General features: G+C 55.0%; 1 protein-coding gene across 2 annotated transcripts; it reads right to left on the bottom strand.

Annotated features, from left to right (window-relative positions):
• Positions 1–3604: 3604 nt before the first annotated feature.
• LOC116949535 (neuronal pentraxin-2-like) lies at positions 3605–27469 on the bottom strand. 2 transcript variants are annotated; one of them, XM_032966947.2, is made up of 5 exons: positions 26378–27469; positions 20397–20676; positions 11466–11713; positions 8006–8185; positions 3605–7051 (listed from the first exon to the last, which is right to left on the bottom strand). In XM_032966947.2, exons 1-5 carry the CDS (start codon positions 26912–26914, stop codon positions 6824–6826), a joined length of 1473 nt encoding a protein of 490 aa, XP_032822838.2. In that variant the 5' UTR covers positions 26915–27469; the 3' UTR covers positions 3605–6823. The 2 variants fall into 2 exon arrangements, with proteins under 2 accessions (XP_032822838.2, XP_032822839.2); XM_032966948.2 differs by having other exon boundaries at positions 20397–20643.
• Positions 27470–60948: the final 33479 nt, after the last annotated feature.

Here is a 60948-nt window from a genome sequence, read left to right as displayed (position 1 = left end):
TCTGTCATTACGCCACTGCCAACGGCCGGGGAAGTAGTTAACACGTCACCGCGAAGACTCGCAGATTTCCCGGGTACAGCGAGAGGAGGATCCAGGGGAAAAGCAGAACAGGTGGCAACCCCTAACCTGGGTAGGTGTTGAGTCGGACGATCATGATTGTCCACTCTCGACCAGCTCTGGAGTCTATAGCGACAACTGTGCAGTCAAGTTCAGATCTCGGCACCAAAGCAATACCTGCTGCTGCGGGTGCCACCCGGAAACACAAAGAGGATCCAAAGACCAATACTCGCACCTGGACAGGTGGCAATCCCTGTCCATAATACTTGATGGGGTCTGTAACGGAAAGGCCCTGTGACGGAACATACTGTGAGTCGATGTTGATTTTTGTTGGTGTTTTTGTGTGTGTGTGTTAACCACATTTAACGCAAGAACAACACACAAACTAACATCGCCACAGCACCGCCTTAGGCGAGTTAAAACGCGGTAAAGGCGCAGGCCCTGCAATTGCTTACTCACGCCACTGCTGGCGGAAAGACTCCACCAGAGGCAGCTCGAGAGAGAGCTGGATCGGGTATAGAACTTGGAACTGGAAGCTTATCGGTTCGTATTTACCCATCAGAGAAAGCTGCGTAGTTTGGGCTACGGTGCAAGGAGTTAAATGTGGTCCCCTGTTCAATCCCACTCCCCCACCCCCCCACATCCAGCTCCCCCGCCCCCCCCACACACCTCCGTCTTTGTATCCCGAGGCCTGCCAAGGAAGATAGCCCCGCCCCCCCCCCCCCCACCGCGGCGGCTCCTCTGGCCAATTTGCGCCGGCGCAGTTGCACCGCCTGCGCACCCCTCGATAGCCAACGCCTCCCCCACCCACCACATCCCGCACATTGGGGGGGAGGCGGTGATGGTGGTGCGCGGGGTAGTGGGGGGGGTAGCTCCCCCCCCACGTGACTCTTATCGATCGAGCGTCGCGCCCACGAAATCCGGGGCGACGAGTCAATGGCATCACCGCGGCCTGAGCCCCGAACTTGAAAAACAAAACTTCGTTCCATTTCAGAGGGAATTGGTTATTTCTCGTTAAGCCTCCGCGAATGAAACCCGCGCCGAGAGTGGGGGGGTGGGGAGGGGAGTCGCTTGCAACGGCCAGGAAAACTCTCCCGTGCGCGCTGAGATTGTTTAGTTTGTTTGTTTTGGTTGAGTAGCGTCGCGTTCACAATGGCTCGCACCGCCCTGCGCGATGACACGAAGTCATCGCGTCTCGGCAGTCACCGAGCCGACGTGCCCTCTGTAATGTGTGCGTGGGGGGGGGGCGGCACGCGCGAACGAAGATGATGCACTCGCCCTGCCCCCGGACCAAACACACCGCACCGGAGAGATGCCTCTCGGTCAGCGCGAGGTCTATCGGCCCACAATTAAAACAAAACGGCGCGGCATAAGCTCGGGTAAAGTTCAGCACGGCTGCGAATTAGGGTACTTGCTGCTGCTGCTACCCGATGAGAGATGCGAATTCCTGGAGAGGTGGCAACGCTCGTGGCTGGCTCGCTGGGTGGGATGGTGGTTGTGCGGCAAGGTTGCCACCTATTCCACGATCCACCCAATCCAAGACACGTCTTCCCAGCCGGCACTCGGACTATTCTATCAACACTCGCCAGTTCACGTTTGAGAAGGGGCCGCGTTAACCGGCGTCCCACTACTCCATCGCGTGGCTTCCATCAGCACCTCGCTCCACCTCGCTCCACCTCTCGTTCGCTCCACCTCTCGCTCGCCATCCCTCGCGAGCCTTCGGCCACCAAGGGGACTCCTCTCCACGCGCAGTGTAAACAATTCTCGGTTTGACGATGAACCGCGGTTTCACGCGCGGCCGCTTTACCAATTCACGTTTCGCAGTCTGTGCAGCTGGTTTGAAATGCTCTTGTTAACTTTGACGTTTAAGATTTTGATTCTACCGACCCCGCCCCCCCCCCCCCCAAATAATAATAATCCGCGGTGGGAGCCAGATATTCGTGACGATAGAGCCGAGTGATATTGCTTAGCAGCTGTGCAAGTGACGGGGAGGGGTGGGGGAGGGGTGGGGGAGGGGTATGGCTAAAGTCGGGCCGAGACCCCCCCCCCCCCCCCCCCCCACTGCTGAAGGATTCATCTCTTAATCTTACACATTTTTACCGCGACGTCAAAATAATAAAATAAAGTCACCGCTGCTGTAAAATATTTTAGATATTATAACAGCATTTTTTTCAGCTTCACTGTAATGGGGGGGGCGATACGGTTAGCCTTGAGCCCCCCACACCCACACCCCCACACCCACCCATCACCATGGAACACTACGCATCTGTCCTGGGCTCGTCGCGTTTTGCGTTTGAGATTCTTTGAAAGTTTATTTGTTTTACATTTTCTGTGTCGTGCCGCTAACCCCCCCCCAGCCCACCCCACCCCACCCCACCCGCCCCTGAGTTTTGATACGGCCCCCCACTTTTAAACAACGCCGAACCCCCCCTCCCCCCCGCTTCGTTTTAAACAAAGCTCACGCTTCGAACCACCATTTCCAAACGACGTCACAATAGACGGCATCGACGCCACTCGTCTCCGTCCGTGACCCCCCCCCCGCCGGCCCGCCCCTTATCCCCCCTCCCCACAAAAAACGAATCAGACGATAAGGGGGGAACAATTCGCCGCAAAAGTGCAAAAGTTTGTCGCTTGAAAGCTGTGCCCGGGAAAGAAATGAAACCATGCAAGAGGAGGAGGATAGTGCGAGGGCTACGCGAGCGTCCATAGCAACCCCCCCCGGCAGAGGGCAAGGTGCTGTTTCTAACCACGAGTGCATTAAGGCGGCCACTGCTACTTCTCTCAATCATTCGCTTCTCGACGAACGAAAAACCAAATCGTTATTATTATTATTTTATACATATTTTTTTTTTCTCCATAAATCCATCGTCGACCGGCGTGCGAGGGGCGGCCTACGCTCCGCCAAACGCTCCGCCAAACCCCCCCCCCCACCCCCCCACTTTTGCCAGCTCTTCCGAGCGAACAGAACGAACGCGAAAGGGTAAAGGCGCAGCCATGCAAGCGCTTGCCGCCCGCGCCACTGCCGCTCACCGGACGGGGCCACCCCCCCCCCCCCCCCCACCCCGCGCGCCCCCCCCTCTCTCTTTTCTCGTGGAACGTCGGCCGAACGTCTCGATGTAAGGGGGGGGGGGGTAGGGGTAGAGAACAAAGGAGGTGGGGAGTAACCCACACTTTTCCCCCCACACTTTTTCCCCCACACGCGAGGCACGAACCGCGGCGAACCCATCCGTTCATGCCGCCGGCTGAACGGAGGCGGTGGCGCGCCGGGAGATCGACTCACAAATCCCGCACGAAACCTCGGGGGGGGGGGACGGGGGGGGGGGACGGGGGGGGACGGGGGGGGGGATCGTAAGCCGGCCCCGACCGGACATCTGTGGAAAAAGAGCTTTATAACTCATCGGATTCCTCCGGTGTAAATCAATATTCTGATTCTGAGTGGCGCTGACCATTTCACCGCGGCGGCGATCCCCAGAATAAGCAAAATAAATGAACGGGAATAAATAAATAGATAAATAAATATATAAATAGATAAATAAATAGATAAATAAATAGATAAATAAATATTTCGATTTAAAGCTTTCGTGACTGCAATGATTCATCTTCTTTGGTTCTTTCGATAACACAATTATTGTGTTATTTAATTTTATCAATTTATTATTTTATTCTCATTCTACGTGACTTTACCGAAAGAACCAAAGAAGATAAATAAATAGATAAATAAATAGATAAATAAACAGATAAATAGATACATAAATAGATAAATAAATAGATAAATCAATAGATAAATAAATAGATAAATCGACAGATAAATCAATAGATAAATAAATAGATAAATCCCCGCGTGTACGGTGGCTCCGAACGCACCCCGCCGGCGTGCGCTCCATGGACCGTCGACACACTCCGTTGGGCAGGCGAGTGCCCAACGACACACTCCGTGTCGTTGGGCAGGCGAGTGCCCAACGACACACTCCGTGTCGTTGGGCAGGCGAGTGCCCAACGACACACTCCGTGTCGTTGGGCAGGCGAGTGCCCAACGACACACTCCGTGTCGTTGGGCAGGCGAGTGCCCGACGTTTCCCCCTTCCGCGTTTACTGCCCCCCGCAGCAGCGCCGGGGGAGGGGGCGAAACGTCGGACGCCGCGCCGACCGAAATGAAACAAACAATCGTCCGACCACGCGTTGTTCGTCGCTCCAAGAGCGCCCCCGGTGCCCCGCGGTCGACCCCGTGGCATCTCTGCGACCTCGGCGTTGGTACCAGCGGCATTTGTTTAATTGGGAGACAAAGCGGTGGAACAGTGTGTCGGTGAGTCGGTGTGTCGGTGAGTCGGTGTGTCAGTGTGTCGGTGTGTCAGTGTGTCGGTGAGTCGGTGAGTCGGTGTGTCGGTGAGTCGGCGAGTCGGTGAGTCGGTGAGTCGGTGAGTCGGCCCCTGTCGCCTCTTCTCCGTCGCCCATGGCCATCTTCCCTCGCCCCTCACCCCTCCGCTCCTTCCCTCTCCTATAGCCCTATCGTGCGCCCTCTGTTACGGCCACTCATTCACTCGGCCATTGCATCCCGATCACTCGATTCTTTTGTTCACCTTTTTTGTAGTGCAACTACGTTACAGAGAGAGCGCGTGCGCGCCTTGAGCTCAAGGCACGCGCCTTGAGCTCTGTAAATATAAACCGAGGCTAGGGTATGAGCACTCCGACCGAGTCTCATCAGCAGGGCTGATGAGCTCCCTTAAACGAATGCCGCTGGGGCTGCCCGGGGGGTTGTCCCCTTGCGGGGCGGTCGACGCCAGCAACGGTAAAAACAAAATAAATAAAATAAATCTGTCGCTTGCAAGCGAGCGGCCTGAACGGTCGTCGCGTCGTTTGAGAAGTTCCCCCGCGCCCGGCACCTACCAACCCCCCCCCCCCCCCCCAAACATCTCTCTCATCCAACATCAACGGTGCCGGACCTTGGTGGAACGTTGCAAAAGACGACGACGCGCGGCATGCGAGACCAACATACACTCGGCGGCGCCATCAGGCGGCAGAGGCAGCGGCGGCAGTGCCAGCGGAGCAAGTGGCCCGCTGACCCCAAGTCGGTAAGGGACACTTGCGCGTCATCCTCTACCACCGCTACCTCCGATCGGCGCCGTTGGCTACGTGCGGTGCGAACGAAGCTCAACCGTACGTACGCGCATACACACGCACACGCGCACACACACGCGCTGCCGGTGTTTGCCCTAACCGCGATCGAGCGGGCGATCGTTGTCCGGGACTCCTGGGGCACGTGACGTCCCAGCGTAGCGAGGGAGCCTCCCTGCGCCCGGGTGGTCGTGAGCCGAGGGCGACACTTCCCTCGGCGGGGCGGGCGAACCCGACGGCGGCGTGACCTTTACCGCCGTCGTCACCGCCCCGGTCGGTGAGGAGGAGTTGTTGCGGTGGGAGTCGAGGTCGAGGGTGACGTCGAGGTTGGGGGGGGTCAGGGTTTGCGAGTCGGGGTTGTAACCGATGCCGGCGTAGGGGTTGGGTGGGGGGGGGTGTCGGTGGTGGGTTCTGTGGCAAGGTCAGGTCAGGTCAGGGTCAGGGTTTGGTCGAGTTCAGTGTGAAAAATGTGGGCGGGTTGAGGGTGTGGGGGGGGGGGGGGAAATGTCGAGGTCAAGGTCACGGTCAAATAGGGGGGAGGGGGTAAATGTCAAGTTGAGGCTGACGTCGGTGTCAAAATTATGGCGTGTGCAGTGGTGGGCATGGTCAGGCTCACGGGGTTCAAGTCCGGGGGCGGAGGTCGGGACGACGGCGAGGGCTCGATGTTAAGGTCGCGTGGGCTCAGCGTCGAGCCAAGGAGGTCAGCGCCCTATTGTGGTGGGTCACGATCGAAGTTGTCAATGGTCACCTGCAAGGGTCAGCTCTACCGGTTATCGTTCATTGTCGGTATCGGAGGGCGTTATCGAGAGGAAAAGTGCCAAAGGTCAGCTTTGGAGGTGGGCATCAGAGGTCAGCAGCGGAGGCCATCGAACGTCAGCTCCAGAGGTGCTCGTCAAAAGGTCATCAAAGGTCATCGTGAAAGGTCAGCATTAAGGGTCAGCATCGTAGGTCGGAATCGGACAGCCTTGCGGAGCAGCGTCCGCGCGGGCCGGGGGCCTCCGTGAACGTCGATTGTCAACGTCAAAGGGTCAAAGGTCATCACCAACAGGTCATTCTCCTACTGGACATCTGTGAAAAAGAGCTTCGCATCTCATCGGATTCCTCCTGCAGTCTAAATGACGATTCTGATTGGTCGTCATCAAGGGTCATCATCAAAGGTCATTTCCAAAGGTCATCATTGGGGGTCATTATCAAAGGTTATTAGCAGAGCTGATCATCATCAAAGGTCATCATCGAGGGTCAATGTGAAGGGTCATTATCAAAGATCATCATCAATGTCATTATGAATGGTCATCATCAAAGGTCATCAAAGGTCATCATCATCAAGGGTCTTCATCAAAGGTCATCAACGGTCATCATCAAAGGTCATCATCAAAGGTCATAATCAAGGGTCTTCATCAAAGGTTATTATCAAAGGTCATCATCAAAGGTGATCATCAAAGGTCATTATCAAGGGTCTCCATCAAAGGTCATTATCAAGGGTCATCATGAATGGCCATTATGAAGGGTCATCATCAAAGGTCATCATGATCAAGGGTCTTCATCAAAGGTCATCAACGGTCATCATCAAAGGTCATCATCAAGGGTCATCATCAAAGGTCATCATCAAAGGGTCATCACCAATGGGCCATTGTCAAAGGTCGTCGTCGGAGGGTCAGAAGTTGGAGAGCACGGAGGAGCAGCGGCCGAACGGGTGATGGGTGAGGCCTCCGTGGACGTCGATGGCGTCCTCGGTCCAGGCGACGACGTTCCCCGAGAAGGAGCGCGAGCACGTGGCCAGCTCCATGATTTCGTCTGGTAGCAGCTCGCGGTCCCACACGTTGAACTGCGCCATCTCGCCCAGGAACGCCTGGGTCGCGTCGAAGTTGCCGCCCACCACGTCCTGCACGTGCGCAAAGAGAGCGAGAGACTCGCAATGCAGCGTCGACCCCGCACGGTTTACCCCGAATTCTCGTGCAGGGAAATTGAGTTTTCAGGTCCATACGGCCGTTTCAATGCGGGCGACATTGTGTTTCTTCTACCCTTGTGATGGGACTTTGTAGGATGACCGTTGAGATTTATAAGGGGGCACGGAGTCACTGATAAGGTCTGTAATAAGGTAGAGGGCACTGATAAGGGGTTGACAGGCATGGAGAGAGGCCACGTCCAGGGTGACCACGGTGCCGACAGTGGTGAACCCACAAGATGCAGATGTTGCAGTGGGTTGACTCCCCAACACGCCGGTGTGTGCTGAACTAGTAACGAATCGGCACGTATTGTTTACGCGACAAACCTTACTGATTGGCTGTGTCCCGTGGTGGCGGGTTTAACGACGCATTTATATTTACCGGGAGAAGATGAGAATGGGGGGGGGGGGTAGAGAGTATAGAGAGAGGATTGGGGGTTAGGGATGATCTGGAGGGGGCAGATACGGAGGGAGAGCGAGAGAAACAGAAATGGAGAGATACCGGGGCAGATAAGAATAGGGGGTAGAAGGTATAGATAGGGAGAGGATTGGGGGGTAAGGGATGATATGGAGGGGAAAGAGAGACGTGGGGGAGGAGAGAGAATGGGGAATGGAAGAGATGGGAGGGGGGGGGAGATGTGGGGGAGGGAGAGAGACAAGAATAGGCAGTGGAGAGGGTGAAGAGAGAGAGAGTGCTAGAAGAGAGAGGGTCCAGAAGAGCAGAGGAGGAGCGAGGGAGTAACCCAACCCTCAAATGTGAAGAACGCCAAACACAACACAGCGACGCGACACGGAATAAAACGCACTCCCCCCCCCCCCCACTATCATATTCCTCTCCGTAGCCCCCCCCCAACACCCACCCACCGCGCCACCCCCCCCCCCCAACCGCACCTGCTCCTGGCCCAGGATGAGGACGCCGCCGGCCTTGATGGGCCTCCAGGGCGCGAGGTTCTCGCCGGTGCCGCGGTAGGCGCCGTTCTGGAACGCCTTCCAGACGCCGTCGCGGGTGCTCCACGTGACGCACAGGTGGTGCCAGCGGCCGTCACTCACGCTGACGGGCAGCCGCGCGATCTGCGCGCGCAGACGGACGGCGGTGAACCACGAGGCGGCGGCGGCACGTGACAACAACAGTCGGTGGCACGTGACAACAAGAACAGCAACAATCGGTGGCACGTGACAACAACAGTCGGTGGCACGTGACAACAACAGTCGGTGGCACGTGACAACAAGAACAGCAGCAGTCGGTGGCACGTGACAACAACAGTCGGTGGCACGTGACAACAACAGTCGGTGGCACGTGACAACAAGAACAGCAGCAGTCGGTGGCACGTGACAACAACAGTCGGTGGCACGTGACAACAACAGTCGGTGGCACGTGACAACAACAGTCGATGGCACGTAACAACAACAGCAACAGTCGGTGGCACGTGACAACAACAGCAGCAGTCGGTGGCACGTGACAACAACAGCAACAGTCGGTGGCACGTGACAAGAACAGTCGGTGGCACGTGACAAGAACAACAGCAGTCGGTGGCACGTGGCAACAACAACAGCAGTCGGTGGCACGTGACGACAACAACAGCAGTCGGTGGCATGTGACAACAACAACAGCAGTCTGTGGCACGCGTGCGCGTGCGAGTCAAGCGTTAGAATCGAAGGCGGAGTTTGACTTCTACATTTGGAGAGGGGGCTGCATCTAAAACATTTTTTTAAATCTTAATTGTAAACTAAGAAAAATAAATTAACAAAGGTGCTCTGTTTGGGGGGCCTCGCCCCCCCCCCCTCCCCAAATTCCGCCCATGGTCAGAATCGTGATGTAGAGTGAAGGAGAAATCCGATAAGCTATTAAGCTCTCTCTCGCTCCTCTCTCCTCACAGATATCCAGTTAGGGGGCTGTCAGCAAGTTACAACAACAATCAACAACAACAACAATCAACAACAATCAGCAAAAATCGATCCCTGGCTAAAGTTGCAAGCAGGTTACATGGGGAGGTGTGGGTGGGAGGATGTGGAACCGAGTCGACTTGCCGATGAACCGGTACCAGTGGTGGACAAGATCGGCCTCTGTGGAGGAGGAGGCTCGTGAAGGACGCTACTGGGCAACAGAATAGGGCGGAGGAGCGATGCTCACAACAACGAGCTAAGTGCCGGGCGGGTAAAACGCAGCAAAATGGCACAGTGGGTACCACAGGGTTGTGCGTTTTCCGTGATCTCCTGCCAAGCAACGAGCCTCACGGTGCACCTAGCCTGGCACAAGGGGCCCTGGTGACCACACTGGCAGATGTACCAGCTATGCTCCCCACTCAGTTCACGTCAACATTAAATGATAAAGATCCCCCGTATAGCCTTTACAGACTGTTGGGGCAAGTGCTGTTAGCGAGCCACCTATGAAGGCCGGCACGGCACACGAGGGGGTGGGTGTCCAGCACCCCGCCCGGCCGCCTTTGTCTCCCCAGTGGCGATGCTTACACAATGCAATAGTTACTCATTCGGAGGCCGAGTCGACCTAGGGGAGGCCCAGGACCGGTTCAAATAATTGTCACCGGTGTTGGCCGTGAGCGGGAGTCGAACTCGGGTCTCCGGGTTCATAGCGCAGCGTAGCGCTAACCGCTGCACCACCGCTCCGCACACAACGCCAACACTAAAGGCGCGCACACACACACAGACCCCGAGCTGCCCCCCCCCCCCCGCCACCCGAAGTGGCCGGGTTTATTATGAAGGGAGCGAGTCAGGTGAACGTGGAACTGATTTGGCTAATTGGAGTCCCCCTCGTGCCCCACCGTGGCACGCGAGCCTAACGAGTAAATTGACGGCGTTTCGTTTGCACGGAGCGATACGGAGCGAGGCCATTAAGGCGGCGTCCGCGTTTGTCTCGTTTAGCAGAGGGCCTCGCCGTGTGGGGGTCGCGTGACCTGGGTGGGGGGGGGGGAAGGTCGCGAGTGGGGGGGGGGGTGTCAGCACACTGCGTCCGACGTTTGCCTCTCCTCTCTCGTGGCCTCTTCTATCTCTCGTGACCTCTACTCTCTCTCGTGACCTCTACTCTCTCTCGTGACCTCTACTCTCTCTCGTGGCCTCTACTCTCTCTCGTGGCCTCTACTCTCTCTCGTGGCCTCTACTCTCTCTCGTGGCCTCTACTCTCTCTCGTGACCTCTTCGCTCTCTCGTGACCTCTTCGCTCTCTCGTGACCTCTTCGCTCTCTCGTGACCTCTTCGCTCTCTCGTGACCTCTACTCTCTCTCGTGACCTCTACTCTCTCTCGTGACCTCTACTCTCTCTCGTGACCTCTACTCTCTCTCGTGACCTCTACTCTCTCTCGTGACCTCTACTCTCTCTCGTGACCTCTACTCTCTCTCGTGACCTCTACTCTCTCTCGTGACCTCTACTCTCTCTCGTGACCTCTACTCTCTCTCGTGACCTCTACTCTCTCGTGACCTCTACTCTCTCTCGTGACCTCTACTCTCTCTCGTGACCTCTACTCTCTCTCGTGACCTCTACTCTCTCGTGACCTCTTCGCTCTCTCGTGACCGCTTCTCTCTCTGATGACCTCTCTCCTCTCACGTGACCTCTTTCCTCTCACGTGACCTCTTTCCTCTCTCTCTCGTGACCTCTCCCTACCTCCGTCCATCAAATCCCCGGACACGTTTCTCACTCAGCGCCCGGGGTCCGTCGTCCGATGCGGCGCTGCGATATATCCGGGCAACGATGCTCATCGACAGCGACAGCCGGTACCAGATCTCGGTCGCCAAAATCAATTCCCTGCTGCCACCGGCACACAGACGAAGAAAATTGTCGGACCGTCCGGGTCAATCCCGGACAGGTGGGAACCCCGGTGATGGATGACAGCGACTTGTCAAACTGACCGCGTGTGCTGTTCTTTTGTTCTTTTTACTGCAAATTGCATTGCATGGGACAGTGATTTCTTTCTCGCGAGTAAATTGACACTTGCACCGCACCGCCTCTCGTAATTCATTGGAGGTGATGGGGGCGGCGCGGGGGGGGGGGGGACCCTAAAGGGAGTGTGCGGGAAGGGGGGTAACTCGTTGAGTGTGGTGGTGGCGGTGGTGGTGGCAGCAGTAGCAACGGTGGTGGTGGCGGTGGTGGTGATGGTAGCAGTAGTAGTGGCGGAGGTGGGTGGCAGTAATAGTGGTGATGGCGGATGGCGGCGGTGGCGGAGGTGGTGGCAGAGGTTGCGGCAGTCGTCGCAGCGGTGAGGTTGGTGGCAGTGGCGGCGATGGCAGGAGCATCGGTGGTGGCAGTTGCAGTGGTGGTGGTGGTGGTGGCAGCAGTGGCCGGTGTTGGCACAAACGCAGCAGCAGCAGAGCGTGTGAGGGGGGGGGGGCGGGGTTTACTACCTTGTCGTTGATGATGAGCTCCATGGGGTTGTTCCCCCACTCCATGAGCGCCAACTCGTTGGGCTGGTCGTCCACGGCGTAGGAGAAGGGCGTCCCAGAGCTGGGGCCTCCCGATCGCAGCCACAGGCAGATGGTGAACGCATGCAGCTCGGGCAGCGAGCGCTTGGCGCGCACAAACATGTAGTTGGTGCGCGCCGGGAACATCACCTTGAAGTCGTCGGGCGCGTGGTGGATTGGGGGGGGCCCGACTGCAATGGGGGGAGGGGGGAGCGGCGAGAGGGGGGGGAGGGAGATAGTGGAGGGGGAGGGGAGGGTAAGGGGAGATGGAGAGGGGAGGGAGAGGGCGATATGGGGAGAGGGGAGATGGAGATAAAGAAGGCGGGGGGGAGGGGGGTGGTCAACGCCGAGGGAGAAGGAAATATGAGGGGGGAGAGAGAGGAGAGAGATGGGAAGTGGAGAGGGAGGAGAGAGAGGGTGAGGGGAGAGGGAGGATAGAGATTGGAAGTGGAGAGGGAGGAGAGAGAGGGTAAGGGGAGAGGGACGAGAGAGAGGGTGAGGGGAGAGGGAGGAGAGAGAGGGTGAGGGGAGAGGGAGGAGAGAGAGGGTAAGGGGAGAGGGAGGAGAGAGGGTAAGGGGAGAGGGAGGATAGAGATGGGAAGTGGAGAGGGAGGAGAGAGAGGGTGAGGGGAGAGGGAGGAGAGAGAGGGTGAGGGGAGAGGGAGGAGAGAGAGGGTGAGGGGAGAGGGAGGAGAGAGAGGGGAGAGGAAAGAGGGAGATCGAGAAGGGAAGAGAGGGGTGAAGGGAGAGACAGAGGCAAGATAAGGGTGGAGGGAGAAGGGAGATAAGTAGGGGATGGAGGGAGAGGTGAGAGATATATGGGAGTGAAGAAGAGAGGGGATAAGTGTGGGAGCGTGGGGAGGGGGGGTAGAGGGTGGAGATGGGTGGGAGTAGGGGTAGAGGGGGGAGAGGTAAGGCTCACGCATGAGGCCGAGTGCCCGAGTGAATTGTGCTCTCGGGGTGGGGTGTGGGGGGGTCACGTTCCGTCACAGCGACTCCGCACCGCCAGGGAAGATCTCTCCGAAGCTTAGCACGTGGTAGGCTTTGGCGACCATCCATAATGCAGGGTTTGTGGGGTTAGATCGCGTAAATGTATAAATGTGTCGTTGAACCTCGGCGAAAAGTCGCACTCAGATTGTAATTGTTGTGGCTTGGCTCTCCAACACACCGGTGTTCTGTACTAGGCCACTACACACTACTCTACACACTACACTACACACTACTCTATACACTACACACTACACTACACTCTACACTAGTGCTGTACTAGTAACGAATCGGCACGTTCTGTTTACGTGACAAACCTCACGAATTGGCCGTGTCGGGTGGTGGCGGGTTTAACGACACGTTTATATATTTTCGCGATCTAACCCACACACGCAAAAAAAAACCCTTCCATTCTGGAAGCAAAGTAGCGGTCGGTTTGTGCCCGGCAAGCGCACGAACGGGCAAGCATTTGTGGTACCGCAACTTCTCGCTGCACCACCACCACCACCCCCCGTGTCTCCACCAACCCGGCACACACGGAGCGGCGTGGCGAGTCGCGGTCAAACGACAGCGGCACGGTGGGAGGCCCCCCCGCCCAGCAGTAGAAATCGACAGAGAGAGGGGGGGGGGGGGGAGGGCGCGCGTGACCGTAGGGGGCGGCTGTCGCAAGCGGCGCGATTGCTCGACGACGTTTCGCGGCATTTGCCGAAACGAGGGCGCGAGGTCTCCGAAAGCCACCGTCGCTGAGCCGACCAGCGGGTGCCACGTGGGTTTCACCCGCGGTTCGGTTCCCAGTCGATCGGTAGGTGGTGGGAAGGTGGTGGTGGGGGGGGGAGTGAAGTGTGGATAACTCTGTCAACTTTTATTTGTGTTCCAGAGCCGTACTGGTTAGCGTGGACTCCAGAGGGAGGGGGGGGGGAGGGGCTGCGCCTTTACCTCCTTTGACACGGCGTGTAAAATGTGTCGCCGCTGGGGAGACAAAGGCGGTCGGGCGTGGTGTTGGCCACCCACCCTTGTCGTGTGCCGTGCCGGCCTTCAGAGGTGCTACTCGCTAACATCACTTGCCCCAACGGCCTGTTGCAGGCTATACGGGGGATCTTTGTCTTGTGTGTGTGTGTGAGGAAGACGAGGAGGCTGCCATGACGTAATGGTCAGCATACTGGACTCCACCGGCACGTTTGTGTAGGTGGGTAACACCACGGTTAGGTAGCATGTGGTGGGGTAAAGTGTGGAGAGGGGGGGGGGTCCCTTCCGCCAGCAGTAGCCGACACACAAAACCACCACCATTTCCAAAGACAGAGATCTCCCGCATAGCCTTCAGACTTGTGTGGCAAGTGCTGTTAGCGAGCACCTCTAAAGATCGGCACGGCGTATGATGGGGGTGGGTGGCCTGCACCACCGCCAGCAGCCTTTAGTCTCCCCAGTGACGTTGTTTTACATCGCCGAAACCAGGTACACACTCCTTTGAGGCAGAGTCGACCTAGGGGAGGCCCAGAACCGGTTCAGATAATAATCGTCACCGCTGTTGGCCGTGAGCGGGAATCGAACTCGGGTGGCCGGATTCGGAGCGTGCAGCGCTAACCGCTATGCCACCGCTCCCCTTACCACCATTACCACCACCAACTCCGTAAATTGTGCCCATTGTTTGCTGTCGGCGTTCAATCCCCCCCTCCTCCGCACCCCCCAAAAAAACAATAATAATCCACCGGTCGAATCGGGCAGCCAAATCCGCATTAAGCACAGCCAAGCAGTACGAGTCCTGCTTTTGTTGTGGGTTTTTTTTTAATCGGAAATTAAAATAATAATACTTTTTGATTTAAAGCTTTCGTGACTGCAGTAATTCATATTCTTCAACGTGACTTTACCGAAAGAGCTAAGGATATAATAATAATACTCTTTGGTCCTTTCGGTAAAGTCAAGTAGGTCGAAATATTTTGTTTTATTTTATTTTGTTTTATTTCTACCTACGTGACTTTACCGAAAGAACCAAAGAGCACGTATTCCTGCAGTCACGAAAGCTTCAAATCAAGAATAATAAAAAAATAATCTGCCACCGGTATCGGACCCCCTAGATCCGCCGCTCTCCCCCCTCGTGGCAAAAAACATCGCAAGGCGCCAGCCCGCGGTCGAGGCGCCGTCTCTCTCTCCCCGTCTCCTCGCTAGACGATATTACACAGCAAGTGTGCGAGAGAGAGAGGGGAGAGAGAGGGGAGAGAGCGAGAGAGAGCGGAAAAGTTAACAAACAAAACCAAATTATTGTCCACAAAATCGTTAGCAATTTGTACCCTTTAGAGAAATCACGCATCCGGTTCGCGGCGGCGGTGACGACGTTTCATGCTGCCCCCCCCCCCCACCCCCGGTTAGCGCATCCGTCGTTTGTCGAGGTGAAAGTTTAACGCGGGGGTGGAGGGGGGCATGGCTGGAATCGCGACAGATTTTGTTGTAGCAAGGACCCCCCCCCACCTCCTCTCCCTCCTTTCCTTCACCGAACGTCTGGGAACTCGAGGCCAACTCGGACGCTGGGTGGAGAACGCAGATGAGAGAAGCGAGGCTCTGGGGGCGGGGGGTAACGATGGGAGAGGCGTTGACAAATAAATTCATGGCTGTTTTTGGAGGGGGTGGGAGTGGGTGGTGGGTGTGAGGGGTTGGTTGGTATCGGAGGGATGGGTTTGTTGGAACCCTAGATGCCTCCTTTTGTTAAAGGACAAAACGACGAAGGGAAGAAGGAGGAGGGGGGGGGGGGGGTGAGAAGGGGAGAGGGAGGCAGCCCGAGTAAGAATTAATTACAGCAGTCATCGGGTGCTTTTGTAAATGTAAAATTTATTAAATTCGTGCAAATAAGAAAGCGTACATGAATGCTGCTCTCGGCTGCGTGACAGCGAATAACGCGAATACGAATCGTAAAAGGACAAATAGAGAAACGCTCACGAGAGTCACAAACATCTAAAAGCGTCACCGCCACCGCCGCCGTAATTTGTAAATATTTGTTTGTTTCGCACCTCCCACCCCCCCTCCCCCACACCGCAACCCCCTCCTCTCTCTCTCTCTCTCTCCTTGTGCTTTTCAATCCATTGTGACGTCACAAAGCACCGTGCCGCGTGCCAATCAGCGGCCAGGGCTTGTGGGCGCTTCGTCGTACGAACGGCAGCCGTGGGTCTCGGCACGCAGTAGTGCAGCACATCGATACAGTGCATGCCGGGTAAACGTAATCAGTAAAAAAAATCACCACAGCAACTATCCACTATTATTATTATTATCATCATCGTCATCATCATTATTATATAAATAAACTGAAATTAATTGGCTGTCCGACGCGCGTGTGTGTGTGTCCGTGTGTGGTAGTGCAAAGCGCGGCACAACAGCAACAGGCGAGTGAACGGAGGTGCCCGGGCACGAATCCGAAAGCACGCGTCCGAGCAGGTCACCTGCCTACGCCTGAGCGCGGGTGGGCGTTAACGAGCAGGTGAACTGCCCGCGCGTTAACGCTCGTCGGCTGTGTAGCTCAAGAAATCCGTTTCAGAGGTCACCCTCCTATCTATATATGTATACAGCATAGACAGAGAGCACAAGCGATATATGAATACGCCTCCAGCCGAGACGCTCCGTGCATTGTAACCGACCGCACGGAGCGCGCGGAACACCCCCCGCGAGTGTGTGTGTGACGTCACCAGAAAAACAAACAAACAAACAACAACAACAACAGCCCACACACACACGCAGACACGGAAAACTCCACCGACAAATCTACAGAGTGCTGCGTAAAGACGACCGTGGCACACAAACAAAAACATCACACCCGGGTAACCGCTGACGCGAAGTTCTGACGTTACGTGGCTCAAAAGAAGTAACACTATCATTACAATCGCGATTTATTGTACACGCACGTCGCGTTGCGAGGTCCCGGTGGTCCCCTACCCCCCGGGGGTGGTGGTGGTGGGGGGGGCGGTAGAGGGGGGGGGGGGGACCCACCGACTCGCTCCGTGCCACGGCCACCAGCGTCTGCGGTTCGACACCAGCGGCCGTGCCGCCGGCTAAAACCGCGGTGCGTATCAACCCCAAGCGGTACGCGCGTCGCCCGCCTTACAGGCCGGGGTGACCGTTCACTAAAGATGCTGGCGACGTTATTCCTTCCCTCCAAAAAAAAAAGAAATCCCTATTTTTTTTTGTTCAATTCCAAATTATTTTTATGTTGTGTAAAAAAAAAATTTCGCGTAAAAAAAACTTTCCGAAATTTTGTTTACAAAATTCCCTTTTTTTTTTTTTTTTACAAAATGTTTACCCCCTGACCCGTAAATTATTTAAAGTGGGGGGGAAATCCCACGGCAGACGATACCCCACGTGGAGGCCGGTGCTGCCCATGCCACCCTTTGCGCCGCGCAGGGCCGGCTTCCACTGGGGTGTGGGTACCGGGGGGGGGGGGGGGGGTGGGTCCTGGGGGGGGTCGGTCCCGGGGGGGGGGTGGGTCCCCTTTTGCCCAATACTGCAGGATGGCACTGGAACAGTTGCAGGCGGGATGCGATTGCAGGGCCCTTTGAGCTGCCTTGGCATTTCAGCGAGATCCATTATCCGCGACGATGAATCGTCGGCTGGGTTTTTTTTAATCATCCTCCTCCGCCGCCTTTGTTCCTCCAATCACAATCGGGGAAAATGTAGCCACTGCGAATGATTTTGGCGCAAACAGTAACCCGAGCAGCCATTCAGATGCGAGGTTAGCCTTAACCAAATCAGCCAACCAAATCCTAGCACTAGCCACACCATCCAACCAGATCCTAGCACTAGCTACACCAACCAACCAGATCGTAGCACTAGCTACACCAGCCAACCAGATCGTAGCACTAGCTACACCAGCCAACCAGATCCTAGCACTAGCTACACCAGCCAACCAGATCCTAGCACTAGCTACACCAGCCAACCAGATCCTAGCACTAGCTACACCACCCAACCAGATCCTGGCACTAGCTACACCAGCCAACCAGATCCTAGCACTAGCTACACCACCCAACCAGATCCTAGCACTAGCTACACCACCCAACCAGATCCTAGCACTAGCTACACCAGCCAACCAGATCCTAGCACTAGCTACACCAACCAACCAGATCCTAGCAATAGCTACACCACCCAACCAGATCCTAGCATTAGCTACACCACCCAACCAGATCCGAGCACTAGCTACACCATCCAACCAGATCCTAGCACTAGCTACAACACCCAACCAGATCCTAGCACTAGCTACACCACCAAACCAGATCCTAGCAATAGCTACAACACCCAACCAGATCCTAGCACTAGCTACACCAGCCAACCAGATCCTAGCACTAGCTACACCAGCCAACCAGATCCTAGCACTAGCTACACCACCAACCAGATCCTAGCAATAGCTACACCAGCCAACCAGATCCTAGCACTAGCTACAACACCCAACCAGATCCTAGCACTAGCTACACCACCAAACCAGATCTTAGCAATAGCTACACCAGCCAACCAGATCCTAGCACTAGCTACACCAGCCAACCAGATCCTAGCACTAGCTACACCAGCCAACCAGATCCTAGCACTAGCTACACCAGCCAACCAGATCCTAGCACTAGCTACAACACCCAACCAGAACCTAGCAATAGCTACACCAGCCAACCAGATCCTAGCACTAGCTACACCAACCAACCAGATCCTAGCACTAGCTACACCAGCCAACCAGATCCTAGCACTAGCTACACCAACCAACCAACCAGATCCTAACACTAGCTACACCACCCAACCAGATCCTAGCACTAGCTATACCACCCAACCAGATCCTAGCACTAGCTACACCACCCAACCAGATCCTAACACTAGCTACACCACCCAACCAAATCCTAGCACTAGCTACACCATCCAACCAGATCCTAACACCAGCTACACCACCCAACCAGATCCTAACACTAGCTACACCACCCAACCAGATCCTAGCACTAGCTACACCATCCAACCAGATCCTAACACTTGCTGAACCAGCCAACCAAACCCTAGACCTCTTAGTTTAATCCCTTAACCCTACTCTTAAAACCTAGCCAATTATCGTGTACTGTATATGTATAATCATCGTCATAGAACAAATATTGAATTAGCATTGGAGTGTTTGGTCTCTTATTTAACGTTAGCCTTTTAAAAAGTGTGAAAAACGCACACCTACACACACGTATCCACACGTTTCCACACGTACACACGAGCACACACAAAGACCCCCCTCGTGTAGCCTTAACAGACTGTTGGGGCAAGTGCTGTTAGCGAGCACCTATGAAGGCCGGCACGGCACACGTGGAGGAGGTGGTGGGTGTTTTACACACACGCACCAGGTACTAATTTGAGGCCGAGTCGATCTAGGGGAGGCCCAGAACCGGATCAGATAATCGTCACCGGTGTTGGCCGAGAGTGGGAATCGAACTCGGTAACTGGGGTTTGCAGCGCAGCGCGCAAACAAATAAATTGTCCACATCATCGTGCCCTCTTTCCCGGGTGACCATGAAACACTTTAACCTCTCCGTGAACGGAATCTCCCGAGGGGTGCTCGGATCCATTGCCCTCGTGGCCCTGTCCACCAATCAATCGAGGCTCACATTCGCACGGAAACCTCGGGGCGGCACGCGTTTTCACTTTCATCGATGATCGTCCGTAACTCTGCGAGTCGGAATGATCGTAATATGTATTCGTCATGGAGGAATCCGATGAACTATAAAGCTTTTTCTCACAGATGTCCAGCAGTCAGTTGGAGTGGTGCCGGCTGAGGAATGGCAATATTTAAAGGGTGCTTCGGAGTCGAATTTGAAATTAGTTTTCTTACAACAACAAAAATGTTTTGATTTGCATTATTTATTTTTTCTTCAATCGTTTTTCATAGTTAGCGAAATCATTAAAACGTGTGATAAATAAACCCTGAAACGGGCCAGGCAGGAGGCTAAAACTGAATTTTGAGCCACTGAGCATAATGCAGAACTGAAATTCTGCTGATAGAGGCTCACCGCGTCCCAAATGCATTTATAAAATAAATAGACTAAATATACGAATATTTCACATCGCAGGCGGTGCCACTGCACCAGGAATTCACAGACCCGAGTGTGGGCCCAGGTGCCGAGGTGCAATGAGGTGGTGGGGCGGTGGGGGGGCGGTGGGGGGGCAGATAATTGGACGCCCCCACCCCCTCCACCACCACCCCCTCATTTCGTCCCCAGCACCAGGACCCATGCATATACCGCGGCTATTCCGCCCACCGCTATAAAGGGCACGTGAATGTCTCATCCCGGTGGCAAGTCCGATAAAATCTGGCCGCACGACAGGTCATCTTTCCCTCTTAGCAACTGAGAGAGCAGTGGAACCCTGAAAGTCTCTCGTTCACATGGATTGGAGGGTTGGCGAAGGCTGTCTCTCTCTCTCTGGCAGCGAGAGACAAGACACCGACCATCTGCCCCGAGATTCACCGCAGCATACCAAGCGACGTTGCGTGGTCCTTCTAGCAGCGTGCGTTGAGCAATTTGCCCTCTCGAGCTTTCGCCACGCGATACTGCGACCACTACCCCCAGGAGGAACAAGCGGGCTCACGAGAAGAAGAAGAAGAAGCAGAATAAGGAGAAACCTACACACCGACATTTTAGCAAAGCGAATGAACTTGGCGCTCATCGGAACCGGAGACGTGATGGGGCAAGAAACGTGAGACGAGCGGAGCGAGCGGAGCGATGGATCGAGCGAGCGAGCGGGCGGGCGAGCGGCTGACGTCCCAAATTCTGGGCTACAAAGCGAGCAACCCAGACATCATCATCGCAGCCACCGCCGCCCCCGCCGCAACAGCCGCCCGGCCGCCTACCCTGGTGGCCGCGCCACCACCACCACCACCACGGCCACCGGCGGTGTCCTTACTTTTGTCCAAATTCGGCAGGCGATGCACGGAGGTGAGAGTGGACTCTGGCCGTATCCTCTGCTGCTGCTGCTGGTGGTGGTGAGGGTGCCCGTCGCTATCGTTGTGATGACCTCCGCCCTCCCCGTCTCCTCCCTCGCCGTGAAGATGTTTCCCCACGTCGCCCAGACGCTCGTGCAGGTACTCCCGCAGCGAGTGGGCGCTACCACCAACGCCACCGCCGCCGCCGGCGGCACCGCCCGTGGAGCCCTGCGGGCGCGATGAGTTAGCGCGGTGCTTCTGCTGTGAAGTGGGGACAGGTGGGGGTGGGTGATTGAGGGTGGGGGGGTTGTGAGGGAGGTGGGGGTACAGGGATGGGAGGGGTGATTGGGGATGGGTGGAGGTGTAGAATGTATTGTGAGTGATGGGAGATGTGTGTGTGTGGTAATGGATATGAGATGGGAGGTGTGTGTGTGTGTGGTCAGGGATATGAGATGGGAGGTGTGTGTGTGTGTGGTCAGGGATATGAGATGGGAGGTGTGTGTGTGTGTTCAGGGATATGAGATGGGAGGTGTGTGTGTGTCGTCACGGATATGAGTTAGAAGGCGTGTGTGTGTGGTAATGGATATGAGATGGGAGGTGTGTGTGTGTGGTCAGGGATATGAGATGGGAGGTGTGTGTGTGTGTGTGGTAATGGATATGAGATGGGAGGTGTGTGTGTGTGGTCAGGGATATGAGATGGGAGGTGTGTGTGTGTGGTCAGGGATATGAGATGGGAGGTGTGTGTGTGTGGTAATGGATATGAGATGGGAGGTGTGTGTGTGTGGTCAGGGATATGAGATGGGAGGTGTGTGTGTGGTCAGGGATATGAGATGGGAGGTGTGTGTGTGTGGTCAGGGATATGAGATGGGAGGTGTGTGTATGTGTGTGGTCAGGGATATGAGATGGGAGGTGTATGTGTGTGTGTGTGGTGATGGGTATGACATGGGAGATGTGTGTGTGTGGTCAGGGATATGAGATGGGAGGTGTGTGTGTGTGGTAATGGATATGAGATGGGAGGTGTGTGTGTGTGGTCAGGGATATGAGATGGGAGGTGTATGTGTGTGTGTGGTGATGGGTATGACATGGGAGATGTGTGTGTTGTGTTAAGGTGATGCGTGTGTGGCATGGGCTTTGTGTGTGCGTGTGAAATGAAAGGAGTTGTGGTAAGGTGTGGCTTGTATGGCAGGTGTGTTTGTGTTACGGTTTGTGTTGTGTATGGGTATGTATGAATGTGGAGTGTGTGTGTGTGTGCGCGCACGCGCCGTTGTGCATGCGTGTATTATGGTTTGGGTTTAGTATGTGCATGTTATGAGTTTGCGTGTGCGTGTGTAGAAAATGTGCACGTGTGCGCGCATGGTGAGCGGTGGTGGCGATGAATGAGGTGTATGGCGAGGAGTAAGCCAGGTGAGGGTTGGTGGAAGACACAGGAGGGAGGGATCAGGGATTGAGGAGCGGTCTTAATAAAATCCATTCCACGTCACCCATAAAACAAACCCGTTCACTCACGCACTCGCCACTCGCACGAAAACGAGTTCACGACAAACCATGCACACGCATGGACCCTGCATGCAGCGTCTCCCGGAGTTGGTTTAAATGTGTTTTTAATCCGCAGCTATCGACGCTAACGAGCTAGCTTGTTTCGCACGTTTGCTAAACGGGCGTCGATCGTGACGACCACCCCGGGTTTACGTCTCCCAAGATCTCGGGCGATTTTCTTTTTGTTATCGATTCGCGAGTCCACGATAGCAATAACTCGGGGATGCCAGTTCGGTTTCACGTTGGGTCATTGTTAGCAGGAATATTGCTTCCGCCCCCCACCCCCTTTATCTCCCCCCCCATTCTGCCCCCTTCCTACCTCCAGTTATGAATGGACGGAGGACCAGACGGGGCACTCGAGTTCGAGAGCGTTACAAAGACAAAATCCACCAGGCTACAGCCGTTAATAAAAACAAACCCCGTTGTGCGATTAGCGAGCACAGATTAAATAAAGCTGGCATGGCTTGGCTACACACACAAAGACAAAGACCCCCCCCCCCCCGGTATAGCCTTAACAGACTGTTGGGGCAAGTGCTGTTAGCGAGCAACACCTATGAAGGCCGGCACGGCACACGAGGGGGTGGGTGGCCAGCACCACGCCCGGCCGCCTTTGTCTCCCCAGCGGCGATGTTTACTGCACACCGCACCAGGTGCTCATTTGAGGCTGAGGCGACCTAGGGGAGGCTCAGGACCGCTTCAGGTGATTTCCGTTGGTATTGGCCGTGAGCGGGAATCGAACTCGAGTCGCTGGGTTCATAGCGCAGCGCGCTAACCACTACACTACCGCTCCCCACTACACACACACACACAAAGACAAAGCTCCCCCGTCTAGCCTCACTATACTTTTGGGTCAAGGGCTCTTAGCGAGTAGCACCTGTGAAGGCCGCCACGGCGCACGAGGGGGTGGGGTGGCCAACACGACAGAGATAGACGTCACACGCGCAGCAGACACGCACAGAGCCGCAGGGGTCACGAGAGGCGGCGATTTATTTAATCCAGCGCTGAATTAGAGCCATTGCTCTAAACGTCGCCCGTTTCATTGAAATATATATCACTTTCTCTGAAGGTCACGGCGGTGATGGTGCTAGTCCAGCAGTGGATCGACCCTGATTCGTGACGACTGATGACGGCGGCTGGCGGCTGAATCGAGTTACCGCACCATAATCCCGTCGGGCATTTGCGGTTACGTCACAAGCGGTGACAGAGAGGGAGTGGAGGGGCGGGGGGGGGGGGCTGGTGAGTTCCGAGGGGGGGGGGGGGGGCACACGCCGGATTGGTGTAGCCGGGGGGGGGGGAATTGCCAGAGTTCCCCGTTTCAAATTAAGAGTCCCCACCAATTGTCAGTTAAGGGCCCCTATGGTGGTGATGGTGGTGGGTGGGTGGGTGAACGTCAGCCGCTGTCGTTGACATCGCTGGGATAAGTTAATCCGGTGCTAGGAGGTTAAAAGTCAGGATTGGGGTCACTGTGAGTGTGGTCGGTGGGGGGGGGCGGTGGTTGCGGTAATTAACGCGCTGCGAAACTTGGCGACCCGAGTTCGATTCCCGCTCACGGCCACCAACAGCGGTGACGACTTTCCGAATCGGTCCTGGGCCTCCCTCTATGTCGACTCCATCGCCACTGGGGAGACAAAGGCGGCCGAGCGTGGTGCTGGCCACCCACCCCTTTCGCGTGCCGCTCCGACCTTCATGGGAGCACTTACCCTAACCCCGGGGGGGGACCTTTATGTGTGTTATATTTAGAGGAGCGGTGTGGGGAGGCGGGCAGCGAGGTGAGAATTCTTGCTCATCATTAAGCGGCCGCTCCAAACGATTCCCCTCTCTCTCTCCACTGCACCCTCACAACAGCCCCCCCCCCCTCCCAAGGGAGTCCCCCCCCCCCCTCCTCCTCCAGTGGGGATTCCTCGCGTGCGAATTCAGCGCGCCGCGCGCGGTTTTGTAGCTTAAGGGTTGACTAAAGCCCATCAAGCCCCATCCGGGGTGGATAAAACGAGTACTGGTGCAGCTTCGTGGTGAAGGCGACGGTGGTTGAGGATAGACTCGCCCCGCGCCATGGGAACGGGGAATTTCCACCAACCACGTTTGCGGGGCTGTGTAGAACAGGAGGAGAGCATCAATGCCTCAACGCTCGCTCAGCGCTCGAGGATGGGGGGGGGGGGACATCTACGTCCGATCCAGAACCCGAGTTTTTTTAATTTGTGATGATCTTCAATCAAATATTGCATTCGCGATTAAAAACGGGACAATACGAGGTTGAGAATATCATGATCGGCCAAAATTATCATCGTCAGCAGCAGACGCATCATAATCAGCATCGCTATCAGATCCACCTGCAGCAGGAGGAGCAACGTGACACGCGAGAGGGCGGTGTGGTTATCACTGCGCACACCCATCCGCCTTTGTCTCCCCGGTGCTTATAGATATATATTCAACACCGCGCCAGGCATTCGGCCAAGGCTGTGGACGACTTATAGCAAAGCCGTTGCAAGTTTACTCATCACTCGCCACTGAGGTTGGCCCTGAGATTGTAGCCCAATGTTTGGGGCCAAGCGCTGTGAGCGAGCACGAGGTTTTTTTGGGTGGGTGGCCCAGAACGACGCGCGGCCGCCTTCGTCTCCCTCGGTGGCGATTTTGTCACGTGGCACGGGTTACTCATTTGAGGCTAAGTCGACCTAGGGGGAGCCCCAGGGCCGCTCCATGTCATCGTCACTGGCCGCGAGCTGGAATCGAACTGCGGCTGGCTGGAGTGGTTTTTTGTTTGTTTGTTATGCGCAGCGCGCTCAGCCGGCAACGCTGCCGCCCCCCGCTACCCATTGAATAAAGACAAAGATCCCCCGTGTAGCCTTCAACAGACTGTTGGGGCAAGTGCCGTTAGCGAGGTGGTGCTGCCACGTCACTGCCAAATTAGGGCGGCGCGGGATCGCGCGACGGTAATCGCGAACGGTCTCAGAGGAGGGGGGGGGGGGGGTTGGGGGGGGGGCTCCCTTTGTTTTGTCTCGTAACGAGACGACGGTGGAGAGGGGGGGGAGGGTAAAGGCGCAGGCCTGCAATTGCCCCTCTCGCGCCACTGGGTCCCACCCCGCAACCCCCCCCTTCCAAAACCACTCCCCCCCCCCCTCCGAGGGACGACCTCTCGCCCACACGTCCCCGAGCACAAAGAGCCGCTCTTCTCCCCGCCCCGACTTGTTGTAACGCCAGCGATTGTTAGCGAGCACCTATTAAGGCCGATTGGTGGGGGGCGGGGTCGGGTCGGGGTCGGTATGGCCGCCCGAGCGCCTTTGTCTTTCCACCAAGTGCCGACGTCCGCACACGAACGTCGGTCTTCGGGTCGACCTCGGCGAGGCTCCTCGTGTTGGGCCGTGTCATAGCGCATTGCACCAACCACTGCGCCACCGCTCTCCACCCCCACCCCCCCCCCCCCCGGCGTCCCTCACCCCCCACAAAAGACAACGAAGCCCCATGTAGCCTCGTCAGACTGTTGGGGCAAGTTGGTGTTTTGCGAGCGCCCGTGAAGGCCGTCACGGCACACGAGGGGAGTGAGTAGCGAGCACCACGCCCGGCTGCCTTTGTCTCCCCAGTGGCGATGTTTACAACACACCGCAGCAGGTACTCATTGGACGCCTAGGAGGGTCCGGGACCGGTTCAGATAATAAAATCATCACTCGGGTCGCCGGGTTCGTAGTGCAGCGCGCTAACCACTGCGCCAAAGACAAAGATGTCCCGTATAGCCTTAACATACTGTTCGGGGCAAGTGCCGTTAGCGAGTAGCACCTATGAAGGCCGGCACAGTACACGAGCGGGTGGGTGGCCAGCACCACGCCCGGCCGCCTTTGTCTCCCCAGCGGCGTTGATTTTACACACCACAGAAGGTACTCATTTATGGCTGAATCAACTTAGAGGAAGGCACAGGACCGGTTCAGATAATCATCACCGGTGTTGGTGGCCGTGAGCGGAAATCGAACTCGGATCACCGGGTTTGTAGCAGAACGCGCTAACCACTGCGCCACCGCTCCCCCCGCTCCACCACACACAGATCAAAGATCTCCCAGACTGTAGGGGCAAGTGCTGTTAGCGAGCACCTATAAAGGCCGGCACGGCACTCAGGGGGTTGGGATGGCCAACACCACGCCCGGCCGCCTTTGTCTCCCTAGTGGTGACGTTTACACATTGCACCGGGTACTAATTTGAGGCCGAGTCGACCTAGTGGAGGCCTAGGACCGGTTCGGATAATCGTCAGTGGTGTTTGGCCGTGAGCAGGAATCGAACCCCGGGGTCCGCCAGGTTCGTAGCGCAGCGTAGCGCTAACCGCTACACCACCGCTCCCCACGCCACACCACACCACACGCATACCACGCCATCACTCGCTCACCCCACGCGCACCCGTCCGACACACCTCACCCACCATCACCGCGCCGTGCCCTCCACTCACCTCCAGACTCTCCAGCCGGTCCTTGAGCGACTGCACCGTCCTGCCCAGCTGCTCGATCACCTCCCCGGGATCCCTGGGCAGGTCGCCCATCGTGTCTCGCCACTTGCCCGGCGCCTGTTTCGCTCCGGGGAGGCGCGCGTGCAGGTGCTTGGTCGACGAGGAGGAGGAGGAGGCGAGCGTGTCCGTGCCTTCGCACCGCTGGAGTTTGGTGGTGAGGTCCCTGATGCTCTCCCGTTGCTCGAGGATGGTCTCCTTCTGGCGCAGCACCGTCTCGCGCAGCTCCAGGACTCCCGTGCGCGCCTCGTCGCTCGCGCCCGAGGAGAGCCCCGACAGAGCGGGCAGCGGGCACGCCGCGTCCACGTCGGCGGGGATGGCGGTGCACACGAAGCGCGAGTGGCCGAGGTCGTGCTGCTGCTGCTGCTGATGCTGCTGCTGCTGCTGTTGATGCTGCTGCTGCTGTTGCTGCTGTTGCGAGCTGATGGACGTGACGAGTAGCAGCAGCAGCATGAGATGGAGGGAGATCATCGGAGAAGACATGATGAACCGCGTGGCCTTTGATTGATTGTCTCTGCGAGTCTCGCGTTCCACTTGCTGCTGCCGTTGATGATTTTTTCGCTACTCTCGTTGTTGCTGCTGATGATGATTTTTGCCGTTACTGCATGTGATGCTACCACTGCTACTGTTCTTGCTGCTGCTACGGATGATGATGATGATTTTGTGTACGCTCCTGATGATTTTGCGTACGCTCCTGATGTGCGCTGGTCTATGCAGTCGCAACTACCCCACTCCTATTATCTCTTGGTTATATGTCTCTCTCCCCGTCTCCCTCTCTCTCCGTGTATATTTATCTCCACGTGTTTTTGATCTCCCTGTGTTAATACCTCTCTCCCCGTCTTTCTCCTCCTCTCTCTCTCTTCTGCTCGTGTCTCTCGGCGTCTTCGTCTCTCTCTCTCTCTGTACCTCTCCCCGTATATTTCAATATCCCAGTGGATTCCTTCTCTCCCCGTGTACCTCTCTCTCTCTGCGCGTTCTCTCCTTTGCCCACTAACGAACTGTGAAGCACAGCTCCCGGGTGTGGGTTTAAATAAAGAAGATGCCCCGCCCACAAGCGATCCTATTGGCTCCCCAGAGCCGCGCCCACCGAGGCTGGCGTTCATTGGTCGAGAGCCGAGGATCACCCCGCCCGTCCGTCTTTATATCTCCACCCCCCCCCCCCCACTGTTCTTCCCCACCCGCCCCGAACAAGCAAAGACAAAGATCCCCCGTGTAGCCTTCAACAGACTGTTGGGGCAAGTGCTGTTAGCGAGCACCTATGAAGCCAGGCACAGCACAACAAGGGGGGGGGGGGGGGGATGGCCAGCACCACGCCCCGGCCGCCTTTGTCTTCCCAATGGCTGAGTCGACCTAGGGGAGGCCCGGTCGACGACTACAGACACACACCCTCCCGTCTCTCTTTCGCCGCCTCTCCTCCGCTCTTGTTCAACTCATCGCTTGCAGCCGCGTGACGGACGCTGTTAGTTGGTGCTGGTGGTGGTGGTGCCGGCGGAGTGGTGAGCGCGCGAGATTTCAACAATGCAGAGGGTTCGCCCGCTCGATGTTTGATCGATCTCCGAGCGCGGCAGGCAGCCGAGGCAAGAGCGCAAGTTGTCTGAGCTGCTGCCCGCATCGCCCCGCCCATCTGCAACTCCAACGCCGCCTCTGTCCACCCGAACGGGGAGAAGACAAAGAACCCCTCCCGTTTGAGCTGAGCAGACTATAGGGGCAAGTGCTGTTAGCGAGCAACCAGTGAAAGCCGGAACACCACACGAGGGGGGTGGGGTGGCCAGCACCACGCCCGCCTGACCGCCTTTGATTATTTGACAATGACAACCGGTGATGATGATGATATTTGACAATGACAGCCGATAATGATAATCAACATCATGATGATGATCATAATTACGACACCTTTATATATTTATGCGATCTAACCCAAAAAACCTGTATTATGCATGATGATGATGATGCTTATTTGGAAATGACAGCCGATGGTGGTGATGAGAATTATTTGACATCATTAGGATTAATCTCAGCGACTGGGGATTTTACAAAAATGACAATAATTTTTGTTTAAAGAACCCCCCCCCCTCCCCAACTCTTCAACTGAGGCGCCGCTGTGAGTGTGGCTGTGAGTGTGACTATTAGTGGGGCTGTGAGTGTGGCTATGAGTGTGGCTGTGAGTGTGGCTGTGAGTGTGACTATGAGTGTGGCTGTGAATGTGGCTGTGAGTGTGGCTGTGAGTGTGGCTATGAGTGTGACTATGAGTGTGGCTGTGAGTGTGGCTATGAGTGTGGCTATGAGTGTGGCTATGAGTGGGGCTGTGAGTGTGACTATGAGTGTGACTATTAGTGGGGCTGTGAGTGTGGCTATGAGTGTGGCTGTGAGTGTGGCTATGAGTGTGGCTGTGAGTGTGGCTGTGAGTGTGGCTGTGAGTGTGGCTATGAGTGTGGCTATGAGTGTGGCTATGAGTGTGGCTATGAGTGTGGCTGTGAGTGTGGCTATGAGTGTGACTATGAGTGTGGCTGTGAGTGTAGCTGTGAGTGTGGCTGTGAGTGTGGCTGTGAGTGTGGCTATGAGTGTGGCTGTGAATGTGGCTATGAGTGTGGCTATGAGTCTGGCTATGAGTGTGACTATAAATGTGGCTGTGAGTGTGGCTATGAGTGTGGCTATGACCGTGGCTATGAGTGTGGCTATGAGTGTGGCTATGAGTGTGGCTGTGAGTGTGGCTATGAGTGCGGCTATGAGTGTGGCTGTGAGTGTGGCTATGAGTGTGACTATGAGTGTGGCTGTGAGTGTGGCTATGAGTGTGGCTATGAGCGTGGCTATGAGTCTGACTGTGAGTGTGGCTATGAGTGTGGCTTTGAGTGTGGCTATGAGTGTGGCTATGAGTGTGGCTATGTTTCTCCCGTAATTACATCTTAATTAGGGACATCCCTGTAGTATTGGCTGAGTATCATCATCACCATCATCAGCACATTCAATTTGCTGACGTGTGTGTGTGCGCGTGTGATATAGGAGGAGCGACGCTCACAACAACGAGCGGGGCGCCGGGTGACTAAAGCACAGCAGGTTGGCGCAGTAGAGGTCACAGGTAGTGCATCAGCCAGTCATCTCAGTCATCTCAGTCAGTCGACTCGTGGCACTTGCTGGGTCTGCCCCGTGACCTCCTGCCAGCGGGCGTTCGACACTTCACGTGGCCTCAAGGTGCACATGGCCTGGCACAAGCGTCGTGGTGACGTCACCGCCACTTAGTGGCGAATGGCGGTTGTTGTTGTGTGGAATATATATGTTTAAAGATCTACCGTATGGCCTTAAGAGATTGTTGGGCCAAGGGCTGTTAGCGAGAAGCACCAACTACGAAGGCCAGCAAGAAACGCGAGGGAGGTGGGTGGCCAGCACTACGCCCCAGTGGCGATGTTTACACATCGCACCAGGTACTTGTTTGAGGCTGAGTCGACCTAAGGGGGAGGCCTAGGACCGGTCGCTGGGTTCTTAGCGCAGCGCGCTAACCTCTGCGCCACCGCTCCCCACTATGGACGAGGTATGGAGGAGGAGCGGTAGTGCGGCGGCTAGCGGCCCCCGCTACGGACGCAGCGAGCGACCAGACTTCGATTCCCACTCGCGACCGGGCAAAGATGTCGGGGATGAGGGGGGGGGCGGCGGCGGTGGTGGTGATGGAGAGGGGAGGGAAGAGAGGCACAAGAGAGAAGGAAGGAGGGAGCACGAGAAGTGAGCTGCACGGAGGAGCAGCGTCTGTTGTCACGGGGGGGCGACTGCGGTGAGAGGGGAGAGATTCAGAGTGTTGCGGTGGCCACGCAGAGAAGTCACGTGAGTTACGGGAGGCCTAGGCTGATTTAGACAAGGAGATAGACGGATATGAATGCGAGGGGAGTAAAGGATTCAGAGTGGCGGTGGTCCCACAGAGACGTCACGTGATTTATGGGAGGCTTGAGCTGCGGTGTGGAAATACAGTAGATGTAACGACTCATCAATGCGAGACGCAGAGGCTTATTGAGGACATCTACACAGCCACGCGGGGACATCTGCTTTCGCCTCGTCACGACCGTTGTCACCTCGTAAGGAACCCAATCAGGAGAGGGATGGATGGTCCTCACGCCTACAACTTCCACGTGGGAGATGGTTGTCACGTCACAAAGGCGTTCGTCCCCGCATCACCTGCTCCATGTGGGCGATGTTTGTGACGTCACAAAGGCGTTGGTCCCGCGTCGCCTGCTCCACGTGGGAGATGCGTGTGACGTCACAACGGCGCTCGGCTTGCGCGGGAAGCAGCGTCGATTTAGCTCCTCTGACTCCGCTCGTAAACCGTCTGATCGTCTCGACAAGCTATCGCTCGTGAGAGAGACAATCGCACGCACACACGCGCGCGTCTCTGACCTGTCGAGCCGCCTTCTATAGATCTCAGCTATGCTGACTTTATTATTATTATAGTTATTTTCTTCCAGTTTGACCAAATTGTCAGATAATCGTCACTGGTGTTGTCCATGAGCAGGAATCGAACTCATCCAGCGGTGGATTCACACAAAAAGTCTGTACACGTGCACGTATGCGTACAGGCAGAGAGAATACGACGGACGGGTTAGTTACATTGATAGGCAAACAGATGGACGTATGAACGACGATTGACATGTAGATCGAGGTGGTTTGCTTAATTTATATTTACAGCCGTCGTGGACATTCCACATTAGCATGCCGAGGGCTTAGTCCGCAGGATAAGCGCGCTGCTGATAGATAGACGTACTGTGTACGTGTTTGATTGGTCACTACAGACAGACGTCCAGAGCAATACGAAGAGGCGTACACGTGATTGTATGTGTGCATGTATGTGCGTGCGTCTATGTGTCGATGCTCGCCAACAGCACTTGCCCCAACAGTCTGTTAAGGCTATACGGGGGATCTTGTCTTTGCATATGAGGAGCGGTGGTGCAGCGGTTAACGCGCCGCGCTACGAAGCCGGCGACCCGAGTTCGATTCCCGCTCACGGCCAGCACTAGTGACGATTTTCTGAACCGGTCCTGGGCCTCACCTAGGTCGACTCAGCCTCAAATGAGTACCTGGCGCGGTGCGTAAACATCGCAACTAGGAAAACAAAGGCGACCGGGCGTGTTGCTGGCCACCCACCCCCTCTTGTGCCGTGCCAGGCTTCATAGGTGCTCGCTAACAGCACTTGCCCCAACAGTCTGTTAATAGTATACGGGGAATCTTTGTATTTTTTTTTATGTGTGACTCGATGGAGCGGTAGTGTAGCGCGCTGGCCAACGAACCCGGCGACCCGAGTTCGATTCTCGCTCACGGCCAACACCAGTGACGATTATCTGAACTGGTCCCGGGCCTCCCCTAGATCGACTCAGCCTCAAATGAGTACCTGGTGTGGTGTATGAACGTCGCCACTAGGAAGACAAAGGCGGCCGGGCGTGGTGCTGGCCACTCTCGTGTGCCATGCGGGCATTCCGAGGTACTTGCTAAAAGCACTTGCCCCAAAAGTCCCTTACGGCTATACGGGGTACATTTGTCTTTTGACGAAATGGCCCCATTCACAGACCAGGGCGGCGTGATTCATTCAACACCGCGCGCCTTCATTCATGCGGCCACGAAGCGGCATTTAGAGATTCACATCACGGACCGCGCGCGCGCGCGAGAGAGAGGGAGGGAGGGGTGCGGTAGAGGGGAGCAGGGAGAGGTGAGAGGCAGGGGAAGGTAGGAGAGCGGGGCTCGAGAGGAATGGGGGAGGGAGCGGTGGAGAGGGAGGGGAAGTGAGCGAGGTGAGGGAGGAGGTAGGGGGGGGGAGATGGATGAGAGGGGGAGTGGTGGAGAGGGAGAGCTACCAGTCGGAGGCCGTAGGACTGCTAGAAGGGCTGGGTGCATATGCAGCACTTGTCGTAAAAAAATTACATAGAAAACAGGGGAAACATAGACATAGAGGAGGGAGAGAGGGGGTAGAGAGAGGGGGGGTAAAGAGAGTGGGTAGAGAGAGAGAAAGGGTAGAGAGAGGGGGTAGAGAGAGAGGGGGGGTTAGAGCGAGAGGGGGGTAGAGAGAGGGGTAGAGAAAGAAGGGTTAGAGAGAGAGGGGGTAGAGAGAGGGGGGGGTAGAGAGAGGGGGTAGAGAGAGAGGGGGGGTTAGAGAGAGGGGGTAGAGAGAGGGGGGGGTTAGAGAGAGAAAGGGTAGAGAGAGGGGGTAGAGAGAGAGAGGGGGTTAGAGAGAGAGGGGGGTAGAGAGAGGGGGTCGAGAGAGAAGGGTTAGAGAGAGAGGGGGTAGAGAGAGAAGGGGTAGAGAGAGGGGGTAGAGAGAGAGAGGGGGTACAGAGAGAGGGGGTAGAGAGAAGGGGTAGAGAGAGGGGGTGGAGAGAGAGAGGGGGTACAGAGAGAGGGGTAGAGAGAGGGGGGTAGAGAGAGGGGGTAGAGAGAGAGGGGGTAGAGAGAGGGGGTAGAAAGAGAGGGGGGGTAGAGAGAGGGGGTAGAGAGAGAGAGGGGGGTAGAGAGAGTGAGGGGGTAGAGAGAGAGAGGGGGGTAGAGAGAGAGAGGGGGTACAGAGAGAGGGGGTAGAGAGAGAAGGGGTAGAGAGAGAGAGGGGGTAGAGAGAGTGAGGGGGTAGAGAGAGAGGGGGTACAGAGAGAGGGAAGGGGTAAGAAGAAGGAGAGCAGAGCGTGAAATATTTTGTGAAATCTTTTATTTAAACGGGGGGGGGGGGGGGGCACATAAAGCAAAGCATTGAAAAAAAACCCCGAAATGATGAAGGAAGCCAAGTGCCGACTACACCGAGCATCTTCTTGTTTCCTCTGATCGTAAAGAAAAAGAGAAGGGAGGGAATTAGAGACGGATGTTAGAGGGAGGGGGGAGGTGGAGAGGGGGAGAGTGGGGAGAGAAGAGAGGAGGATGGTGAGAGATTGGAGACAAAGGGGGAGGGTTCGTAGGAGAGCGATAGAGAAGAGAGAGAGCGATGGGAGTGTGAGGGATGGCGAGGGAGGAGAGGGAAACCAGAGAGAGAGAGAGGGAGAGAGAGATAGCTAGGTGATGATGAAGATGATGGACTTGCTACTTCACTCGTCAAGTGGTTACGATTGTGTAACCGCACGAGTCCTCAGCATGGGAGATGGAAACGCAACGGACAGCAGCCCTTGAGTCACTCCTCGTGTGCTCTTGTGAACTTCCAAGTTCAAAATAATAAAAAATAATATAAAAAATATATATGTACTGGAGGAATCCGATGAGTGATGTGGCTTTTTTTTTATTCACAGACGTCCCAGTAGAGTTGCTTAACCCAGCTCCTTGACCGAGGCGTTTTTTCTCGAGCACGGTAACGTTACGGATCGCGTTGATGCCCCCCCGAGCGATGAACACAACAGCAGCAGCAGCAACACCGTGAATTAGAAGAGCGTTAAACGAATTATTTGGAACATTTCGTCCGATAAGCCCACGAGGAGTTTGTTTTTCACGTTTCACCGTTGAATTTTCGTCCAACAGGGGTGAGAACTCGCTAGACGTTATTTGACGGTGACCTGGGGCGTCGACCTGCCAGGCAGTGGCGATGGTCGTCGCTGCTGTGTGTGTCTGTGTATCTGTGTGTCTGTATGTGTAAGTGTGTGTGTCTGTGTGTCTGAGAAGGCTCGTGAAGGACGCTACTGGGCAGTTGGAGGTAGTCGCTCTCCAACAACAACGGAGGGCGGAGGAGCGACGCTCACAACAATGAGCGGAGCGCCGGGTGGCTCAAGCACAGCAAGTTGGCACAGTAGGGGGCACAGGTGGTGCATCAGCCAGTCATCTCAGTCAGTCGACCCGTGGCACCTGGGTCTGCCCCGTGACTTCCTGCCAGCGGGCGTTCGACAATTCACGTGGCCTCAAGGTGCACATGGCCTGGCACAAGCGTCGTAGTGACATCACCGCCACTTAGAGGCGAATGGCGGTTGTTGTTGTGTGTGTGTATCTGTGTGTGTGTCGGTGTGTCTGTGTGTGTGTCTGTGTGTGTGTATGTGTGTGTGTATGTGTCTGTGTGTGTGTCTGTGATATTTTGAAATTTACCTATTTTCAATGAGAAAACGTGGTGTACATTTGTGTCATTCCTTCACGTAAAGTCCTGGTCACAAAAGCAAATTTTGTGGGGAATAATAGCCATTTTATATACTTTTGAGGCATAAGCAATTAGAAAATAACACTTACTACCCAGGAACAAAAATCGTGTTACACCATGCTTCGTCTTTGCGTGTGGTGCATAAGAGCAGGGAGCGTTTGCTGGTGGTGGTGGTTGTGGTGGTGGTGGTCGCAGCGGTCGTTGGTGGAGGGTTTGATGCGGAGTAGAGATGGGGTTGGGGATGATTCGGGGGGGCAGGGAGGGGGGGCGAGAGAGGGGAGGGGGTGGAGGGGGAAATGAGGGCTTGGCTTGAAGTGAACAGACGGAGGTGGCTTGTAGTTAAATCTGAGAAGAACGAATTCCCCCAACAGATCGGGAGGTACATAAGCTGATTAGCATACTGTTGGCTGTTAATGCCTCCCTCTGCACACAAACACACCTCCCCCACCTCCCATCCTGCAAACCCCACACACTACCCTGCAGGCAACACACACACACGCCTGATTATAATACACCTTCACACACAATGTCAATCCATCACACACACACCACACTGATGATGCATGCACACTCATACACACTTTCAATCGATCACACACATGCCTGATTATAATACACCTTCACACAATGTCAATCCATCACACACACACACCACACTGATGATGCATGCACACTCATACACACTCTCAATCGATCACACACACACATTCAGGAACACTGTCAATCCATGACACGCACACACCACACTGATGATGCATGTACACTCATATACACACACTCCCCCATGTAGTAAGATAAACACTAAATAAACACAGATAAACACAATCTTGCGAACGATCACCGCTCTTGCGCGCACACACAAAGACAAATACCGCCCGTGTAGCCTTAACAGACTGCTGGGGCAAGTGCTGTTAGCAAGTAGCACCCATGAAGACCGACACGGCACACGAGGTGGTGAGTGGCCATCACCATCGCCATATCCCATACTCGCGTAGCGGTAAAACGGAATCAGGCAATTTCAGAACCGTCAGCAGTTCTCCTGCTGTGTTTGTTTCACCTGATGACGGTCGCTTGTGTTGCGATCGAAACGTCGTGATCTATTAATTTTCTACCTACGTGACTTTAGCGAAAAAACCCAAAGAGTATGGATTCCTGCAGTCACGAAAGCTTCAAATGAAGATTGCATTTCAGAATAATTTATTTCTCCAGGAGGAATCCGATGAACTGCGACGCTCTTTATCACACGAGGGTTGTGCACGTGGGTCGTGGGGACGCTCTAGAAGCATCCGTCGGTCCAGCAGGACTCGGGGGTCAAGCAAAGACCTGACTCTGCTGATGAGGCATCACGTGTGGAAACACCACCGCTTTCAGAGTTGTGCCCGTGTCGAACCGTTGAATGCTGGCTGAAAATGGTGCCCTCGCAGAGAAGGCCGTGGGTGCGGCTGTTGTGATGTGTACAACCAAACAAACAATAAAATATACATTTGTATACGTGTATTTATTTATGAACAACGTTGAGGCTCATTTAACAGACTGCCTTTGCCCGGCAAGGCTTGTTGAACTGGTGTCCATCGCCTCGCCCCCCCCCTTCCACGTGTGCCCGCGAGTGGCCGTTATGTACCGGCCCTCGTTATAAATCCATAATAGGGAACGAGAGAGAACACCAAATACATCGCAAAGTTAACGGACCTAATGCGAATTGCATCGCCGCGCGGAGATAAGTGGAGCGATGGGCAACATTCCGCGCGTGTGCGTGGGGAGAGACACGGAGCTGGAGAGGAGTTGGGAGCCAAATGATGCGGCACAGGGATGGATGTGGGGCTGAGTCGACTTACTTGCCGATGATTGTTAACTATACTGGGGACAAGTGCTGTCAGCGAGCGCCTATGAAGCCGTGCACGGCGATATTCACACACACACACCTCACCAGGTATGCATTTTTAGACTGAGTCGACGTAGGGGAGGCCCAAGACCGGTTTAAATAATCGTCACCGGTAGTGGCCGTGGAGGGGTAGCCGTGTTCGTAGCGCAGGCGTACACACAGACAAAAATCCTCCGTATAGCTTACATAGGCTGCTGTGGGCAAGCACCCGTCAAAGCCGGAACATGGTACCAGGCGCTCATTTGAAGCTGAGCCGACCTAGGGGGAGGCTCAGGGCCGGTTGAAATATTCGCCACTGGTTGTTGGTTGTGAGCGGGATGCGAACTTGGGACATTGGGACCATCCGAGCGCATTGCACTACACTACCGCTTCCCAGCTATAACAACAACCGCCGTTCGACGCTTGTGCCAGGCTAGGTGCACTCTGAGGAAGACTCGCTGCTGGCAGGAGGTCACGGGGCAGACGCACGGCTACTCTCACGACCAATACCAGTGACGATTATCTAAACCGGACCTCCCCTAGGTCGACTCAGCCTCGAATTAATACCTGGTGAGGTGTGTGTGTGTGAATATCGCCGTGCACGGCTTCATAGGCACTTGCTGACAGCATTTGCCCCCAACAGTCTATTAAGGCTACACGGGGGATCTTTGTCTTTGTTTATTTATGTGTGTGTTTTATGTGCATGTTTTGGGGGCAAAAATTAGGATGATATGGGAATAGGATATGTGTGGGGGTGTGTTGAAGTGTTGGGGGGATGTTGGGGGGGGGTGGGGAAGGCGTGGACAGGGGGAGATGGGAAGAAGAAGAGCAGTAATGAGGCCCTGGGTTCCCTACGAACAGATCTCAGCGGCAGCTGGTGAAAGTGAAATGAAATTAACCCCGACTGCAGATGGATTGGCTCGCATCACAGACGAAGATGATCGCACTGAGAGAGAGAGAGTGGGGCCACAGACACATAGTACCAAGACAAAGATTGCCCGCGTAGCCTTTAATAGACTTTGGGGCAAGTGCTGTTAGCGAGCAGCACCTATGTAGGCCGGAACGGCACACGAGGGGGGTGTGGTTGGCCAGCAGGTGCTGGCCAGCCAGCACCACGCCCGGCCGCCTTTGTCTTCAGTGTGCTAACCACATCTACACGCACAGAGAAGTAGAGAGAGATTCACGTACACAAACAAAGACAATGATCCCTCGCATAGCCTTAACATACTGTTGGGGCAAGTGCTATTAGCGAGCAACACCTATGAGGGCCGGCACCCCGCCCGGCCGCCTTTGTCTCCCCAGTGGTGATGTTTACACTCCACACTAGGTACTCATTTGAGGCTGAGTCGACTCTAGGGGAGGCCCAGGAACAGTTTTAGATATTCGACACCGGATCGCCGGATTCGTAACGCGGCGCGCTAACCGCTACACTACCGCACACCACACACAGAGAGAGAGACAAAGACAAAGATCCCCATATAGCCTTAACAGACTGTAGGGGCAAGTGCTGTTAGCGAGCACCTATGAAGGCCGGAACGGTACACGAGGGGGTGGGTGTCCAGCACCACGTCCGACCGCCTTTGTCTCCCTAGTGGCAATGTTTACACACCGCACCAGGTACTCATTTGAGGCTGAGTCGACCTAGGGGAGGTTCAGATAATCGTCACTGGTGTTGGCCGTGAGCGGGAATGGAACCCGGGTCGCCAGGTTCATAGCGCAGCGCGCTAACCGCTACACTATCGCTCCCCACAACAGAGAGACACACACACGTACACACACACACGTACACACACACCGCCCCCTGCTAAGTCGTCCTGTTTGGTAGCTTCTATCCTAACTCCACACCCGAATTCGGTAACAAGGTATAAACAACAACAACAGCATCAACAACTCCAACGTTTTCACACCCGCAATGCGCTGCGTAGCGAATACGAGAGTCGTCAGTTGGGGTCCTTATTAAACAACGGTGTCAAGAAGCGGTCCTTCAAGAGTCGCATGCGGTTTCGGATCCGCAGGTTGCAAGAGCCTTGTCCTGTCCCACCCCCGCCACCCCTAGCCCCCCGTTTCTTCCTCGCCTGGTAGATGCAGCAGCTCGTGGAACTAACGGGCGATCACGTTCATTACGTTTTCATTTCATTTATTTAGGTATAACACTGTGAGCCATGCGGCTCTTGACTCGGGTGCAACCGCAACAAAACTAAAAACACACAAACAAGAAAACATCTTAAAGTGACTACACGCAACAGAAAAATCCTGGAAAAAACAGCAAAGTCTTCCAGAAAAAAAAAACACCAAATATTTCAACGATGTGTGCAAAAATCCCAGCTGGATGCAAGTCAAGCAATAACAACCATAAGACAATGCAGATTCAAGTTATCAGGTTAACTCTGTACCACAACAAACAGTCACAGTCACATAGTCACTTTAAGATGTTTTCTTGTTCACGTTTTTGTGTTTTTTGTTTGTTGCGGTTGCACCCGATTCAAGAGCCACAATTGCTCACAGGGCTATACCAAATAAATGAAACCGAAAACTGAAAACATGGCTAAACGTGATTATTAGCGCGGGGCAATTACAGCACCAAATGGCGTAACCTCCGTCAGACTCGTTGGGGACGAGAGGAGGCGGTTAGCGAGCGGCCTATTTTTGACAAAGGCAACCGGCGCACGATGGAGCGGGTGGCACAGCGATGGGCCCCGACGTTTCGGCGCCGAGCGCAGAGGGAACGAGGGGAAGGGCGCTACATCTGTGGCCGAGAAGACCCGGGGGCTTCGCGTGGACCGGAATGGGGCCCCAACCCAGATTTGTTTTTTTCCACAGCAGCGTTTACGCGACCAATGGAAGGGAACAATTGCAGCTCCGGCCGATTCGAAGCGAGACCTCAACCCCGCCGAACAAAAGCGCAGCTGCGAGCACTGAGCAAACGCTGCCCGTGCGCGGGATACTTGGCCCCTCTCTCTTTTCTCTCTCTCCGCAACGGCCCCAAATCACTCACGTGTTTAGCGGAGGACGCGGAGTGGTTAATGACATAAAATACCTTGGCAGGTGCTTAGTTTTTTTTGTGGGGCTGATGGGAAGACCCCCCCCCCCGCCAGCCCCATACACGCGCACACCACACGTGCAAAGACAAAAATCCCCCGTATAGCCTTAACAGGCTGTTGGGGCAAGTTCCGTAAGCGAGCAGCACCTACGAAGGCCGTGACGGTCTCACGACTGCTCCACGCGCAGACGCTCGCCCACCCACGCACATCCTCACCCACACGCACGCGCCCACACTCTTACCCACCCAGACATTGCTTACCCACCCCATACACCCTCGCCCACGCACACAAGCTCACCCAGCCGCTGTGCGCACGTGGGCACCCACAGACGTGATGGGTAGGTGGGTAGCAGAGGGGTATCGGTGTGGGGGGCGGGAAGGTGGGGGGGGGCTGCGGAAGCAGTACCAAGTGTTGCCGGGGGCTAATACAAATATAGCGACGGGATCGGCCCATGCCCAGACAACCCGGGCAATCCGGGTTAAGGCGGCCCCGCTAATCCCGCTAATGCGAGGGGTGTACACGGAGCCGCCAAGAGTCACGCAAGCCGAAATCTCTCGATTCCCAGCTCCTCCCTCCATCCCTCCCTCTCATTCTCTCTCCGCCCCCCACTGCCCCTCCACCACCCTACGCCGCCTCTCCCCCACCCCTGCTGCCCCCACTGCCCCCCCCCCACTGCCCCCCACTGCCCCCCACTTCCTCCCCCTTCCGACCCCGGCGGACCCGATTTCGATCCCTGCTCACGGTCAACATCGGTGGAGAAAAATATGAACCGGATCTTGGCCTCCCTCCTCTAGGTCGACATAGCCTTTAAACGAGTACCTGGTGCTGTGTGTACGCATCAGCAACTGGTGAGACAAAGGCGGCTGGGCGTGGTGTTTGGCCACCCAAATATTTTCATAAATATTCCATGCAGATGTTTGCCAGAATCTGTTGAATATTTATATTTAATATAGGTGTGTTTGTCTATATTTTTATTTACGATTTTTATTTGACCCCGGGGAGACCCAGAGAAGCGAGCTGGCCAAAAATAATAGCTCAACAAAGTGGCTCATCACGTGGAAATGTATAGCAGCCAAATACTCTAAACGCATGTTTCTGAATGTGGAGGAGAAAAACCGGAGGGCCCGTGAAAAATCCACGCGAATGTGGGGAGAGAGAGAGACATGCAGACTCCAAATATACAGCAGGTGTCAGGGTCGAGATCGAACCCACAACCTCCTGTATACCAGGCGAGGTAGTTAACATCTCGTAGCCACTGTGATGCTCACATATACCCTATGACGGTTCTTCAAACAAATACACGCGAGGGCACAACGCCGCTTTCATTCGTGTCTAGAGTTCAACTTTTACGAATTTATTTTCTAATATCATTATCATCGTTCGTGTCTCGAGTTCAACTTTGACGAATTTATTTTCTAATATCATCATCAGCATTATCATCGTTCGCGAGCCCCGAAGGAAAATTTACTTTCGTGGTCTTTTTTTAATTCCAAAAGAGGAACCGATCGAGAAGAAGAAGTCTTTTGTCTGCTAAGAGTTAACTGGGCAGTTTGTGGGCATTATATTGGCCCACGTGGTTTGCGATTTCAGAGGCTCGAAGATGAATAGAGGAAACTGGTCGCATCGGATTACGGGGGGGGGGGTGTTTTTTTAATGACCCGTGATGTAGACGCAGCACCACGTGGGTTGATTTAAAAATAGTCGTCATGACGGCAAGTAAAATAAAATAAAGAAATACAAGAAACAAATTACCAATGAAACGCAAAATGCCACGGAGGAGCTCATGCCGAGATTAATTTTCTTTCACCACCGCTTAACTCTTTGTAAAGTGTAATAATCACAAAAGAAAATGTTGAAAGATACAATTAAACAAATGAAATAAAAAGGCCGCTGTAAGATTCTATGAAGTTTTCAAAAAAGTTGGTCAGAGACAGACATCATTAGTCTGAGACGCGGGTTGAGAGCAAAACACGCACTTGGAGCAGTCGTAGCCCCCCCCCCCATCCCCTCCCTAGGTGCCCCTCCACCCACGTCTCAATTCACTTCTTCATCACAATGCCCTTCTTCATCACAATGCACTTCTCCATCACAATGCACTTCTTCATCACAATGCACTTCTTCATCTCAATGCACTTCTCCATCACAATGCCCTTCTTCATCACAATGCACTTCTTCATCACAATGCCCTTCTTCATCTCAATGCACTTCTTCATCACAATGCCCTTCTTCATCTCAATGCCCTTCTTCATCACAATGCCCTTCTTCATCTCAATGCCCTTCTTCATCACAATGCACTTCTCAATCCCAATGCCCTCCTTAATCTCAATGACCTTCATCTCAATGCCTTTCATCTCAATGCCCTTCGTTTCAATGCCCTCCTTAACATCCATGCCCCTCTTCATCTCAATGCCCTTCCTTCCTCAAGCGCCCTTCGTTCCTCGTCTAACGCCGCTCAATTCCCCACCTGAATGAAACGTAATCAAAACGTCCCTTCACTATATCAACGCTTTTCCTTCCTCTCTCATTCCCTTCCTCATTCCAATGCCCTTCCGCATCGCAGTGCGCGTCTTGCCCTTGCGTCCTTCTCTTCGTGTGGCCGCGTGTCAGCGGCGAGCGGTGGCGCAGTCGTTAGCGCACTGCCCTACAAACCCCGGCGGTTCCAGAGTTCGGTTCCAGCTCACGGGCCAATATCGTCGCCGAATATCTAGACCGGTTCTAGGCCACCCCTGGATAGACTCAGTCTTAAATCCAGTATTTAGTACGGTGTGTAAACTATCACCACTGGGGAGACAAAGGCGGCCGAGCGTGGTTCTGGCCACACCACACACCCCGTCGTCCGCGTGCCGTTGCTGCGTTCCGTAGGGGCTCGCTAAAAGCACTTGCCTCGACAGTCTGCCAAGGCTACACGGGGGATCTTTGTCTCGTCCGTGTCAGTCAATCGCGACCTTTATTGTAAACTGCAGCTGAGATCCCTTTGAGAATTCAATTGTCCGTGCGAGTGGAAGGCGAGGGATCCAGTTGGCAGGTACAACATTCACAAAGGTACTTGATAGTGGGGCAATAATCACCGCGAATCATCTCATCAACCAATCTTTTGAGTTCTTAAAAAAAAAGAAACCCGCACATTTGGATATGATGCAAAATGTTCTCAGAGGTCAGAGCGCCGAAACCGGCAACCGCTGAGAAGCTGGGGTTCGAATCTGGGTTTCAGCCACTGCCTGTGATTGAACCAGACTCCCAAAGTGTAGTGAGTTCGTGGTCTCGGCTCGGTCACCAGCTACCGGGCATCTGTTTAATAAGTAATATTAAAAAATACTTTTTTTTAAAACACGCTTTAATGAAATGTACCGTACTCGTAATGGCAAAACTCCCCGACTCCAGGAAGTGGCCCCGAAGCTTGCCATAACGTAAGGGGACCGTGGTGATTCACAGCACAGCGTCAGCTGAGCGTGGACAATTATACCCAAGCCGAAACATAACATAAAAAAACAGATGGTTTAAAATTTTTATTTTTAATGATAGAATATAGTATTGTCATCAGTATCACATACGTATACCAAGTTTGCAGTCGATACCACATTGGGAAGTGGGTTAAAATTGAGTTACAAGATTTGAAGATACAACAACATACAGAGTGAGTTAATAGAAAGCGTGTAAAAAAAAAGCTTCATAGCTAATCGAATACCTCCAGTATAGATACATATTCTGATTCTGACTTACATCGAGATCAATAGACTCACGTAGGACTTCATAGACTCGCATAGAGACACACTGACTCGCGTAGAGATGCGTACACTTACATTGTGATCAAACCGTGGGAGGAGGGGGGTGTTTAATGTAGCCATGGGAAGAAACCGGAGGAGCCCCGGAGGAAACCCACACAGAACAAGGGGAAAACATTAAAACGCCCCACAGAAAGGGCGCCCGTGCGGGGAATCGAACCCAGGTGAAGCCTCCTACTTGCGAATCACAAGCGGTTACCACTGTGAAAATAACGGTTTCATGTCAAACAAAAAAACAAACATCGTTAAGTCTACACGTAAAAAATAAAACCACGCGCCTAAATGGTCTGCATCAGCAGCCGTGGTCAAGCCAGAAGTCGGAGTGACCCACAGTTCATCCCACCACCACACGTGACCCAATCACACTGCAGGGTGGACAGAAGCGGCGGCGCCGGCGGGGAGTGAGGGAGGGGAGGGAGGGAGGAAGGGAGGAAGGGAGGGAGTTTAAGAAACTTTCCCCATAGTTTAACTGCCACGCTGGGAGATCGGATCGAACCGGCGACCTCTGGACTGTGTCCTCACCACTACGCGCGTATGATGAGTTCGATTCCCGCTCACGGGTAAAATCACCGAATAATATTTCAACCGGTCCTGGACCTCTCCTAGGTCGACTCAGCCTTTAAGTAAGCACCGGGGCGCGGCGTGCATAACATAATCACGGGGGGAGACAAAGGCGGCCGTGCTTAATGTGAGCACGACGACAACCCCCGCGTGACTCGTTCCGGCACTGCTCCGAAAGGTGCTCGCTAACAGCACTTGCCTCAACCAAACAGCGTAGGCTACGCGGGGAACCTTTGTCTCTGTTGCGGTTTAGAAGGGGTGTCCCCAGAGCACGAGGTGATGAACAGTGGCTGATCTGATGGAGGAGACCTTTCCTGCAGGACGCGTGGGGATTGTTGCGGGCTTAGAATCTGAGCATTGACAGCCTGGCTTGATGACATCTGCCTGTGGGTGTGTGTGTGTGGGTGTCTGTTATTTGTATGGTGAGCGGTAGTGTAGCGGTTAGCGCGCTGTGCCAAGAACCTGGCGACCCGAGTTCGATTCTCGCTCACGGCCAACGCCAGTGACGATTATCTGAACCGGTCCTGGGCCTCCCCAAGGTCGACTCAGCCTGAAATGAGTACCTGGTGCGGTGTGTAAAAGCATCGCCACTGGGGAGACAAAGGCGCTTGAGGGTGGTGCTGGTCACCCACCAACTCATGTACCTTTCTGGCCTTCATAGGTGCTCGTTAACAGTACTTGCTCCAACAGTCTGTTAAGGCTACACGGGGGATCTTTGTCTTTGTTTTGGGCATAAAACGGCCACGTAAAAATGCTCTGGCCTTAATATTCGCTCCATATCAGCGCTCTCCCTAACCATTTGTATGCCAATATACCCCAATCACCATGCCAATGTTGGTCCAATCGTTCCAACCACATGCCAACGTTCAGCCAACGTTGCCGCAACAGTTACCAACGTTTGTCCCAACTTTGCATGTTTACTGGGTATATGCATGTTATGTATTTATGTATACATGTGTGCATGCATGTGTGTACATGGCTGTGGCTCTGACCACCCACCTCCTCGTGTGCCATGCCGGCCTTCATGGGTGCTGCTCGCTCACAGCACTTGCCCCAAAAAGTCTGCTATGGCTATACGGGGGATCTTTGGATTTGTATGTGCGTGCAGATTCATGCGGGTCTGCGTCACCGCACGAGTCACACGTCGACAACGGAGCGACTGGCAAAGCCGAAACCGCGGCGTGCGGATCGCGGAACGTGGAGCTTGCTACAGCCGAGTTGGATTTTAAAAAAACCCAGGGATTCCCACCAACCGGAAAAAAAATTACAAACGAGGCCAACTCCGCTCCGTACTTCGCTCCGGGTTTTATTTATTCCGAAAGGCACCCCCGACGACTTCTTTGTTCGGCCGCGATGACTGTGAGACAATGGAATGGCAGCGCGAATTGGCCAAAGTAAACGATCACTAATTGACTGATTGATTAATCCGTGATTTCAGTGGACGTCAGCCGGGAGAGACGTGCGAGCCCCACCTAAAACCAGGCACGGAATAAGCGGCGCAATCCGCCAGCTTTTTACGGCCCCCATTCTCAATCCACTGCTAGCTGGAAGGACTCCCCATCCCCTCTCCCCTCCCCATGCCTTTCGGCGACGGCGCCAACTGGACCCCACTTTCGCCACACCGAGTGAAGGCGACGTGGTGAAAGGTCGTGCTGTGCAGGGCCGCTTTGGATCTCGCTCGCCACCCATGTCAGCCGCGGCCTGGGGGTCTTGGAACGCGCGTTGCCCGGATGTTTGTTCGGCGCCGCCGCTCCGCGCGGTTCGCGCGAATAAATTTACAACGCAAAATGTTGCCGTGTCACCCAGCCGCAGGGAAGACGAGGAAAGAGGGTCTTTTTTCTCTCTCTCTCTCTTAAAATAAAAGATAAAGGCGCAGCACCCGCAATTGCTTGGCTCGCGCCACTGCTGCCGGGAGATGCCTCCACTGGAGGGGCCGCTCAAGAGGGCCCCTCTCTCTAGACCGGGTATTTGTGCCTACCTACGTCCTGGAAGAGGTGGGAGATACCCACACTTTACACCCCCACCACCACCACACACGACCTGCCGATCATTGAGTTAACTCTCCGTGGTGTGGCGTATCCATGGGGAGCGGTGGCGCAGCAGTTAGCGGGCCTCGGCTTCGATTCCCGCTCACGTTCGACGCCGGTGGCGATTATCTGAACCGGTGCTGAGCCTCCCCCTAGATCGACGCAACCTCAAATGAGTACCCGGTGCGGTGGTGTGTAAACAGCGCCACTAGGGAGACGAAGGCGGCCGGGCGTGGTGCTGGCTCCCACGTCTGCAGTGCTGGCCTTCATAGCTGCTCCCCAACAGCACTTGCCCCTACAGTCTGTTAGCGCTATACTGGGGGATCTTTGTATCCATTAATAACACCGGGCGAATTAAAGTAACACAAAAAGAATTATTGAACCACAACCTTGGATCATTGTTTTAACTGCCGCGCCAGAGATATCGAATGGAATAATCAGCGACCTCTGAAATTTCAATTCCAGCGTGACACACACAAAAAAATATTTAAATTACTTTCAATTACGCTCCAGTGACGTCACTGCAGTGACGTCCTTTAATTAAAGAGCGGATGCGTAGTCCCGCTTACAACTCGGCAGCATTTAAAGAGGCGCAGCTGCCCATGTGCCTTGGTGGCAACCGCAGAGACCCCCCCCCCCCCCCAAATCACAGCGATTAGAGCGGGCTCTGGTGGACTCACATAGAGACCCATAGAGAGCCATTGACTAGCATAGAGACCCATATAGTGCACTCGCACGCACACCCATTGACTCGCGCAGAGAGCCATTGCATTGACTGGCATAGAGACTTCATAGACTCACACAGAGACCCATAGACTCGCATCGATGCCCAAAGACTCACGTAAAGACCCATTGACTGAGAGTTCGAATAAACATCGAATCGCCTGTCAAGCGCCGAGCATTCCTCTCACCTAGCTCGCAGGGCGGGTGGGGAAGTGCTGCCCCCTACCGGTGTGTGTGTGGAACAGAGGTCACGCGAAGGAAATCTCAGACGTAGCTCTGTGATACCCCCTTGCGCGGGGTCGTGAGGGTGGAGGATGCTGCCCCCTACCGGTGTGTGTGTGGAACAGAGGTCACGCGAAGGAAATCTCGAACGTAGCTCTGTGATATCCCCTTCCGCGGGGGGGGGGGGGGGGGGGGGGCGAACCTCTGCAGCAAACGATTGCCCCAGCAGACCCACCTCTCTCTCTGCTCCCCCCCTCTATCTTTAGACAGAGGCATTGGGTCTCTGTGTATCTCTGTGTTGTGTGTCTCTCTCTGTGTGTCTGTGTTGTCTCTCTCTCTCTGCGTGTGTCTGTGTGTCTCCGTGTCTGTGTTTTGTCTCTCTCTCTCTCTCAAATGTAATTCTACCTGATGACGGTTGCTTGTGTTGCAATCGAAACGTGACACTCTATTATTTAATTTATTTTCTTCTACACGTGACTTTACCGATAGAACCACAGGGTGACGTCGGCATTGCAGCAGCCGCGGCAGTTGCGAGTCCGCGCTCCTGCGGATCCATAACCAACTCCGACTCGTCTCGTCTCGATTTGTTGTTCTGCTCTCCTCGGGGCTCAGTGAGTCACCGCTCGTGGCCGCCCTTCGTATTCAGGGCGAGACGCGAGGTTTCTGAAATGAAACACCGGGCTGCCCCCGATGTCCGTTCGACGATGAAAGAGCAGCAGCAGCAGGAGGAGGGAGGGAGGGAGGAGAAAGCGGTGGGATGAGCAGAGAGCAAGGAGGAGGATGAAGAGGAGAAGAGCTGAGAACGTAGACGGGAGAAGGAGGTGGGAGAAAGAGGTAGGAAGAGCAGGAGCTGGATGTAGTAAGGAGGAGGTGCAGAGGAGGGAAAGATGTGTAAGGATGAGGTGGGAGAGTAGGACGGGAGGAAGAGGGGGGGGGGAGGAAGAGGTATCAGGAAGGAGAGGAGGAGAAGGAGCAGAAGGAGAGGGATAGAGGGCGTCGCTAGCGAGGGTGCAGGCGGTGCAACTGCACCGGGGCCCAATGCCTCGGAGGGGCCCGAGGCGCTCGGTCAACAAGGGGAGCGAGAGGGCCCCGTCTCGCCGCTTGTACCCCGGCACCCCGGGCGGATGCCAACCGCGCCACTGGGAGAGTGGCAGAGGAGGGAGGAGGGGGAGGAGGAGTAGGAGAAGAATGGCTTGTATGAAGACTTCCAGGTATAGGGGAGGAGATTGGGAGAAGACGGAGGAGGAAGAGTGGTGGGGGAGCAGGGGTGGGGGGGGAGGGCGAGACAGGAAGAGGGAGGGAGGGAGGGGAGTGAGACTCCGGTGTTCTGCGAAGACAACTGCGTGGGGAGCTCGAGTGGGAGACGGTATCGACGAGAGTCACGTGGTGCGTTCGCGTGTGCGCGCTGGGGGCAGCGACGACGCAGTACGAACCGGGCCACCTGAGTCCGATGCCTGGCCGCGGCTGCAATTCGTGGCACGGCGATAGCATAGCCAGACATGGGCCGCTTCTAGGTTGGCTCAGCCTTAAGTGGGTAACTGGTGCTGACTCGCATCACCTCATCGTGCGGCGTGCCCGCTTTCGTAGGTGCTACTCTCTAAAAGAACTTGCCCCGACAATGTGTATATGAACTCAAAAACTAAACTTTTATTTCACCAGGTAAGAGACGCACTGAGCTCTGTAGCCCTTTTGCAGAAGCGACCTGTCCACATATGATTGCTCAACGAAGCGGCGTGGCAAGCGCAGGCTGGTGCATCTGCCAGTCATCTCAGTCAGTCTGACTATGCTATCACTCGCCACTAATCATAGCCGCGGGTAGGGATCGAACTCTCAGGTAAAAAGGGGGCTCGGTTCGTGGCGCGCTGTGCGCTGACTACTGCGCTACCGCCCCCCACCCCCCCGCGGCTCGTATCGAAGACACCGCGCAGGCATCTTCGCAGAAGACCGGGGTATCACACCCCCCCCTCCCCTCGCCAATGGCACGTGGGGGGTCTGTCCCGTGAACTACCAGCGAGCCTTGAACGTCGCCTCGAGGTGCACCTTAGCCTGGCACAAGCGCTGTGGTGGCGGCATTCGCCAAGAAGCGGCGAATGGTGGCTGCCGTTGTGCATTGCCGGGGGAGCGATGGGGTCGCGCGATCAGCGAGCTGCGCTTCAAACCCGGCGGCAGGGATTCGATTCCGACTCGGAGCCAACGTCGGTGGCGAACGCCCACGCCGGTCCTCTGCCCGCCATCCCTTAGGGCGACTCAGCCTTAAAATGAGTACTCGATGTGGTCGTTTAAGCATCAGCACTGGTCTAGGGAACACCCTCCTAACACCCACTCCCCCACCACCACCTCGCGTGCCGTGCCTGCCTTCATAGGTGCTGCTCGCTAACAGCACTCGCCCCAATAAGTCTGTTCAAGGCTACACGGGGGACCCTTGCGTTAACGTGTGCTCTCTGCGTGCGCATGTACTGACGTGTCTGCGTGCGCGTGCGTGTGTGGCTATCTGTGTGTGGACTGCAGGCATGTGTGTACGGGTGCGTGCGTGTGTACGCGCATCTCGGTGTGTGTGTGTGTGCTCGCGCGCAGGTGGATGTAAAGGTATACGCGCATGTGTGCGTGTGTGTGCATGCATTTGTGAGCGCATGGACGTGAAGGCGTGTGGTGCGTGTGCACGCGTGTGTACATCCGTGTGTGCTTACGTGTGCATGTGTACTTGCGTCTGCGTGTGTGTGTGCGCACGTGTGCTCGTCAACGTGTACTGGAGTGTGCATGTCCGTGAATGCGCGTGTACATGCGCGTGTGCTTCCTTGCGCGTGCGTGTGTACCCTGCGCGCGTGCGCGCGCTTGTGTGTACGCGTGTATGAATGCGTCTGTGCATTCATGCGTGTGTGTGTGCATGTGTGTACGTGTGCGTGCGTGCGAGTGCTCTATGTATATTTTAACGATTCAGCTCAGAGCGTTCGGGGATTGCGGAGTTTCCTCTTGAAACGAGAAACGACCTGCATTTGAATGAGGCTTGCGGAGAGGGAGAGAGAGAAAAGGGGGGGCCGGGAGAGAGCGAGGAGAGAGCGAGGAGAGAGGGCTGGAGAGAGAGATAGGCGAGGGAGGAGAGGACGCGGGAGACGGTAGAGCGAGGGGAGAGAGCGAGAGGGAGAGGAGGGGAGAGGGGTAGGGGAGAGAGCGAGCGAGGAGAGGAGGGGAGAGAGTGAAGGTTTGGGAAATGACTGCAATGTGCGTGGGCGAGAAAAGGGGTTACCCGCAGGGAGGGAGGGAGGTTTCCTCCTTGCACGCGTTGCTCGGAAATGTTTTATCGCACGGATTAAAGCGACACGTGCACTCCTCACCGCACCTCCTCTTCTCGTCACCACCACCTCATCACCCCGCCTCCTTTCCCACCTCCGCTTCCCATCTCATCACCCCACCTCCTCTTCCCACCTCATCACCCCACCTCCTCTCCCACCTCCTCTTCCCACCTCATCGCCCTACCTTCTCTCCCCACCTCATCACCCCACCTCCTGTTCCAACCTTGATGATGATGATGCTGATGACGATGGTGACTGTTAATTAGCCTATCCCACGAAGATGGTAAGTAATGATGACCATGGTTATCAAATAATTTACTCGTCCTACAATTGCTATTAATTAGTTCAGGGAACACCAACAACGAGTTGTTTATAATGGGAAATCTGGTCTCGAACGCGATATCCGTCGAGATTAAGTAACGTTCCGGTAAGTAAGAGGCACTTTTGCTCCCGGTGTCAATGAAGCTACACAAAGACAAAGATTGGCCGTATAGCCTAAACCGACTGTTGGGGCAAGTGCTGCAAAGCGAGTTGCACCTTTGAAGGCCAGCACCACGCCCGACCGTGAGCGGGGTGATAGGTAGGTGGCCAGCACCACGCCCGACCGCCTTTGTCTCACACATCGCACCAGGTACTCATTGGAGGCCGAGTAGAACCCAAGAGAGGTCGCCAGGACCGGTCCAGATAAATCGACCACGGCGTCGAGCACCTACGAAGGCCGACAACGGACACGAGGAGGGGGGTGGCCAGCACCACGCCCGACCGCCTTTGTCTCCCCAGTGGCGATGTTTACACACCGCACCAGGTACTCATTTAAGGCTGAGACGACCTAGGGGAGGCCCAGAACCGGTTCAGATAACCGTCACTGTGGTGTTGGCCGTGAGCGGGAATCGAACCGGGGTCGTTGGGTTCATAGCGCAGCGCGCTAACCGCTCCACCACCGCTCCCCAAGCCACACACGCACGCGCGCATTCACCCACGGACACAACCTACAGCGCCAACCCAACCCCCTTCGCTCTCCCCTCGCCGCGTCTCGTATTTTATCGTCTCTGGAGGGAGATTCGCTCGGCGCCCTGGAAGACGAGGCGAGGGGCATCTCCTTCGTCGAGATATCCGCAAGGCGAAATGCTTCGAGCGAGCGCGAGTGTGAATTAAAACAGAGTAATACAATGAGAGAGACTGGGGGGGGATAGAGAGATCGAGTGTCTCTGTGTGTGTATGTGCGTGGTGAGCAGTGGTGTAGCTGTTAGCGCTACGCTGCGCTACGAACCCGTGAGATTGATGATGATGATGGTGGTTGTGAAGATGGTGTGTGATGCGGTGTGGTGATGGTGGTTGAGGTCCGAGTTAAATTATGCCGGCTCACGGCCAACAATAGTGATAATAGAACCGGTCCTGGGCCACCCCTAGGTCGACTCAGCATCAAATGATAATCTGGTGCGGTGTACAGTAAACATCGCCACCGAGAAGACAAAGGCGGCCGGGCATGGTGATGGCCACTCACCCCCTCGTGTGCCGTGCAGGCCTTAAGAGGCTATACGGGGGATCTTTGTCGTTTGTGGGGAGAAAGAAACGTTGCAAAGGGAACCCAAACACATCAACAAACGATCGCTGCACATATGGTCACCATCACTCCTAAATATGCCACCCACCAACCAACCAACCCCACGTGGCAGGGCGTGCAGGCGGTGCAACTGCACCAGGATCAGAGGCCAGAGGAGTGATGGGGGATTAGACATTTAATTGCTTGCACCAAAGCACACACCAACCAACCAACCACATGACGCCATTTAGACCCATAGACTCACGTAGAGACTCACACAGTAAGACTCTCATAGACTCACAAAGTGACCCATAGACTCACAAAGTGACCCATAGACTCACAAAGTGACCCATAGACTCACAAAGTGACCCATATAGTCACGCAGAGACCCACAGAGTAAGACACCCATAGACTCACAGTGAACCGTAGACTCACATAGTGACCCATAGACTCACGCAGAGACTCACGGAGTAAGACACCCATAGACTCACAAAGTGACCCATAGACTCACAAAGTGACCCATAGACTCACGCAGAGACCCACAGAGTAAGACACCCATAGACTCACAAAGTGACCCATAGACTCACATAGTGACCCATAGACCCACAGAGTTAGACACCCATAGTCTCACAAAGTGACCCACAGACATCAGGTGTGACGATGATTGCTTGTGTTGCAATCGAAACGTCGTGATTTACTTTATTTTATTTTTTCACCTACGTCACTTTACCGAAAGAACCAAAGAATATGGATCCTTGCAGTCACGAAAACTTCAAATCTAGAATGACCCATAGACTCACATAGTAACCCAACGACACACATAGAGACACATAAGACTCACGTAGAGACCGACAGAGTAAGAGACCCAACGACTCACATAGACTCACGTCGAGTGCCATCGACTTGCACAGAGACCCACAGACTCGCATAGAGACCCTTGAAGGCGATCGATCGGCTGCCACTGTTCAACAGCTGTTCGAAACCTGGTCGAAGGGAGGAAGCGATGGATAAACGTCGGGAGAGATGGGGGACGAGAGGGGAGCAACATTTGTGGCGAATCGCCAAAGCCGCCTTCATGTATTGCGTTTCTGCTGCCTCGTCAGGGTGCGTGAATCTGACCCAAGCTGCCCCGATAAAGCCCTGCCCCGGATTCAATTATGAATCAACGCAAATTGATTTCTCATCACTGAAACGAGTGCGCGATCAGTGGCTGAAGGTGTCAATCATCCCCCACTGAACCGCGTCCCGTTGCCGCTTTGATGGGCTTTCATCCGACTATCTCTGCATCTATCGACTCACGCGATCACTAATCCACCTGCTCAGACACTCACATACTCACGCAATCACGCAATCACTAGCTCACCTGTTCAGTCACACATTAACCCTACAAATCACCACTAACCCACTTACCCAATCACTAACGCACCACCCAATCACTAACGCACCTACCCAATCACTAACGCACCTACCCAATCACTAACCCACTTACCCAATCACTAACCCACCTTCCCAATCACTAATGCACCTACCCAATCACTAACGCACCTACCCAATCACTAAAGCACTTACCCAATCACTAACCCACCTACCCAATCACTAACTCACCTACCCACTAACCCACCTACCCACTCACCCACCCCGCCACTCCCCATTTCATACACGAGCGCGGCAGAATGGCGCCACAGGGAGACGTGATGAGCCGCGGGGCGGAGGAGGAAAGATGAGGGGGGGAGGAGAGGGAGGGGGAGGAGGGGAGGAGAGGGAGGTGGGGGAGGAGAGGGAGGTGGGGGAGGAGAGGGAGGGGGGGGAGGAGAGGGAGGGGGGGAGGAGAGGGAGGGGGGGGGAGGAGAGGGAGGGGGGGGAGGAGAGGGAGGGGGGGAGGAGAGGGAGGGGGGGGAGGAGAGGGAGGGGGGGGAGGAGAGGGAGGGGGGGGAGGAGAGGGAGGGGGGAGGAGAGGGAGGGGGGGGGAGAGGGGCGGGGGGGGGGGCGGGGGGGGGAGAGGGCGGGAGGGGGGGGGGGGAGGAGGAGAGGGAGGAGAGGGAGGGAGGGAGGGCGCGCACAGTAACGGCGATGTGAGGGCAACGTCATAAAACACGGGAGACGTGGACACGGAGCCACGCGGGAGGGAGATGGGACGGTGGGAGATTGGAGAGGGAGGGGGGGGGGAGAGGGCGGGAGGGGGGGGAGAGGGCGGGAGGGGGGGGGAGAGGGCGGGAGGGGGGGGGAGGGCGGGAGGGGGGGGGAGGGCGGGGGGGGGAGGGCGGGAGGGGGGAGAGGGGGGGGGAGGAGAGGGAGGGGGGAGGAGAGGGAGGGGGGAGGGGGGGAGGAGAGGGAGGGGGGGAGGAGAGGGAGGGGGGGAGGAGAGGGAGGGGGGGAGGAGAAGGAGGGGGGGAGGAGAAGGAGGGGGGGGAGGAGAGGGAGGGGGGAGGAGAGGGGGGGGGAGGAGAGGGGGGGGGAGGAGAGGGGGGGGAGGAGAGAGGGGGGGAGGAGAGGGAGGTAGGGGAGGAGAGGGAGGGAGGAGGAGAGGGAGGGAGGGAGGAGAGGGAGGGAGGGAGGAGGAGAGGGAGGGAGGGAGGAGGAGAGGGAGGGAGGGAGGAGGAGAGGGAGGGAGGGAGGAGGGAGGGAGGAGGGAGGAAGGAGGGAGGGAGGAGGAGGGGAGGGAGGGAGGGAGGAGAGGGAGGGAGGGAGGAGGGAGGGGGGAGGAGGAGGAGGGAGGGAGGGAGGGAGGGAGGAGAGGGAGGGAGGGAGGGAGGGAGGGAGGAGAGGAGGGAGGGAGGGAGGGAGGGAGGGAGGAGAGGGAGGAGGGAGGAGGAGAGGGAGGGGAGGGAGGGAGGGAGGGAGGAGAGGGAGGGAGGGAGGAGAGGGAGGGAGGGAGGAGAGGGAGGGAGGGAGGAGGAGGGAGGGGAGGGAGGGAGGAGAGGGAGGGAGGGAGGGAGGGAGGGAGAGGGAGGGAGGGAGGGAGGAGAGGGAGGGAGGGAGGGAGGGAGGAGAGGGAGGGAGGGAGGGGAGGGAGGGAGGGAGAGGGAGGGAGGGAGGAGAGGGAGGGAGGGAGGGAGAGGGAGGGGAGGGGGAGGGGGAGGGAGGGAGGGAGGGAGGAGGGAGGGAGGGGGAGGGAGGGAGGGGAGGAGGGGGGGGAGAGGGAGGGAGGAGGGAGGGAGGGAGGGGGGAGGGAGGAGGGGGAGGGGAGAGGAGGGAGGGAGGGAGGAGAGGGAGGGAGGGAGGGAGGAGAGGGAGGGGGAGGGAGGGGAGGGAGGGAGGGAGGGAGGGAGGGAGGGAGGGAGGGAGGAGGGAGGGAGGGAGGGAGGGAGAGGGAGGGAGGGAGGGAGGGAGGGAGGGAGGGAGGGAGGGAGGGAGGAGAGGGAGGGAGGAGGGAGGGAGAGGGAGGGAGGGAGGCGCGCACAGTAACGGCGATGTGAGGGCAACGTCATAAAACACGGGAGACGTGGACACGGAGCCACGCGGGAGTGAGATGGGACGGTGGGAGATTGGAGAGGGAGGGAGACAGCGTTCCGTGCGGTGTGGCGGTGGGTGATGCGAGGTTAAGAGCTAAAGAAAGTGAGTCACGGGGAGATATTAAAGAGCGGGCGATAGGGGGAGAAATGGACGGTGGGAGATTGATGATGCTGGTGGTTGTGAAGATGGTGTGTGATGATTATGATGCTGGTGGTTGTGAAGATGGTGGGAGATTGATGATGATAATGATGCTGGTGGTGGTGGTTGTGAAGATGGTGTGTGTGATGATGATGATGCTGGTGCTGGTGGTGGTTGTGAAGATGGTGTGTGTGATGCGGTGTGGTGATGGTGGTTGAGGTCCGAGTTAAATTATGAATAAGGTAGCTACGGGGAGAGAGAGAGCGGGATCTTGAGGCACAGGGGAAATGTGATGATGGTGGCGGTGAGGATGCGTGATGGTGGATGGGGCGAGGGGGAGAAAGGGAGCTGGAGCGAGATTCAGAGAGAAGGCACGGAAGGGATGGTGGGATGTAATAATGACGGTGAATGTGTGATGGTGGTAGAGAGGGAGATGGTGCGATGTGGTGATGGTGGATGATGTGAGGAAGGGCGACAGAGAGGTAGAACGTGGAAGGAAGAGACTGAGTGATGGTGAAGATGGAAGGACGCGGTGTTGCGGTGCAATGTTGCGATGGTGGGCGAGGTGAGAGAGAACGGGAGACGCACTGAGAGAGAGAGAGAGCGCGCGGAGTGAAGAGTTGGTGCGTGATCAGTAGAGATAGAGAGAGGGGAGATGGTGGGTGAGGTGAGGAGAGATAAAGAGAGGGAGAGAGGGGAGATGGTGGGTGAGGTGAGGAGAGATAAAGAGAGGAAGAGAGGGGAGATGGTGGGTGAGGTGAGGAGAGATAAAAAGAGGGAGAAAGGGGAGATAAGTGGGTGAGGTGAGGAGGGATACAGAGAGGGAGAGAGGGGAGATGGTGGGTGAGGTGAGGAGGGATACAGAGAGGGAGACACGGGGGGGGTGGAGGGGAGATGAGAGCGCACTAGAGGGGGGGAGAGAGGCAGGGAACGGCGTAAGGAGGCCTCATGAAGTATTCATCACAAACTGCACTGTACGCGACTCCTCTCTGCCTTTCTCTCTCTCCAATCCCCTCGGCGTATTGCATTTTAATAATTATTGTTATTACCACAATTTATTGGAAACGTCCATCCTGCACGTTTCCGTTTGTATTTACACAAACAAGAGAGTCGAATCTTCTCGTGTACGGCTGGTGGACGGCGTTTTCATCCAGCAGTGGATCGATCACGGATGATAGCAATGTTAATTGAAATATATATCATTGTGTTTTTTAAAATTAATATCATATACATATAACGGCACCCACCTCCTTCGCCAACCCGCACCGACCAGCGTGGTGAAGTATGGTCCAAACAAACCCTTGTTTTTCAGGAAGGCCTGCTACGTTGAGACGTTGGGTCAGTTTTTAGTTTTGAACCCAAATGAGTGGGGATAACAGTCAGGGTCCCGCACAGATGGATTCGTGAACCCCGCACTTAGGGGGAGTCCATAAATGACGTCATGCGATTTTTGGCGATTTTTGACTCCCCACCCCCCCCCCCTCGTCACACGGCGTCACAAAAAGTCAGACCCCCCCCCTCAAATATGACGTCACAAAGCTCCCCCCCCCCCAAAAAAAAACATTCCATTTTGAAAATATAACATGCTTTAAATCGCTTTAAACTATTGTCATTGTAGTGCGTAATTAATGTGGAGAAAACATATATTAAAACGTATTTTATTAAGTAGAACGTGTTATCTATATTTATTTAAAGTTGCGCATTATGATGTGACGTCACATTTCTCAACTCAACACCCCCCCCCCCCTCTGGTCACATATCGTCACAAATATCTGAGCCCCCCTAGGTGCGTGACGTCATTAATGGACGGCCCCTTAGGAAGGCGAGGAAAATATATCGTCACCTGTTCACTCAGCCACAAAGACAAAGATCCCCCGGATAGCCTGTAACAGACTGCTGGGGCAAGTGCTGTTGACGTGTGGCACCAACCTACGAAGGCAGGAGCGGGCACACGAGAGGGTTTGACGCAGTGCCGGATGAAGCGAGTGCGGGGCCTGTAGCATGATGCTATAAAGGGGCCCTAAATAAATAAATAAACATTAATATTTAAACATCATTTTTATTTACTTGCATAGTAAAGTAATTGTATTCTTTCATTTATTATACAGCCAAATAATACGACAAATCGCTAACCTTAAATACTCAGGCGTTCATAAAAGTCGAAGGCGGTATAGTACTATAGTAATAGAGCAAGTGCAGAATCACTGAACCGGAATTGATAGCTTGAAAGCATTTAGCGCGGGGCCCTGGAAAGTGCGGGGCCCGTAGCTGCATGTGCAGCTACTTGTGCTACTAGGATAATGCATGGCCAAAGCCACGCACGGCCGCCTTTGTCTCCCTCGCGGCGTAGTTCGATACGCGACACCGCAAGCCTCGTCCGCTCGCCCACCAGCGCCCGTCGCCCCTCGTCTGTTCGCGGTGGACATTGAACGAGGGGAACACGAGAAGATGGCAGGAGCCTAAGCCACCACCAGTTGACAAACACCGCAACACATCGGGCACACCACGACACTTCCTCCGCCACATAACTCGCGGATTAAAAAAGAAACCCCTTCTGTAAGCGGAATTCGTGACGAGAGGGACTCAAAAACGTGGCCACGTCCCATCAGGGGCGGAGGGGGCGAGGAGGAAGAGGGATTTGGTGATGATGATGATGATGATTTGAAGGCTAAGGAGGAGGAGTAATTGTGAAGACAGGAGAGCAGGCTGATGTTTGTAGTTATGATGATGATGATGAAATCAGTTGCTCCGAGTTTGGGGCAAATGAATGAGAGCACGATTGAGGAGAGCGCACGGCAAAGCCGCGCTCGCCTCGTAAGCGAGAGGCAGCTCCTGAGCGCCGGGCCAAATCCAATCTGGAGAGGAGGGAGGAGGAGGGAGGAGGAGGAGAGAGGGGCGGGGTGACTGCTGGGGAGACCTGGGACGACCTCGGGCAAGTTTCTTGCGCTATTGACAGACACAAAAAACGAACTTATTTTCAGATCGATTCCCAGACCTGGGCCACTTTCGCTCGCACACAACGCGAGAATGTCTTGCCCTCCGTTACCCATGCAGGCATTGGTTGCTTTGTCTGCTGTTCGCAGCCCTGGCTTAGGGCTGTGAACAGTTGGTGGACATTCCACGTTCCTATGGCGAGTCTCTCCATTAGGACACTCGCAGTCGCGCTGCGTAGTTTAATCAGGAGCTCAAATTATAATAATCGAACGCCCAGCAAGTGATGATGATGATGACCGCGATGACAATACACTCGGTTCCTGAGGAATCTCCCAGAGCTTGGAGCGAAACGTCGGACATCGTGCCGAACGACACGCGGCACGACCCGATCGTAGGTTAATCGTCACGATCCGTCGCCATTCTCATCATTCATCATCACTTTCATCATCATCAGCATCAAAGACAAAGATTCACGTACAGCATACACACAGTCTGGTGGAATGTGTGTGTGGGGGGGGGGGGGGGGGGGGGGGTCAGCCGTCTTTGTATCCCCAGCGCTGATGCTTACACATCGTACCCCTTCAGGCTAAGTTGACCTAGGGGAGGCACGCTGAATCGAACTCGCAGTGCGCTAACCACTGTCCCACCGCTCCACCACCATAGTCTACAAAGGCAAAAAACCCTCCCTCCCTCTCGCATCCACGGACTGTTGGGGTGGGTGGCCAACACCACGCCCGGCCGCCTTTGTCTCCTCAGTGCCGATGTTCGCAAAGGCCCTCTTCACGCCGGCGGTGGCGCTGGACAAGGCATTGCAGGGCTGCGCCTGTTGCCCCTTCGCTTCGTATACAATCACGTAACGAAATTAAGCCGTGCGTGAAGAAGATTTTTTTTTTACATCCCCGCACGCAACGCACGCGGCTGAATGAATTAAGCAATAATACCATGGGATTGTACCCTATTGATGTTCAGCATGGTCATTGAGATCACTCATCACCACCCCCCCTCCTCCTCCCCTGCTTCCCCCCCCCGCCTTACCCACCGCGTGATTTAGAGGCGAGTTTTATAATTCCGAACTCGCCTCGTTCGGCACGTGATTTGTGCTTTCATTAAACGCCGCTGGTGATAATGATGATCATTGGCTGACAAATGGTGTGGGCAATTTACCGCGGTTTGAGCCATAAACGATAACGCAGACTTGTATTTACATACCGTGTACACACAGAACACACACACACGTGACTTGTATTTACATACCGTGTACACACAGAACACACACACACACACGTGACTTGTATTTACATACCGTGTACACACAGAACACACACATACACGTGACTTGTATTTACATACCGTGTACACACAGAACACACACACACACACGTGACTTGTATTTACATACCGTGTACACACGACACACACACACGTGACTTGTATTTACATACCGTGTACACACAACACACACACACGTGACTTGTATTTACATACCGTATACACACAGAACACACACACACACACGTGACTTGTATTTACATACCGTGTACACACGACACACACACACACGTGACTTGTATTTACATACCGTGTACACACACACACACACGTGACTTGTATTTACATACCGTGTACACACACACACACACACGTGACTTGTATTTACATACCGTGTACACACACAACACACATACACGTGACTTGTATTTACATACCGTGTACACACAACACACACACACGTGACTTGTATTTACATACCGTGTACACACACAACACACACACACGTGACTTGTATTTACATACCGTGTACACACACAACACACACGTGATTTGTATTTACATACCGTGTACACACACAACACACACACACGTGACTTGTATTTACATACCGTGTACACACAGAACACACACACACACACGTGACTTGTATTTACATACCGTGTACACACACAACACACACACACGTGACTTGTATTTACATACCGTGTACACACACAACACACACACACGTAACTTGTATTTGCATACCGTGTACACACAGAACACACATACACGTGACTTGTATTTACATACCGTGTACACACACAACACACACACGTGACTTGTATTTACATACCGTGTACACACACAACACACACACACGTGACTTGTATTTACATACCGTGTACACACACAACACACACACACGTGACTTGTATTTACATACCGTGTACACACACAACACACACGTGACTTGTATTTACATACCGTGTACACACACAACACACACACCCACACGTGACTTGTATTTGCATACCGTGTACACACAGAACACACATACACGTGACTTGTATTTACATACCGTGTACACACACAACACACACACGTGACTTGCATTTACATACCGTGTACACACAGAACACACACACGTGACTTGTATTTACATACCGTGTACACACAGAACACACACACACGTGACTTGTATTTACATACCGTGTACACACACAACACACACGTGACTTGTATTTACATACCGTGTACACACACAACACACACACACACACGTGACATATACACACAATCAAGTATATGCTTCTTACGTATACACCCAACAAAACAACAAAGATCCCCCGTGTAGCCTTAACAGACTGTTGGGACAAGTGCTACTGAAGGCGGGAACGGCACACGAAGGGGTGGGTGGCCAGCCCCAAGGCCGACCGCCTTTGTCTCCCCCAGTGGCGATGTTTACTACACACCGCACCAAGTGCTCATTTTGAGGCTGAGTCAACCTAAGGACTGACTGAGATGACTGGCTGATGCACCACCTGTGCCCCTACTGTGCCAACTTGCTGTGCTTTATCTACCCGGCGTTCCGCTCGTTGTTGTGAGCGTCGCTCCTCTGCC

The sequence above is a fragment of the Petromyzon marinus genome, chromosome 37, assembly GCF_048934315.1.
Source record: "Petromyzon marinus isolate PM22_M1 ecotype Great Lakes invasive population chromosome 37, UKy_Petmar_22M1.pri1.0, whole genome shotgun sequence".
Lineage (NCBI taxonomy): Eukaryota > Metazoa > Chordata > Hyperoartia > Petromyzontiformes > Petromyzontidae > Petromyzon > Petromyzon marinus.
Note: the sequence above shows the minus strand (reverse complement) of the source record. Positions and strands in the feature narration are given on the sequence as shown.

What these genes read in the sequence shown, in the direction of transcription:
- LOC116949535 (XM_032966947.2), bottom strand. Translation starts at nt 26,914, where the DNA reads ATGTCTTCTCCGATGATCTCCCTCCATCTCATGCTGCTGCTGCTACTC. An exon ending in ACCGGCTGGAGAGTCTGGAG is followed by an intron (nt 20,677 to 26,377) that starts GTGAGTGGAGGG and finishes CCCACTTCACAG; the next exon opens with CAGAAGCACCGCGCTAACTC. An exon ending in CCTGCCGAATTTGGACAAAA is followed by an intron (nt 11,714 to 20,396) that starts GTAAGGACACCG and finishes CCCCCATTGCAG; the next exon opens with TCGGGCCCCCCCCAATCCAC.